The 72,089-nt window shown below is 45.2% G+C and overlaps 1 long non-coding RNA gene across 1 annotated transcript; it reads right to left on the bottom strand.

Annotated features, from left to right (window-relative positions):
- Positions 1–5,802: 5,802 nt before the first annotated feature.
- Positions 5,803–58,459, bottom strand: LOC123370787. The gene is made up of 5 exons (XR_006579549.1): positions 58,401–58,459; positions 58,220–58,278; positions 27,180–27,241; positions 7,785–7,996; positions 5,803–5,908 (listed from the first exon to the last, which is right to left on the bottom strand). It is a non-coding gene; the product is annotated as an uncharacterized LOC123370787 (long non-coding RNA).
- Between the last annotated feature and the right edge of the window lie 13,630 nt (positions 58,460–72,089).

Genomic DNA, 72,089 nt, shown 5'->3' on the forward strand with positions numbered 1-72,089 from the left:
GGTTTGGTACGATCTACCTTTCGTAAATCCATGCTGTAATTTGTCCCAGTTGCCATCGGCCTCATGCTCCGTAACCACTCTCTCCTTTAAAATTTTTTCCATGACTTTGCATACTACAGATGTTAAACTAACAGGCCTGTAGTTACCCGGGTCACTTTTTTTCCCCTTCTTGAATATAGGAACTATATTAGCTAATCTCCAGTCAAACGGTACAACCCCCGAGTTTAGAGATTTATTAAAAATCATCGCTAACGGGCTTGCAATTTCACTCGCCAATTCCCTTAATATTCTAGGATGAAGATTATCCGGGCCCCCCGATTTACTTCCGTTTAGCTGTTCAAGTTTGGCTTCTACCTCAGATACCGTAATGTCTATCCCCATATCTTCATTCCCATCAGTCCCTCTATCACTATTCCTTAGCCCTTCATTAGCCTCATTAAAGACTGAGGCAAAATATTCGTTCAGATATTGTGCCATTCCAAGATAATCTCTAATCTCCACTCCGTTTAAAGTTTTAAGCGGTCCCACTTCTTCCTTCTTGGTTTTCTTCCTATTTATATGACTAAAAAACCTTTTGCTATTGGTTTTAATCCCTTCGCTAGGTCCATCTCCACCCGGCTCTTTGCCTTTCTCACTGCTTCCCTACACCCTCTGACCTCAATAAGGTAGGTTTCTTTGCTGATCCCTCCCATTTTCCACTCCTTGTACGCTTTCTGTTTTTTCTTAATCACCCCTCTAAGACGCTTGCTCATCCAGCTCGGTCTAAAACTGCTACCTACGAGCCGTTTTCCCTTTCTCGGGATACATGCCTCTGACAACTCCTGCAACTTCAACCTGAAGTAACCCCAGGCATCATCTGCCTTTAGATCCCTAAATATGTTAGTCCAATCCACTTCCCTAACTAGTCGCCTTAATTTAGTAAAGTTAGCCCTTTTGAAATTGTATACCTTAGTCTCAGATGCAATTTTGATTATCCTCCCATTTATTTTGAAACGAATTAGCTCATGATCACTCGAGCCAAGGTTGTCCCCTACAACTATTTCCTCAACAAGGTCCTCGTTACTCACCAAAATCAGATCTAAAATGGCATCCCCCCTCGTCGGTTCAGCAACTACTTGATGAAGGAATTCATCAGCTATCACGTCTAGGAAAAGCTGAGCCCTATTATTATTACTAGCATTTGTTTCCCAATCTATATCCGGGAAGTTAAAATCCCCCATGATCAAACAGTTCCTATTAGTATTTACCTCCTTAAAAACATTAAAGAGCTCTCTATCTGTCTCCAAGCTAGATCCCGGCGGTCTATAGCACACCCCAATCACTATCCCAGGGGAGGCTCTAGTAGTTTTCTTCCCCAATGTGACCATTGCCCAAACAGACTCCGTATTATCCATTACATTGCTAGTTATTTCGTTACATTTCACCTCATTATTGATATACAATGCTACTCCCCCACCTTTACCTTTGCATCGGTCTTTCCTAAACAGCACATACCCTTCCATACCTGTACTCCAGTCATGGCTACCGTTCCACCATGTTTCGGTTATTCCTACGATATCCGGTTTCAATTCCCGGACCAGGAGCTCCAGTTCCTCCATTTTGTTACCTAAGCTTCTCGCATTGGTGAACAAACATCCTAATTTTTGATGTTTGGCTCCTCTCTCCCTTTTCTCCCAACTCGGTAGGGACACAGTACTACCAGCATGACCTGTCGGTCTAGTATCCGTCCCCCCCCTCTTCCTTACACCTAACTGTCCCCCTCTGGCTATATCTGTTGTTATCCTGTTGTTCTCACTCCCAATGTATAAATTTGGCGTGGAGAGCACCTGGACCTCTCCCAACCGTCTCCCCCCAGTGTCTAGTTTAAAGCTCTTTTAATCAGATGAGCCAGCCTCCCTCCTAGAAGTCTATTTCCTTCCCTACTTAGGTGGAGCCCATCCCGCGAGAACAGTTGTCTGTCCCCAAAAGCCTCCCAGTGCCCATACATCCCAAAGCCCTCCTTGTAACACCACTCCCTCAGCCAACTATTAATCGTCACGATCCTGTCACCCCTTTGGCGCCCTTCCCTAGGGACAGGTAGGATCCCACTGAAGATCACCTGAGCCTCAATTTCCTTGAACGTCTTACCCAACCTGGCATAGTCTCCCTTGATCCTCTCTAGTGAGAATCTAGCCGTGTCATTCGTTCCTACATGAAGGATGATCAAAGGGTTCTTACCTGCTCCTCTTAGGATCCTTTTCAACCTCAGGTCCACATCCCGTATTTTAGCGCCCGGTAGACAGCACACCCTTCTGTTCTCCGGATCGGCCCTGGTCACAGGCCTGTCCAACCTTCTCAGTATGGAATCCCCAATCAGATAGACCTGCCTTTGCCTGGGGACAGTGCGGTCCTCTAACCTATCCTCCGTCCCCCCTGGTTGCAAGCTCCTTTCATTCCTATTATTCCTTGTGGTTCCCGTTAAGCCATCCTGTATCCTCCCTTGGCCTACACTTGGTGCTGCCTCCATGGACTCCTCCCCTCTTTCTCTCGGACTAGCCGCTCTTCTCTTTTTCCTTGGCCTCCCACCGTCAGCTACCACCTGCTTTACCCCTTCCTCATTCTCCAGTCCTTCGAACCTGTTCCTTAGCTCTATTTCTCCCTCACTGGCTCTCCTTTTTCTCGGCCTGCTTCTCACGGTCACATGCTTCCACCACCCATCTTCCTCATCCGGCAGTCCCCCCTCACTGGCCTTAGCCCCTGCTTCCCCCTGTACCCCTGGGCATTCCCCTTCGGTCACTGCTTGCCATTGCTCCATCAGCTGCTCGAACCCCCTTCTATGCTCTATCAGGGTTTCTACCTGCAGCTCTAGACCCTGGATCTTTTCCTCCAGCAGCTCTATTAGGCGGCACTTCATGCATACATAGTACTGTTCTGGGTCCCCCGCTAGAACCATGTACATACCGCAGCTGCTGCATGCTCTCATCCTTGGTGTATCCTCCACAGCTTGGCTCATGGCTGCTGCTGTCTCAGCCTCGCTCGGCGTTCCTACCTGGGGAACACGGGGGACACGGTGCCGCCCCCTTCCACCTCCCCCTGTAAACCCCCACTCAAACTCCCCTGTTAGCCACCCTGTTGGCCGGCTCCTGGGCCGCTGCGATCAGCTGTGCCGCTGCCTGGCTGGGCGGCCACTTTTATAGGCCCCTCCTCCGCCTAGCTCCGCCCCCTAATCAGGGCTCAGCAGTCTGCCCCGACAGAGAGCTTCTCTGTACATTCTTCCATCCTCTTAAAAACAAAACAAAACAAAAAAAACCACCTTTCCCCATTTTCCTTAACTAGGGTCCCACTGAAGATGACTCCCCTTATGCTTTCTAGAGAGGAGTCTGCCCTCTGCTCTGCTGCAAAATCCTGCCCACTGTCAGCTCTGATAGCTGTCTCAGGTGCGGGGAGTGATTCTCCCTCGCTCATTCCTAGAGGCGCTCTGCCTTCCTTTGCTGGGGCTGGGAATGTTCCTTCCCCATCAGATGTTTCTTTGGCTCTTTAGGCCCAGAAGGGTTTAAAAAACAAACTCTTTTGCACACGTTATTGCATTAACAGCTTTGGACAGAGTCAAAATATTGTTCCCCTTTAGCACCTCTGCTGGCATGCTATCCGCACACCAACCTTTAAGATGTCTGTTAGATTTGAACATCACAACCAGGACAATTGCCCTGAGGGAGATTATTGTCTCATGGAAGCACAATTGAAAATACGCCCCAAACTCTTCAATATTAAGGACAGGCGAAAAACCAAAGGAACAAAATAATTGCTGCTGTCATGGTTTCGGCAGTGTCCCACTAATTTGCTGCAGATTGCAATATCCCACAAATTCCGAGCTTTCATTTCAACACAGATAAGAGCCACAGGACAGATACACAGTGGTATTTAGGAACCTAACTGCCCCTTTAGACACTTACGTCCAACATTTAGATACCACTAACATCTCAAACCCACTGCTCAGCTAGTGCCTGTCCCCCTAGGTGCCTAAGTCCTTGCCTGTTGGCATTTGCAAAACCGCCTAAGTTCTGCTGTCATGCCACAGCTAACAAGCTGCTTGGGGTAGTAGTGCAAGCCAAAGCCCAGTGACCCAAAGCCCGAAGACAGTGGGAGTCTCAGATGACACGCTTCTCTGCCTATTGTGCCAGCCAGGCTCAGTCCAGTAGGTATTCTCAGGGCATGCTCGTAGGCTCAGGCCTTGCACGCAAGGCAGCCAGAAGGATACAGCATTTGCCCCATGGTTAGGGACTTGCCTAGGATACGGGAGATCTGGGCTCAAAGCCCTGTTCTGAATCAGGCACAGCGGGGATTTGGATCTGGATGTCTCACATGCAGCTGTGTGCCCTAACCACTGGGCTAGTGGCTATAATCTCCCCTTTCTCTGCTGCTGCTTGGGGCTTGGGTTACCTAAGCCCTTGAGCTGGCTTGGATGCCTAACTCCGGGATAGGGTTCACAGCTGTGACTCCTAAGTGCAGACAGGTGCCTATTTCTGGCCCAGCAGTCGGCCACGCAAGGCCCAGATCAATGGAAGTTATGTGCCTCAGTACCTTCGAGGATATAAATCTAAGCTTTGGCCTCATGCTCTGCATTTCACTCCTGGCTAGCTTAGGCAGCTCCCCACTCAGCTTGCTAGCTGCTGAGAATCCTTTTCTCAGCCCCCAAACTCTGCCCATATAATGCACAGGGAGCCTGGTGCCTAACTCAGAGCTGACAATTCCACTAGACTGCACAGTGGCTAGGAGTTAGCGGCTGGTATGCGTAACTACCTCTGTGTAGCTAGTCTGCATCACCTTTGAAAAGGAGATTTAGACACTTTAGTCTCTTAAGCACTTTTGTCAAGGTTCCTTCCCCACTCTGGACTTCAGAGTACAGATATGAGGACCTGCATGTGAACCCCTAAACTGAATTACCAGCTTAGATCTGGTTTTGCTGCCACCACTCCCAAGTACTAATTCCCTTCCCCGGGTTGTCTTGAGAGACTTCTTCACCAAGTTCCTGGTGAACACCAATCCAACCCCTTGGATCTTAACACAAGGAGAATTTAACCATCCCCCCTCCTTTCCCCCACCAATTCCTGGTGACTCCAGATCCAATCCCCTTGAATCTTAAAAAAAGAAACGTAAAAATCATCTCTGTAAAATCAGGATGGAAAACAACTTTACAGGGTAATCGGATTCATAGAGCCCAGAGGACCCCCCTCTAGCCTTAGGTTCAAAGTTATAGCAAACAGAGGTAAATCCTCTTAGGAAAAAGGAACATTTACAAGTTGAGAAAACAAAGATAAAACTAACACGCCTTACCTGGCTGTTACTTACAAGTTTGAAATATGAGAGACTGGTTCAGAAAGATTTGGAGAGCATGGACTGATGTCTGGTCCCTCTTAGTCCCAAGAGTGAACACCACCCAAAAACAAAGAGCACAAACAAAAGCCGTCCCCCCACCAAGATTTGAAAGTATCTTGTCCCCTTATTGGTCCTTTGGGTCAGGTGTCAGCCAGGTTACCTGAGCTTCTTAACCCTTTACAGGTAAAAGGATTTTGGTGTCTCTGGCCAGGAGGGATTTTATAGTATTGTACACAGGAGGGCTGTTACCCTTCCCTCTATAGTTATGTCAACTTTCAAAAACTTTTACCCATATTTCTGAAAATTTTGGCCTTGGATTCTCATCCAACCCGAGCCTCAAATCTTTTGCGGTTTTGCCTTTGGTGTAATGCTTTGGCTATGCTCCCTTTGTGCCGTGTTGGGACAAGCTGACACATGCTCTTACATGTATTTTGGCTCCATTGTTGGGCTGGTTTCTTGCATATGCCGATGTGAACAGTTGTAGTGCTGAGCTGAAGTTTATGAACTGTTTATTGGATTGCTTGTATCGTCCTAGAAATAGTGTGTGAATGATCTAAGAGAAAGAAAAAATAGTATTATACAATAATATAATTATTAATATATACTTATATATACAATTATATATAATTGTATACTCCTATAGGCTGTGGAATCCAAGACCAGCTAAACAAAACCACAAAGATGGAAAGTTTGCTCCTTAAAATACTTCTGAAGCAAGAACTGACATTTTAACATACATATCCTCTGATATTTGAGAATAAATTCTTCTCTCCTAAATGCCATTCTGAGCTGTGCTAAGTGATTTATTCAGTCAAGGGACGAAATGTTCCATTGTGCCTCTAGTTTCGTTAGTGTCATTTCTTGACTTCCCTCAGATACATGAGAATGTGCTGAGACAAATGCAATTTAGTTAACCATTCTCATTCTGGTCATGCAGGTGTTTAGCTCCGCATTAATGCATGGTGTCATGTTAATCTTAATGCAGTTTTTCTTCAGTTAGTGATAGCTTCAAATCAGATTACTGTATAAAAATGCACCGCTTTGAAATGCTTCTCAAGATGTTTTATGTTAATTTCATTATAATGGACTACAATCAGGCAATTGTAATGGTAGTAATTTTCACTGCTTTTATAGAAATTGAAGATAGGTTGGCATGAGTCCAAACGTTGCTCCAAACAAAAACAGCCATCAACTTTTATATTTCTGGTAACAATAAGTGTTCAACTACCTTCCATAAAAATGGAACGGAATAAGATTATACAGGCGCTCATTAGAAAGTGCCATTTTTGTAACACATATAATGTTCCTTAATGATATATTGTGTAAAAGATTATTGGGAGCGGGATGGGGGGAGGGAGGTCTGAAGAGAATTCTACTTTCATAGAGCGTTCTTAAGGTTGATTGAAATGTCAGAAAATTAAAATAACTCAAAGTATCTACTAATGTTGAAATAGCACCAATCAATTTTAAAGAGTATCCTCACCTTATCAGCAATATAATGAATACAGCCCACTCTATTGCTGAAGTACCTCTATACTAAACAGTGAATTAATTCAGTGAATGCAAAGTTCTACAGTATATAAACACATTTATTGCCCAGTCCTGGCGCTCTTCCCTTCAATTTCAAAGAAAGGATAGCAGGATCACACCCCCTGGTTAAAACTCCCCAAGAAATGTCAATTGAAAAATATATTTGTGGTAATGTAATTTGATATCTATTGATCTAATCTAACTGCTGTCCCCATGCAGAACGTCTGCCTGGTTCAGTAGACATATGCTCCATTCCCAGGGAGTTAGCATGTTTTTGGATATCTACTGTGAGGGATTGTGGGTCTCAAGGCAGTCCTCTGACTGCAGTCACCACCTAGCAGCTCGTTGGCACCAGCAGGAAGTGTGGGCTGGTGGACCCTAGGTCACCAGAGACACTGCCCATGGAGCTCCTGATGGGAGGAGATGTCCAACCTCTCCAATTGGCTCAGACTCGCTATTTAAGCCAGGAGGTGGCCCAGGAATTGTCTGACTAACTAAGCGAATCCATGTTTGGCTGCTACTTTGGACCTTGCCTGACTCCTGAGCACTGTCTGGCTTGTTCCAGATCTCTGCTTCTGTCCTCCACCCCTGGCTACTGACTCTAGCTCCGACCCTTGGCTTGACGCCAGACTCTGTCTCCGACCTCTGGTTTCTGACTCCTGCTCTGACCACTAGGTCTGATCACCACTGCTCTGACGACCCATGTCCTGGTGTATGACAGTCACTAGTAGAGGTCAGGCCTCAGAAGGATGCCTATCCAAATCATAAGTGAGCTACCAAAACTTTTGGTCAAACACTGGGGACCTCCCTACACATTCACTCCCCCAGCTATCCTACCATGCTTCCATCTCTCTTGAAGACTGGCCCGTTTCCAAGGTAAAGGATTCCTTTGTACCCACCATGGAATCTCTGTTGTGTCCAGACGGCCTGCCATCCTCTCTACTGCCTGCAGCCCTGATCCAATATCCACTGAAGTTGAAGTCTTTCTGATGACATCAATGGGGTCTGGATCTAGCCCAAAGTTTCGGCTGATCGCTCCAGTCTTCCCCAGAGGAAAGTTCTGAGATCTTGAGCATTCTGGGATTCCACATATGCATCGAGTCCTCTTGGGCTAATGAACAGAGCAGAACATCCTCAGATAACCAAGAAAAATGAAATCCATCTCAGGTCAGCCCCGGCAAAGTCTGCTATATTTGCCGCGTGCCCTTTGCACCAGGTACACAGGCCAGAGCATCCCTTTCACTGCATGCAGAACCGATTGCCTTGCATCACCAAGGAAGAAAGAGACGACTGCAATTTGTAGTAAAGCTCAGTTATGGCAGCTGTACCAAATGCAAAAACAAAGTCAAAGTCAAATGAGCTCATTTTACCCTCCAGCATTAAATGGGTTTGTTTAATAGAGATTTAAAAAAGGTGAATGAAAAATAAAACACATGGAAATGTCTTTGAATGGGAAGAAGCTGCTGCATAATTACAAGGAATTAACTCCAGAATAAAAAAAAAGGAATTTTAAAGATGCAGAACAACATTTATTATTACATATTATTTGTATTCCAATAGTGCCCAAGGGTCATAGAACCTTGGAGATACAGGGTGGGAAGGGACCCTCAAACATCAGTTAATCCATCCCTCCGTGCTCAGGGGGGATTTAATATAGACCATCCTTAACAGGTGTTAAAAACTTCCACTGACGAGGATTCCACGACCTCCCTAGGTCCCCTGTTCCAGAGCTTAATGTCCTTATGGCTAGAAAGTTTTTCCAAATATCTAACCTACATCTCCCTTGGTGTAAATTTAGCTAATTAATTCTTGTCCTACCTGCAGTGAATATGAGGCCATTTTATAACGAACCTTTACATATTTTAAAACTGTTAAATACCCCTCAGCCTTCGCTTTGAGACTAGAAATGTCCAATTCTTTCAGTTCCAAACTTCTTATCATTTCTGTTGCTCTCCTCTGGACTCTGTCCAACTTGACCACGTCTTTCTTAAAATGTGATGCCCTAACCTGGGCACAATACTCCACCAGAGGCCTCACCAGTGCCAAGTAGAGTGGAACAATTAGCTCCTGGCATCTTTATATAAAAACTCCTGTTAATATATCACAGAATGACATTTGCTTTTTTTCACAAATTTATAACACTGTTGGCTAGTATTCAGCGTGTGATCCACTATAACCCACAGATCCTTTTCCCAATCAGGACTGCGGCCTGAGTGTGCTTGGTGTTGCACAAACAGAAAAACGTGATCCTTGTCCTGCTGAGTTTACAATGCAATTCAAGATGAACTCGCTCAGTGAGTGTACGAAGCAGTAGGAGAGAGCAGAGTAGAGATGACAAGTTTAGCAGTGACAGAGATCTGGAGTTACATAGGTTAGGTGGGAGAATGACTTGATAGCTCTGAATTATTCATCTGTCAAATATGAATTAGTTACTCAATTACTGATTATTCTCCAAACTTTAGCTTATTTTAAACCCTGGCTCAAACTTGATCTTTTATGTTTCATAAAGGCCACAGTCAGTTTCTTGTTCATTTTTTAATCACCTGCCTATTGTCTTTTCTTTAAGTCCTATCCCATTTTCAGAACCACCTGTTTCGTATTGGAATTTTGGAATCCTTTGCACATTGCCTTTTTTAAAACAAGATCCTCAGTTTCATTTTCTTGACCATTTCAAATAAACTAGATTGTTAAACGTACGGGCAGCAGAGCTCTGGAGGCGGGACGGGGAAGATTTCCACTTTGTGAAAAGACTATGGGGATCTACCCCATACACCCAACCAGTGCATCCAGAGGGATCTGAATGGATACTGGGGGCCTGGCCAGAGACAATGATATGAAGTCCCTAAGCTCAGTCATGGGCCTCATTCTCCAGCAACATCTCTCCTTGCCCACTGGGCTTTCAATGGCTTCACTGTTGCAGAAAGAATAATTCAGCTTCAGGATGTGGTTTCTGTTGTAATCAAGGGAGGAAGGCTGGCCCAATGGAAAGGATACTACCCTGGGGCTTGGGAGACAGGGATCCAACTCCCTGCCCTGCTACACACGTTCCTGTCTACCCTTGGGCAAGCCACTTGTCCGCTCTGTGCCTCAATTCCCCATCAGTAAAAAGGGGTAACAGCACTTCCCCACCTCAAAGGGGTGCTCTGAAGATAACTACACTCATAAATGTTAAGTGGTCAGATACTAAGGTGATGGGAACTAGATAAGTATGATAGACCCATGCCCAGGGGGCCAGAGCAGGGGTTCGATGTATACGTGAACTGAGTCTAGGCAAATAAGCTATAATGTAAGACAAGCGTAATCATGAGTCACTGGACGCTACTCATAGAATCGTTGCCCTGCAAGAGTTTCTTTACACGGACAGACATTGTCAGCAAAAGCAGCAATGCGCTTTATTGGGGAAGGAGGCATGGAGGGAGGGTCTGCTCAGTTGCATTGTGATTTCGGAGCCTTTCAGCAAAAGTACAGTGACAGTGTCCGTTAAAGCACCTTTCATTACTGGCTGATGCACCTGTGGGGAAAGGTTTTGGAACATGCTGCCAGGGTTCTTGTTTGCGTTGCTAAACAGAGTGGAAAGTCAGATGGTATTTTTGTCTGGACAGTTTGGAAGTAGATTGGGAAACTCAAAGACAAAATATCTGGTTATGAATCCTTTGACATCAATCATCTGTCTGAAATCTGTACCTGAATGTGTCGTATCTAATGTCAAGAGCATTAGGTGAGAAGATGCCACACACACCTGAAAGCAGTACAAGGAGCTAGAGTTGGGGTGGAAGTAGAGGGAGAAGGATGCGATGTTGGAGCTGTTACATTTCAAGAGTTACCTTATTAAATACAGATTCCAGAGCAATCTTGCTTCTTTTTTGCTTTTGTTAGCCAAAATATAAGCCAGACTAAACATGCCCAGGCTTTTTTTTAATCTTTCCTTACAGGGCTGGTTTTCAAAACCTTTTATCATTTGCATTGCTCTCCTCCTAACTCTCTTCAGTTTGTCTATGTAACCCTTCTGCCGGGCCAAAACGATAGCAGCAAGGGCCGGGTTCAATACATAGGGGTCCCTTCCCCACAACATAATGCAAAACCAGCTCGAGCCCCCACCCAGTGACCTGGGAAAATCTTACACACACCCCTGGGCACCTCGAGGAGGCAATACTTCCCCTCTCGCAAGCACAGAGTCTTGGTGTAGCAGAAAAGGTTTAATTACATGATAAACAACAAGCATTAAATTGGGAAAATACCTCAGCTAGAGTTCATAGGTCAAACCGTGAGCAAAGACCCACCCCAGCAAATTGGGCCGTGTCCTTCTCTCGGGGCCCTTGAGTCCAGCAACCCCCAAATCACCCACAGTCCCAAAAGTCCCACAATCCAAAAGTCTCTGTCCCGGGTCAGTGCAGCCCCAGAGCTCAAGAGTCTCTCTGCAGAGGTCCTCCTCCCCAGCCTGGGTAGAAAGGGGCACCTTACATGGTTTCAGGGCCAACACTCCTGCCTCTTCGTGGGGTTCTGCTTCCACTAGTCGTCCCCGCAAACAGCTCAGCTCCGCTTGCTCTGTGGGCTGCTCCACTCTGCCAGATGCTCTGGTCCACCAGCTGTCCTGTGAGCCACTCCAGCCGTCCTCGCGAGCTGCTTGGCTCCACTCACCCAGTGGCTGCACAAACTGCTCCACTCTGCTCTGCCAGCTGCTATGCTCCACGGTATTGCTTCAGGCTCCCCCACTCATTAGCACAGTACTCAGTGCTCTCAGCTCAGCAAGTCCAGCTCTTCAGTGATTTCAGCTCTTAGTGATTCCAGCTCATAGTAGGGGAGCCCCAGTGCCAGTGAGTTCAGCTCAGTAACCTGTATCTAGACTCTTAAGGGAATCAAAAAATTAACTCTGACATTCCACAGTGGAGAGAGGCATAGGTGGAACTGGTGCTTCTGGCTCACACAAGAAGCCTGCACCACCCAGTACAGATATCTGTCCCCAGCCTCTCTCTCTTGACTGGGTTTTGGAACCCATGTCCCTTGTCTAGCAAGTGCTATTTAGTTGACAATGAAACCCTCTATCATAAGACAGTTTTGTAGTTCCTCATTTACTTAATCGGGATGACAACATTTTATTGCTCCCGCCCCAATAACAACGAAATTGGGGCTCCCATAGCTGTGAAAATAACCATCCCAGGCTGCTGTGCGGTATGCTAAGTGGGGTGGGAGTGCCAATGCAAATAACTGAAATGCTAATGCGAATACTTGAAACTTCTTTCTGCACTCCCCATAATCTACCACCAGATGTCAGGGTAGAGCTCATCCTGACTCTGCTTACTTCTACATCTTTCTTGAAACCTGGTACCAAGAACTGGATTCAGTTCTCCAGCTGAGGCTTCAAGGGTGCTGAATAAAGTGGGACAATTATCTTCCATGTCTTACATACAACACTCCTTTTCATACATCCCAAAATGAGATTAGCCTTTTTCACAGCTGCATCACATTGTTGACTCAATCAATTTGTGATTCACTATCACTCCCCCAGCTCCTTTTCAGCAGTACTACTGCCTAGACAGTTATTCCTCAATTTGTACTTGCACAGTGGGTTTTTTCTACCCAAGTACAGTATTTTGCACTTGTCTGTACTGAATTTCATTTTGTTGATTTCAGACCAATTCTCCAGTTTGTCACGGTCGTTTTGAATTTTAATCCTTTCCTCCAAAGCATTTGCAACCCCCCTCAGCTTGACGTCATCTGCAAATTTCATAAGCATACTCTCCTCTCTATTATCCAAGTCATTAATCACAATATTGAATAATATTGGACCTAGGAAAACCCTGAGAGACCCACTAGACATGTGCCTGCAATTTCAATCAGATATGCCCCCACTTTACAGCAATTTCACCTAAACCACATTTCCCTAGTTCACTTATGAGAACGACATGTGGGCCTGTGTCAAAAGCCTTATTACAATCACCAATATCACATCTACAGTAACCCTCTCAGAGACGGAAATTAGGTTAGTTTGGCCTGATTGTCCTTGACAAATCCATGATGGATATTCTTTATAATCCTGTTATCCTCTAGTTGCTTATAATTTGATTGTTTAATACGTTGTTTCAGGATCTGTCCAGGTATTGAAGTTAGGCTGGCTGGTCTATAATTCCCCAGGTGCTATTTGTTCCCCTTTTTAAAGATAGGTACTAAATTTGCCCTTCCCTAGTGTAATAGTCCAGTGTTGGGGCCGTGCCCTCTCAGGGGCCGTCGGGAGCCGGGCCGCCTCACTACACGGCCCAAATCAGTCTCCGGGTTTGGAAGGTCTCGGGGTTCTGCCCCTCAGGCAGGGGCTGAACAAAAGGCACACGGTCACTGCAATGAGCCCCAGCCCTCCGTCAGGGCGGGGCAGCAAACATTAGTTCTAGGCTCAGATCCTTCCTGCAGGCTGAGCACCAATAAAGTCAATAAACCCCGGCCCTCAGTCAGGGCGGGGCAGCAAACCAGTTCTAAGCTCCGGTCCTTGCAGCCGGAGCTGGGCAATCCCAAAGTCAGTAAGCCCAAGCCCTAGCTCAGGGCGGGGCAACCCGCAAGAGTCCAGGGGGCTCAGAGCCTTCCTGCAGGCTGAGCAGTAACAAAGTTAAACAAGCTAAGCCCAAGCCCTCAATCAGGGTGGGGCAGCAACACAGCAGTCCTGAGTTCTGATCCTCTCAGCAGGAGCTGAACACACAGGGGCACTAGCAAGCCCAGGCCCTCAGTCAGGGCGGGGCACCAAAAACTTAGTACGAGGTTTAGGGCTCCGGTCCTTGCCTCAGGAGCTGAGCAGTAGCAACAGTCTCAGAGCTCAGGTCCTTGCCTCAGGAGCTGAGCAGTAATAATAGTCTCAGAGCTCAGGTCCTTGTTGCAGGAGCTGAACCACAGCAATAGTTCAGGAAGCCCAGGTAAGTGCAGGCTTCTCTGCCTGAACGCTGGTAGGAGGGGGAGTCTGCCACCCGTGAGTGGAGTGGCAGGGGGGGACACAGGCCCACCCACTCCACTGTGTCCCAGCCCGGGGCCCTAGCAGCGGCGGGGATCCGCTGCAGTCAGTGGGGATCCTGGCCGCAACACACTGACATCGGCACTTCAGTGCCTGCAGCCTGACAGGGGTCGGCTACCCCCGGGCTACACTCCATCTCCCCCTCCATGGGTACCTGCTCATCGCTGGGCTCGGCAGCGGGGTCCCACACCATGGGCTCCTCGGCGTGCTGAGGGCTCCCTAGGTCGGGCTGCTCCTCCGGACTCGGGTCAGGGGGACGCTCGGGCAGCTCCTCGGGGTACTGGGCTCGGGGCAGGCTCGGCCAGTCCACCTCGGGGTACTTGGCTCGAGGGAGGCTTGGTCGGTCCACGTCAGGATACCTGGCTCGAGGGAGGCTCGGTCCGTCCACGTCAGGGTACCTGGCTCGGGGCAGGCTCGGTCCAGGAGGAGCCCGATCAGGAGCATCTGTCCTCTCCGGCCGCCGGGGTCCAACTGAGCACTGAGGCCGGGCTTTTATACTTCCTGTCCCGCCCCTTGACTTCCAGGGGGCGGGAACAGGTGGTGGTGGCTCCGCCCACTGAGGTGGCTGTTCCGGTTCCTCCCTCTCAGGGGCCGTCGGGAGCCAGGCCGCCTCACTACACCTAGTCATCTGGGATTTCACCCATCCTCTATAATTTCTCAAACATAATTGTGAACAGTTCTGAGATTGCTTCATCTAGTTCCTTAAATCCTACGGTGAATTGCATCAGACCCTGCAAACTTGAACATATCTAACTTATCTAAATATTCTTTAAGATTTTATTTCTGTATTCTGTCTTGTGTTTCTTCCTCCTTGTTATTAATATTAATTTTAAGTATCTGGTCACAATTTTTTTTTTTAAGACTGAAGCAAAATAGGCACTAAACACCATAGCCTTCTCAATGTTTTTAGATATTAGCTTTCCATTCCCACTAAGTGGAGGACCTACACTTACCTTCATCTTTCTCTTGCTCCTAATGTATTTATAGAACCTTTTCTTATTGTCTTTTATGCCCTTGTTAGATGTAACTCATTTTGTGCCTGAGCCTTTCTGATTTTGTCTCTCCATGCTTAAGTTTTATTGGTAAATTTCCAAAATTCTTTTCAAGTTATTTGTTTGCTATCTAGAAAATGTATGAGAAAGTTAATCTTAATTAGAGTCATACACATTATACTTTCGCTCTGACTTCTAACTTGAAAAAAAATAGGGCCATATCCCAGGTGGTTTTAATCAGCATAGTCCCATTGACGTATATGGAATAACAATGATTTACATTAGTGGGGGATCTGACCCAGCGTTAAAAAAAAAATCCTTTTTGATCAGATTGTCGGCACCCTTACTCATGTTGAGTAGTTCCTTCCACCAGGAACAGTCCCACTGAAATCAGTGGGTGTGTCTGGTGAGTAAGATACTGAGGAATAATCTGGCATTGAAGAGTAGGAAATAAAAAGGGGAGGCAAGAAATTATGACATGAAGGAATCTCTTACATTTTCTAGGAATCCCTTAGATGCCACAGTAGATCCAATTGTGATTTATGTTCTCATAGTAAATCCACTTTTCTTGCTGGAGACTTTAAAAAAAACTTTTAAAACATATATAAGGATGAGAAAGTATAACAGTCTCCTTCAAATCCAACTAAGTGTAATCATAGAATCATAAAAATGTAGGACTGGAAAAGATATCAAGAGGTCATCTAGTCCAGTCTCTTGCACTGAGGAAGGAATAATATTATCTAGACCATCCCTGACAGGTGTTTGTCTAACCTGCTCTTAAAAACCTCCAAGGATGGTGTGACATTCTGTACCTCATGGGAACACCCTATACCCCAATGTTCATCCTTATAAAATGATTTTGTGGTATCCAGTGCAAAGTTTGTCATGTCAGGTGTCTTTGGAAGGCTCGTGATGCAGTGAGCACTGATATTATAGTGATGTTATAGTAATTGGTGTTACAGTAATGTTATAGGTTGTAATTTCATGTATATAGTCATGAAGCTGAAAATATGACCTCAGGCTTAAAACAGGCCCAGGCAAAACTCTCCAAGAGCAGAAAGGCAGTTCACACCTCATCAGTGCATATATAGGACAAACCCAGCCCAGACTCACAGGAACAAATGACGATGGCCTAGGCAGCAACAAAGGATCTGTTGGACTCTCAAGTGAGTCGCCCCCCTTCCTTTGGTCAGTTTGGAATGGCAATGAGGTAATGCTCACCTGACTATGAAGGGGGACGGAGGGTGGGAAGAAAGGATATGATAAAAGGGAAAGACATTTGCCATGCTCTTCCTCTCTCTTCCACCTACATCTACAGACACCACCTCCACCAAGCGACTGAAGCACTGATCAAAGGGGAGAGCCTGGCTGAAGGGCGACCAGCCAGCCTGTGGTGAGAAGCATCTAAGTTTGTAAGGGCATTGAGAGTGTTAAGATCAGCTTAGAATGTGTTTTGCTTTTATTTCATTTGACCAAATCTGACTTCTTGTGCTTTGACTTATAATCACTTAAAATCTATCTGTGTAGTTAATACATTTGTTTGTTTAGTCTACCTGAAGCAGTGTGTTTGGTTTGAAGCATGTAAGAGACTCCCCTTGGGATAACAAGCCTGGGACATATCCATTTCTTTGTTAAATTGATGAACTCATATAAGCTTGCAGTGTCCAGCAGGTATAACTGGACACGGCAAGATGGAGGTTCCTAGGGTTGTGTCTGGGACTGGAGATATTGGTTAGTGTCATTCGACTGCACAATCCAAGCAGCTTACATGCCAGAGGCTGTGCGTGAACAGCCCAGGAGTGGGGGTCTCACAGCAGAGCAGGGTCAAGCTGGCTCCACAGTCAAGGACTGGAGTGACCTAACAGATCACCGGTCCACATAACACCAGGGGAACATCACAGATGGAGATTCCATAACCTCCCTAGATAATTCGTTCCAGTGTTTAACTACCCTGACAGTTATGAGATTTTTCCTAATGTCTAACCTCAATCTCCCTCACTGCAATTTAAGCCCATTGCTTCTTGTCATGTCCTCAGTGGTTAAGGAGAACAATTTACCATCCTGCTCTTTAGAACAACCTTTTACATATTGAAGACTGTTATCATGTCCCCCCAGCACCCAGTCTTCTTTTCTTCAGACTAAACAACCCTCTTTTTTCCCCTCATAGGGCAGGTTTTCTAGATCTTTCATAATTTTTGTTGCTTTCTTCTGGACTCTCTCTAATTTGTTCACAGTGCTCAGGTGACAAGCAAATTAAGGCAAAAAATATCTGTCGAGCCCAAGACAGGCCATCCTAGGGTCAGCTGGATAGTTTAGCTATACAATTAATAAAGATCTTTAATTAATAAAGATCCTCAACACTTCCTAACAGGCTGTTCTACTGTGTAGCTGGGCGACGACTCACCGGCACGGCGCCTCCTGCTGATCGTCCTGGGAATTAGCTCTCCAGCTCCAGAGCACCCTCTACTGGCTGATGTCCCACTTGCCTCAGGCCCCTGTGTCCCTCCCAGACCCTGGTGCCCCTTTACCTTGGGTGCTGCCCCCTGGCAGCAGCCCCACTCTCTGGGTCTCCCCACCCCCAGGGGAACCCCCAACCCTCTATCTCCACCTCGCCTCAGTGGCTACTGCCAGTCACCATCTAGCCCCCACTCACTGGGGCAGACTGCAGTCTGTAAAGGCCACTCATCAGCAGCAAGGGAGGTTTGGACCTGCTGCCTTCGCCTGAGCCCGGGCTGCAGCCTCTCCAACCCCTGTACCAGCTTTGGCCTTGCACAAGGCCTGCAGGCTGGAGCTCCCCAGCTCCTTCTGCCTTTCCCCAGCCCTGCTCGGTTCCCTGTACTCTGAGCTCCCAGGAAGCCTGGTCCTTCTCCCTCCAAGGCTAGAGAGAGAGTCTTCCTGAGCTCCTGGCTAGCAGCCCTTTTATAGGGCCAGCTGAGGCCTGATTGGGGCGTGGTCCCAGCTGTGGCTGCCTGCCCAGGCTCCCCGGGGCAACCCTTTCCCAGGGCTGCTTTAACCCCTTCAGGGACAGAGCGGGTGACCACCCTGCTACATACCAATACAAAAATGAAAAGAGGTAAGCATTGGACTGGGTTAAGGTAGCTGTAGGCTTGGATGGATTAGATTTTTATCAGTAAATGTCAGTAAACATCAATTTCACCATACACACCCAAACCGACAGGAAACTATTTTAATCAATAATAATCAAAATTTACAGACAGGCAAAGTAAGAAAAATGTTGCTTGAGAACTTATACCAGACTGCCTAGTTATTGTCTGATACTCCCCAAAATTTCCTGCAAATGTGAACAGTTGAATTGATTGGAAAAAATATGCTTAAAACCCAAAATTTCATGCAACCATTAAAATGTAAATTGATAAAAATAAAAAGAAAGGCTTAAAAATAAACTTTGATGTTTTCTCTCAAAATTATAGAAAGTAAACTTGGGCTTGGCTACACTTGAAAGTTGCAGCGCTGGGAGTTACAGCGCTGGTCGTCCAGCTGTGCAGGGCCAGCGCTGGTGTGTGGCCACACTCACAGCTACCAGTGCTGGTGTGTGGCCACATTTGCAGCATTAGCAGCGCTGTTGGGAGTGATGCATTATGGGCAGCTATCCCAGCGTTCAAGTGGCAACAACGTGCTTTTCAAAAGAGGGGGGTGGAGTGGGGTCTAGTGTGACAGGGAGCGGGGGGAGAGAGAGAGAGTGGATTTTTGGAGCCAACACTGTGTGTTTAGCTTCCTGCCTTGAAAAAATCAGAAAATGTTTCCAACCCCTTAGTCTTAACTCTTAATTGCAAACAGCCTGCCTCCAACACGACTCCCCGCTGTTTCACTCATTCCCTGCCTGCCTCTCATTTGATTGTTTACAGCCAGGTACAGATTGATTAAAGCAAACAGGAGCTCTGTTTGTTTTTTTAGATAAGCGGCACCGGGAGCTCCGCGCGGAGCTCGTTCACAACAAAACAAAGAGAGGCTGCATAACAAAACAAAGAGAGTAATTTAGTTAAAAGCATTCTGGGATATCTCCTAATACCCTGGAGGCCAATTAAAGCGCTGGTGTGTGGCCACACTTGACGAGCAGCGCTGGATCACCAGCGCTGCAATGCTTATTCCCCAAGCAGACCAGGTGTTCAGCCAGCGCTGCAGCCAGGAAGTTGCAGCGCTGGATGTGCCTTGCAGGTGTGGACAGTTACTAATTGCTGCGCTGGAAAGCCTCCACCAGCGCTGCAACTTGCAAGTGTAGCCAAGCCCTAAGACTTGAATTCTGCCAAGCACAGGTATCTGTGAGAGGAGTGCTCTATAGCTATAAATACCTAAAGAGTTAATGCAGAAGATGCCCACAGACAGTGCACAAGTATATATATCAGCGCCCTTGGGGTTTGTAGGTCTAATAAAATGTTTTGTTGTGCTCTGCAAATGGCTTCCCCTGTGCAGCATTTTACATAAACTCCCAACAGCACCAGTTCGTGACAGCAGCAGCACTGAGGAGTGGAAGTAATTGCCTCTTCTCTGTCACATCAGCTGCCTGCAGAGACAAGGCCTGGAAACGGGGGCTCTCAGCAGGCCTACGTTCGCTCCAACGATGTCACAGGTTTGGGGAGGCCTTTCCCACTTCTGCTTCTGATGAGACAAACGGGGCTTTATCCTGCCCTCAATGTGTTACTCCCAGTGGGGGTGAGGGCAAGAGCAGAGGCCACTTCCTAAAGCTAAACTGCAGCAGCAGACGTACATGGATTGTAGTTTGTTAAAATATTAATGCATGTCGTATGGTAGAATCAGAGCAGCAATGCTGTGGATAGGATATATAATGCAGTCTCCTTATTGGGGGGCTAAGATTGTGAGTCACAGAAAGATGAGAGCACCTGACGGTCTATGGTGTCGTGTCTTGTTTACTGCATACCCCAGTAGGCAAACTCACACGGGTACAATGTTAATGCAGATAATCTTGCTTCTCTGCTTGAAGGGTCACCTGTAAACCAAGACTAGTTGTTCCTGGATGTAGGCAGTAAATTGCATGTGAACATTTAAAGGCATCTGACATAATCCTCCACACCACATACAACCTGATGCAAACTGCAGTGGGGAAACGTGTCTTAAGCCGTTAAACTCCCACCAGACATTGGCATGGACTAAGAGCACATGGTTCTTCCTGACGATAGAGTAATTTGGCAGATCGCTCTGCGGCTAAATCTGCACTGCACGCCAGTGTCAGCGGTGAGCAGGGTATGTGTAGCTACACAGTGCAGTGAAGAGCAGGCTGTGTCTACAGTGCGGTGTGTAGCTACAGATTGCAGTGAAAGGCTCTGGTAAGGGGGAGGCAGGCCGGAGAGGTTCCAGCAGCAGGGAGGCAGGAGGACACTGCACTGCTAAAATAGCCGTGTAGCCGGGGTGGCAGAGTTTGGGCAAGCAGACAGCGTGAAGGGTACGTACTCAGATACATACGCACAGGCTGCAGACATGTCTGTACACGCTTAAGCAGTGCCTCACCGTCCACCCGGTATTTACCATGCTGAGGGGAGGGACGAGGGCTCCCACGTATGCACTCTCCATGCCGCTGTGAGACGCAAGCAGTGTAGACCGACCTTGAGGCGAGAGCTCAAACGTAGCTTGTCAGCGGCTGACTCAGCAAGATGGCCCCGTGCCTTGCATGCTAGCCTGTGCTTTGGGAGATCCAGCTTTAGTTTCTTGCTCTAACTAGAGGCGGATTAGGGGTTCGTGGGGCCCTGGGCCAGAGCAAGTGGGGGCCCCTCCCCATACCTTCTGCCTGCAGTTCCCCTTGCTCCGCCTCTCCCCCTGTGCTCCTGCTGTGGAAATGGGGTTGGACCACAGGGGCTTGCCCTGCCAACCCCCCCTCCGTCCCGCACTTCTGCCGGGAGCTGGGTCGGGGTGCAGGGGCTTCCCCCACCTGCCCGGTGCTCCTGCCGGGGAGCGGGGTTGGGGCATGGGGCTTCCCCTGCTCCTCAGCAGGAGTGGCGGGTGGAGCAGGACAAGCCCCCTACCCCGCTCCCCAGCAGGAACGCAGGGCAGGCAGAGCTGGTCGGGGCAGGCCCTGTTGGCCCCGTGGCTAATCTGCCACTGGCTCTAACACCAGCTTACTGCAAACCCTGGGCAAGTCACTTAGCCCCTCTGTGCCTCAGGTGCCTCCCTCTAGAACAGGGACACTAGCAGTGCCCAGTGCTCTTGTGAGGGTAAATACATTAAAGATTGTGGGGCGCTCAGACACTGCAAGAATGGGACCCAGATAAATAGCTAAGCTATCTAGAAATAGATATGCCCCTGCCCTATTTCCAGAGCCACTCGCAAAGCTGGGTGCGCTTCCCAAAGAGGGGAGCCCCAGCCTTTGCAGAGATTTTCAGAAGTGCCTGGAAATAGACTGACTGTGCAATATCTCCTGTTAAAACAGAAACTGCTGAAACGTGTAACGTGGGAGCGTGCTTTAATGGAGTTGCCTGGAGTTAAACAGAAATTTGACTGTTGCTGAAGGTGAATAGAAACTATGGGCCAAATTCTGCCCTCAGCAGTATTAGTGCTGCGAAGTTGCTAAGAAGTAGTACTGCAAGGGCTAATTTTACATAGTCAATAGGAGTCTGTAGATATAAAAGAGGGCAGGATTTGAGCCATTGGACCTGAATCTACCACCCTTACTTAGGTTTTGTAGAACATGCCTCCAAAATAAGCTGATGGCACTATGCAAGGAGAAAGATGTGCTGCTTGTGATGAGTGAAAGAGGCAAAATCTGGCTTTTAATGTTTAGGAAAAGTAATAGTGAATTATATGTACGCTCCTTCTCTCACAGGTCTGGGACAAAATGCAGTTAGACGAGTGAAATGTGTAATTTAAGTAGTGCAATTGAATGTGTTTAGTGTTTACAACAGTTACAGTGTTACCCACTCTCACAATTTTGTCACAAGTCTGGTGATATTTTCTTTAAACCTCAGCTTCTGAAGTCATGGGATTATGTCAGACTCTCAGCTTTTATTAAAAGAACAGTAAACAAGTTTCCAATCCTTAAGGGTTAGAAAACTTGGAAAACCTGGAAAAGCTGAAGGCTTTAAGGCTCAGAAACTAAAAAGCAAATTAACCCCCTCAAATTTATTTTTAAAAATCTCTTTTTCTTCAATCAACTCATGATGTGCTGGGGCCTGACATGATTTCTGAACACTTACGGTTGGGAGTATTACAGTTATAAAATGTTAATTATATAAACAAGAGTATATCCCATGTTTATCTATCATCTCAAGATAGTTATATAGAGACAAGAGGAAGAACAAAAATATGCCTACCAGTAAATCAGATTTTTAATCTGTTCAGGTGTATTGCTACAGTAATTACATGTTCAAATGGGGACACGTGCACACTAATAGTTAACTAACTACGAGAGCTGGTTGAAAAATTTCTGACGGAATATTTTCTGTCTGAAAATGCTGATTCAATGAAAAAAAATGTTTTGCAGGAATGTCATCAAAATTTTCACAGGAACATATCTAAATGTTTAATTTCAACTTAAACTTTTAGACCTTTCTGTTGTATTATTTATAATATAAGAGTTAAAACAAATTTTTCAAAATCAAAACAGTAAAAATATTTTGTTTTGCAAAAAATTCCAAAATTTTGACTTGTCATCCAGAATCTAGACTAAACCAAATTTTGAAAGCTCAGGATTTCCTACAAGATGGAAATTACATTTTCCCATCATCTTTACTAACTACATTTGTTTGTGCAATTAATGCATTTGCATGTGCAGTTATGGTAATTGTGCATGAATTTCAGTCAGTCAGTCGCACAGGTAGTGTGTGCAAAGCTGCCCATGTTGGGGGAAGTCTGAGTGATTTAGAAATGACAATATACAACATTGAAGCACTGTATGTTAAGAAGTAGGTTGTGTGCTCACATATGTGCAGGTTCATAGGGGGAAAAAGCCTCATGCCCTGCTGAGATTCATGGCTCCAGTGGCACGTAAGGAAAGCCGGGATTGTTCATCCAGTACTTCCCCATGAGTTATTGGGTGAGGATAGGGAGCAAAGGGAGCTGGGAGGGGCAGATGGTAGGTGGAGCCATGATTCATCCTGCCTACCTTGGGGTCTATATACCCCATGTTGCTTCAGCAGCCAAAAGGGTAAGGAAACACCTGTCTGCCTGCTCAGCCAGAGCCGACTGGAAGTCTCACAGCAGCTGTGAGGCTAAAAGGACTGCAAACCACGTGGGTGGGGTGGCTACCAGAGAAGCAGGAGGATGGCAGAGAGAGGGTCCCTCCAGCAGGCTGATGAGAAGCTGCCAGACAAACCAATGCCCCAAAGAGGGAGGAGCAGGGCAAGAGGCTAGGGAAGCCTCCTGAAAAGCAGAGGTAGGAAGCAGCTCCAGGAGCAGCAAGGGACTGAGAAGGACTGGCTTTGGCTGTGCCATCCAAGGCCTCTGAGCTGGAGCCTAGTGGGTTCCCCTAGCTATTCCAGTCAGGGGCTTTGGGTCCCTAGTCCAGGAGCCCTATGGCTGGTCAGCCCCCACTAGAACTACAGAACTTCTGACTCCCCACCACCCCGATCAGGACAGAGATTAGCAAGGACCTGGCCAGGAGCAGTCAGGTCATAATAAGGACTTAAGAAAGGCAGAATTGGATGTGGCAGCATAAGAGGGACAGAGCCAGGTGGTGTAGCTCCCCATCTTGCCAAAAAGGGGGGGTGCTTATAGACTAAGGCATCATATTACACTCTCCTATTTCCTATCCAGTGGGGCTGCCTCTTGTAAAGGGCAGACACAGAATCATCCCCTCCATGTGAATAGGAGAGAGGAGTTTGAATTGGGTCTCTGGGACACAATGCCTGTTTGTCTTTGTGCCATCTCATAACCTGGCCCTGCATCCCTCCATAGGTCTGTAATAATGCTTGACTACAACATGCGGCGAATCAGATATCAAACATAGAGATGCATTAAACCAAAGTTGCCTTATTTAGGTGCTGTGCTGTGTAACAACTTCCCATAGGGTGATCCATTGATAATGTATAAGAAATGTCTTTTCTAAGAGCTTTTGTGATAAATTATTGGATGGCGCAGCTGCATGGAGTGATCCTTTCACTGTTGTGTGCTTGTTTTCCAAAGGGTTTTAAAGGGAAAAATAGGCTCCCACTGCATCTTAATTTAAAGGATAACTGCCCAAGTAAGTTCAATATTTGGAAATGAGGCTCTAAATCTTTAGGGTCGGTTAAGCTACAATATATATGTGATTCCCAGGTTCTCTTGTGTTTAGTAATAACACAAAAGAAATTGCAACAGAATGATCCACTATAAAACAACATGACAACATAGATAAAGATGTGAATATATATCAAGAAAAAATGAAGCTTGAAACATTTTCATTTGTATCCAAGGTTTAAGAATAAAAGCTGAGAAACTCTTATTCTCCCCTAAGGTTTCCAAATTCCACATCTAGTTTCACTGGAGCGCCGGCTTTTATTCCTATAGAGTTTCAATCTCTATTAGTGACATCCAGACAAGTGGAGTTGGCACATGGCTCAGACCTCTCAAAAGAAGACATTTTATTTCAACTGGCTTTATGCTGAACAACCACCTCTTTCTAGATGAGAAACAAATAAGTGTAGCTTGAAGCATCAATAATCAGTGCATCAAGCTCTTCAAATTAGATGCAGATAAGTATGCAGGGCTGGTCCTCCAAGTTTTTTTGTTTCGTAAGCTTACATCAACCTCTCAGCTCCCTTCATGTTGACAGGTGCTTTAGAAAGGCAGTTCCCACCCCACGGGACTGACTTTGAAATCACAAGAGAGGGAGCTGGCACTCAGCTTGAAATGTATTAGACAGGGTATAATATGGAGCAGAAACTTCTGGCAAAAGTCTTCCTCCCACAAAGAAGTGAAACCAGGTACTCGCACACTCTCTTGCTTCCTCCTCAAAAAATGGGTCCTATCCATAGGAGTCTCATAGGTCCTCTAAGCCATTTGGGATCCCAGTCTCCTTTCCCCCTGATCCAGGCACCGATGGAAAGTGTTTCAATACCAGGATGAGGAGGTCTGGCCCAGCCCTGTGTTTTGTGGGTCCTATGCAAAGTAACACCTGTAGCCCATTTCAGGTACTGCAGGCCAGGAAGTAGCATGAAATGACTCCACGCTTATAAAACTAAATTGGCTCTTTATTAAGAAAACTATTTACAGAGGTGCTGAAACTGCAGCTAGCATTCAAGCCATGAACACACAGACTGACTTGCTGGTGCCTCCTCCAAACTTTTCCCTCCTGCAATCTGTTCTCCTCCCTCAAGGCTGTTGCAGGGACCATCCAGTTCTCTCTGCCCCCAAGGGCAGGTCTCTCTCTACTTCCATGTACTCATGATGACCTTCTGAATATCTGTGGCCTCCTTCACCAGTCTACCCCTATCTGTGTATACTTTCCGCACACCCCTATGGACCGAGGTGATGGAGTGGAAGTGTAAGGCTGGAGGGAAGTTAGGGAATATATTCTCATTCGTGGCCCTTTGGAATGAGAGTTGATAGGACAGCTGATGGGGAATTGGGGTTAGCAGTGTGGCTGGCAGGTAACTTTGTGTCCATGAGGTGGGGACTTAGGCTTTGTGCATGTTTCTTTCCACATTGAGGAAGGGGTAAATTGGGTAATAAATTCATACTACTCAGGCTTTTGACCAGGGCAGGATGGTACAAATCTGGGTTCCCCAGGTGGAGAGCTGGGGGTATTTTGGCTGAAGACTCTCTATTATTGGTTCATGCAGTGGTTGGCCAGAGCATTCATGAACACAGCGGAGTGTAGTCTCTGCCTGTGGATGTTGGTATGAGTGCAAGCTTGGAGGGGTTTGCAGCGTGTCACAATGTCTCAGTGTGAGAGGGAGCCCAGATTGGTGAGCCAGAGGGCTCAGCGGTACCCCAGTTCCAGGTGGCACTCCGGGCAGGAGAGAGTGGGGAGGACCTGTCACATTAGCCAGCCACCAATATGTTGTTTTGTAATATCCCGGCCTTTAGATTATTAACAAAAGGTCATCTGGAGAAATAAATCAACTCTGTGACTATTCAACCAACCATTCCCAGAACCAGGAAGTCCAGTATCCAATCAGCAAACTGACAGAAAGAGCTAAAGAGGCTGGTATTTTCTTTAGCCAGATACATTTCTACTGTGTAATCACCATCCTAGGCCACAACCAGTGTAAAATTCCTGACTTGGTTGTAAAGTCCATGTTCCTGGAACCACTTGCTTTCTTGTCTTTAAAGCTATATAGAGGTGGTATTTGGTAGGACGGGGAGCACAGTTACAGGAGGGACTCCAGAGCGATACCACAGAGATCATTTAACACAGGAACTGCCAGACTAGATCAGCCCTGCAGTCCATCTTGTGTTATGACTAGTGGGTCTGGAGTCAGTGAGCCCAACGAGATCCTACAGACATAATGACAGAACAGAGAGGCAGAGAACCAGATGGAGGCCATCCCCACAGGTAGAGAGGGTGGCGACTCCACAGAGACACAGTTTGCGAGACTCAGCGACAGGTGACAGGAAGACAGATGGGTCACTTCCGGCGTTGTTGCCTGTTGGGACACCAAGCTACCACAAAGACTATGCATCCAGCTGAGTCTGTGGTAAAGGCAAGACTACACCTACGGGCTAGCAAGCCCAAGGGAGATGGGTTGGGAGTCTGGGCGTCTGTTTGTTTTCGATGTTTCTAGTAAAATGTTCGCAAAAGAAGGAAGGCGTACCATGAGCAGCAAATCAGGTCCTGGAGGGACCGTTATTGAGGGGACATTGGGAAAGCGAGGACTTAGGCTGGGAGGATGCACCCATGTGGATGGAGCAGTGCTCAGGGTTTAATAAAGTTCCACTTATTCAGCTTAACCTGTGCTCAGCCTCACTCTTTGCTAATGAAACATGTCATCCAATGCCCTGTCTCCAATACTGGCCAGTACCAATTAATCCAGGGAAGGTGTCTAGAAAACCTTTAAAGAACAGTTAACAAACTTCTCCTATGGACAAGTTCTGCTAATCTCCTCAGTTATGCCTTGTGCCCTGAAACATTAGGGTTCGTATCCTGCCTAATGCAACTGTGGAAGGCTCAGAGGTGTCCAATGCTCCTCACCCCACAAGACTCAGGACCAGCTGATGAGTTCCAGTTTCAACCCCCTTAAAGTAACAGGACTCATATTTAAAGTGGCAAGTATATATTTATATGAAACACACAGCTAGGATGACACACAACCACACAGATTGTCTCTTTCCTTTCCCCTCTGTGTGCCACCCCTATATCTACATCCCTTCCCACTATCCAAGAAAAGAGAAGCATATTTAACACTGTGATCCAGGTCACTCACCTTGTGGTTTTGCACAGTCATTACTTGCATCTTCTTTATCACTCATGAACAGCTGATCGTTTCTAGAGCAAAGATGTACACAATGTAATTAGAATTTTTCTGCCCACTGGGGTTCAAATTCTCTAATGACTGAGTAGATCTGTACAGTGCTGTCTGTGTTCCCTCCACAGATGACTATTCCTCTCCCTGCACAACGGTAGATCAATTAAGGGTTGGTTTGTTTTGTTTTAGATAGAAAATATGAAGCATCCCCAGTATTCTCCTCCTGCTTTTTGACAAGTGGAATAGTCCTTGTTGGTTTTGAATAACTATTAGCTGTCATTTGTGGTATCTATAAATCACTCAAATAGCCTTTTATCCCTCATTATTCTTATTAATTATATTTTGATAGCATCTAAGGGTATGTCTACACTGCACTGTAAATCCAGGTCTGTGGGACCAGCACTCTGCAGACTTGGTGTTCCCAAACCCACATTTGTGTGTCCACACTGCATTGTAAACTTGGGTTTGCAATTGCTGGACCCAGGTCTGAGACCTGTGCTGATGCATCCATACTGCACTACTGGACACGAGACATCTGCTTCTGGGGACCCAAGCATGAGCTGCGTTCTGACCGCAAAATGGCAAGGCGTGGCCCAAGTTCACAGTAGGACTTGGGCTTGGATCCACCCCTCCCTGCCAGGTGAACCGTAGGACCCAAATCCTGAGGACTTACTGACCCAAATCAGAAAGATTTGTGTGTGTATGAGCAGGCAGTGGGGTTGGGCTCAAACTTGAGTCTGAGCCAGGGTTTACAATGCAGTGTAGACATACCCAAATGGCCCCAGTCATGGACTAAGACCTGTTGTGTGACTTTAGTGAACAACAGCTATTCTGTGACCTAACTTGGCAGCTAAGATCAGCTCAAGCATCATAAATATGGAAATTTCTGGGTTGTGACCTGAGCAAAACAGCGTAGCATGAAACATTTTATGTCAGTAAAAACGTGTGTCTGTATAACAAGGTGTCCCCTATGCGGAAGTGATAGATATGCCATTTAATCATGAAAATCAGTGACAAATGACTTAGATCATAAGCTCCTTGGGGCAGAGACGCTGTGGTTGTACAATGCCTAGTGCAATGAGGTCTGGTGCATGACTGGGGTGCTAAGTGCCACAGCAATAAACATAAATAAAAAAATTACAGCTCCATGTTGATTAATTGTGAAATCGTGTGCCAAATGGAAAGTCATGTGATAAATGCATCTAGACTAAAATCCTGGCTCCAGTTAAGTCAATGAGGCCTATGCCACTGATGTCAGTGGGTCTGGACGTTCATTCTTATTGTACATTCTTGAGTACCTCCATGGCCTCTGATCCATCCAACTTGGTACTACTTCAGCATAGCGACCGCTTCACACAGCCATCAGTTTAAAATAAATGCACCAGAGCTATGGGTTCACATTCCCCAAACAGCAGCTTCTCCCAGGTAGATCAATATGGCATCAGGTAGCAACTTTTCTACCCCTCACTGTTTCACCACTTCAAAGCCTGATGTATCTCAGGCCTCTCAGACTAGAAAATTCATCTTTCCACTGTTGGGAAGGGGAGATTTCCAGGATTCCAATGAGACGCTTAGCACTGGAAGGTCAGGCATCCTAGAATACGAGACTTTAAAAACAGGACCTTTTAGGTCATTTTTAGAGGTTTTTATGAGATCTGTACTATTGGACTCATGGTAACTAAGGCCAAAGAGCTTAAACCCACACTTCACTTTAAGTGATTTGTTTTCTTAGGGTCTAATACATGTGGTTTTACTGGTTAGACTGGAGCTAAATGAAGGTCAGTGTAGGTGTTTCATCTTAGGTTTCTATCTTTGCTGGGTTTTCCCCAGATTAGCAAGTGAAGGACCTACCACCTTCCCCCAATAGGAAGTGTGTTTATTTAGCTACACCTTGTGTGTTTATCTGGTTGTTTTTTGTTTTTTGGGGGGGTTTTTTACTTTGCATTTTTCTTAGAGGTGGTTTCCATTTTGTCTCTTTTATAATTAAAGCAAGATCCTCACTCCCTCATTTGTACTTTATATTTTCCTTTACCCCATGTAGGGTTCAATTCAACAAAGCCTGAAGTGAAATAAAAAAATCACAAGAGAAACCAACAAAACTGCCTGCAGTGATAGCTTTCAGGAGTGCTGCTACTCGTGAGTTGTTCATTCCCCTGCTGATATAGCAAAACTCCAAGTGCAAATTATTTCTTTGGCTACAAACTCCTCCACAGGGTGTAACATCTAGAGTTGGAATACAGTAAATAGCAAGAGTGGAGTGCTAGTTGTCAACCACCGGGAAGCAGTTCTAGACTCAGCCCAGCAAAGGGATTGCTTGGATCCTTGTTACTGTTATTACTAGGGGAAAGCCCATGCAGTCATACAGGTGTAATTTGTACAGGGAAGAAAGAGGAAAATGGCTGTGAACTGACAAATTCGACAGTAATAGACCATGAATCCAAGGGATGATTGATCCCAACCATCCTGGTAACTGTTTCCATCACTTCACACTGGCTGTACAGACATTCATCTGAAATCAACAAGATAAAGTTCTTGTCTTTATTGAATTTCATTTTGGAAGGGAAAAATCAAATGCACAACTGCAAAATGGGAAATAACTGGCTGGATGATAGTATTGCCGAAAAGGACCTGGGAATGATAGTGGATTACAAACTGAATATGAGTCAACAATATGATGGATTTGTGAGCAAGGCTAATATTCTGGCGTGTGTTGACAGGAGAGTCATATGTGAGGCATGTCCCACTCTACTCAGCACTGGTGAGATCTCAGCTGGAGTACGCTGTCCAATTCTGGGCACCACGTTTTAGGAGAGATGTGGATTAATTGGAGAGAGTCCAGAGAAGAGCAATAAAAACGATAAAAGTTTTAGAAAACCTGACCTATGAAGAAAGACTTAAAAACCTGGTACCTCTGAGTCTTGAGAAAAGACGAACAAGAGAGGCCATGATCACAGTCTTCAAATACCCAGAGGTGCTGGAACTTGGGGTGCTGGGGGTGCTGCCATACCCCGACTTGAAGTGGTTTCTATCATATACAGGGTTTAGTTTGGTTCAATGGTTCTCAGAAAAACTGTTCCAGCACCTCTGCAAATACATTAAGGTCTGTTATAGAAAGAACAGTGATCAATTGATCTCCATGTCCACTGAAGGTAGGACAATGGGGTTAATTTGCAACAAGTGAGATTTAGGTTAGATATTAGAAAAAATAAACTTTCTAACTCTAAGGGTTGTTAAGCTTTGGAACAGGCATCCAAGGGAGATTGTTGAATTCCTGTCTCTGGAGGTTTCTACGAACATTTTGGACAAACATCCTCTCAGAGATCACCTAGGTTTACTTGATCCTGCCACAGCACAGAGGGCTGCACTTGATTGTCCTCTTGAGGTCCCTTCCAATCTGACATTGTTTATGGTTCTAGGCTTCATGTAGGCACACGGTGACAATCCTTGTATTACTACATGTATTGTAGTAGCACTTAGCCACCCCTACGGCGATCAAGGCCTCATTGTATTAGACACACAGAGGTGGTTCCTGCCCCCAAACAGTAGAAAATCTAAATAAGGAAGGCAGAGGAAAGGCAAGAGAAAGGAATAGTCTAGAGCGGTGTTTTTCAATGACTGGTCTATGGACTGGCACCAGTCCCTAAGATCTCTCTGACACAGTTTAGGAAGGGAGCACGCTAGTCCCTGGTATCAAAAAGGTTGAGAACTACAGGTCTAGTGGATAGGACAGCAGCCTGGGAGTCAGGATATCTGGTTTCCATTCTCAGCTCTGACCATAACCTTGGGCAAACGACTCCTGTTTCACCTCCCATCCTTTGCCTGTCCTGTTGGACAGTCAGGGACTGTCTCTTACTATATGTTTTTAATATGCTCAGTTCAAGGGGCTCAGCTGAGGACTCTACGCTTTGCTATAATACAAAAATATAATTATTAGTCCCATTTTACAGAAATAGAACTGTGAGGCCAAAAGGCCAAACGATTTGCCCCAGTTCACACACAATCTGTGGTAGGAATTGATGTCTGATCCCTGAGTCCCAGGCCAGTGCCTTAACTTCAAAACCTGTCTTTGCAAAGTACAAGGATGCAGAATTGTCAAGATCAAGCAATGCTGCAAGCAGCCTCCCCCTATATTAAATGACTTGTGAATAAAGCAGAGTGAGTGATTCATATTAAATAATTTCTTTGATGAATCTTGACTTCTTTTCATTGACAAATTGTTCACAAAGAGATGTCAATTTGCTCAGATTTATTCAGAATTACTCAATGAATAGTGTCTATGAATAATACCTGATCTGTAGCTCAGTCTCAAGCAAGTCATTGCAAACATTTGATGTTGGAAATCTGAGATGTTTTTACTGGACACATATGTCAAATGGCATATTTCTGGGCCCGGATTGGATGAGCGCAGGTGTTAGAAACAGGTTCCCGAAGCAGATCTTTGCAATTAGACATTCAGAATTCATTTCTGGCAAATATTCTGCAATACTCATGTTAAAAATCATTGATTCAGTCAACATTCCTGCCAATAAACTTATTTACTAGAATGATCACAGTCAAAGTAAATTGGTTAGAATGTCAAAATGATATTCACAGAACACTTTCAAAGTCTTTCCCCATTTTAGTGGTGAGTTCTCATGGGGAAGTGCAAACCAAGAGACGCTGCACAATTTGTAAGGTAAGGAGTAAGAGATGACAGCAGCTGACTGGAAGGATCTCTGTGGTGGAAGAAGATCAGAATTGAATCCACTGTACTGAACATGGTAAGACCACCAGAAGAGGAGATTTAAAAGAAAAAGCTAACAGGTAATGAAGGAAAGTCAGTCAGAAGTGAAACACAGCTGAGAACTGTGTGAGGGGAGGGAAAAGGTCTTGGTTACGAGAGAGAGAGTCAGAATACATAAAGACATGAATGCAGAGACTAACTGAAGATTACCAAAGGGAACTGGTGCAGGAACAGACTGAGGACTCAGCTGAACAGCTACATGACCTAACTGTTTGGAAACAAAACATGTGTTCGGATGTGTTAGCCAGATATGAAGAGGAGGTAGGCAGAGCCCAGAACAAGGGGGCAGTGCAACCAAGAGCTTTAAAATCATTAAAGCCTTTACAGGGAAGCAAGAGGGATGGAGCTGGGAGTTTCATTTGTATTAAATTCAAGCACAGCAAAAGCATTTTATTGGTTCAAGTTCAACTCTGGTCTGAAACGTGACTTTAAAAGAGCATCTGTTTAGTCAACAGAGCCATTCCTTGTGTGACACAGAGTCATTGGTGTTTCAATGCATTTTACTCCTGGCAGCCCAACCCAACCAACACAGGAGAGCGAGGTGGACTCCATTCCTTCCTGTGTATCACCCACGGTCCGGCTTCCCACATGCCAGCCAGTTCCACCCGCATAGCCCCCTGCAGGCGATGTGACAGCACAGGCCTGCAGAACCTTTATCACCAGGGTTAGCGCACGGGGATAAGGAGAGCCCACTGACTCCTCAGCCACCATCACTTTAATTTAAACAACTTGTCGCCGCCTTCAGCGTGCTGCCTAACTCGGCTCCTTTGTACTGCGTTGTCCCTTGTCCCCTCCACTCTGCCAATGCTTCCAGTCTTGTCCAGCCATGGCCCTTTCCCCCCACAGAATCTTTGTCCCACCCCAGGCTCTGCAGAGTTCTTTCTAGGTCTTGCAGACAGCATCACCTCCCAGGGCTTTCTCCCTCGAGGTTCCCATCTGCCTCTCCCCAGGGTGCATGTGTCTCCACATCTCTCTCTTTCCTGTGGAAACCCAACCCTGGGGTTGTGCCCCATGGTCTTGCCCTTGTGCCAAGGTTCATCATAAGGGCTTGCTCCACCCCTGTGGCTTCCCAGAGTGTCTCCTGGCCCTTGGCCAAAGCTCCTTTCTCAGGAGAGGACCCCCAGGCCTATTGTCCACCTGGTCTTCCTGCTTCCCTCCTCCTGCCCTGAAATCTTTCTTTGATTAGTCTCCCCACTCCTCACAGCTGGGATTCATCCTTAATTCAGCCACCCAGCTCTTCCCCAGCTGGAATGAATCCTAAACTGGGCCTGGTCCACTCTCCAAGGCCAACGAGGTGCACTAATTGCTCTCAGGTTCCAGTAACTCTGCCTCTGCCATCACAGTCCCCTCACTTGTCTGCTCGTCTGTTTGCCCTAGATCACGAGCTCGTCTGTTTGCCCTAGATCACGAGCTCCTTGGAGCAGTGTCCATCTTCGGAAGTATTTTGATATTGTCTAGTTCCTAGTGCAGGGGGAGTCGGTTATTTTTTGTCAAGGTCCAAATTTCTTGTTCAAGGTCTAGTCAACGTCCAGACTCCAGAGAAAATAAAAAATAACATCAATAATGGTAATAATAAATCAAGAAAAAGATTTCAGGGTCTGCTCAAAAGCATCTGGCGGTCTGGATTTGGCCTGCCGTCCACCTATTGACTACCCCTGACCTAGTGGATGCTACCGTAGATAATCATAATGTACGATTGTGCTGGATGTTATCCTTGTTGTTGTTATGCCTACACCTTTTAATACATTCTCCCCTAAAAATGGAATGACTTGGGCCAGTTATTAAAGTGAGCAGGATTAAACCATGTCTTCAGTGTAAACCAACGGAAGCAGTTAATTGGGAGAAAAGGTGATGGTAGTTATAAGGGGAAGAAAGAGCCCTAGTTAGCTGCTTACTCCAGCTCACATGGACTACAGAACCGTTATTACTTTTTGGAGCCGACTCTCCAAAAGTGGCCGAAACACCAGGCAAAATTATTCTGCCTTTTTGCTCTGGCAAGCTAAAGAAAATGTTCCTTTATAAAACCTTGCGTGTCCCTTTCGCTCTTGCTCTCTCACACGAGGACGTGTAGTTAGGTTTCCCCACTGACCTAATTATCTGTTTCTTTTCAACCACAACAGGTTTTGTACAGCACAGCAAGCAAACAGCCAAAGGTGTCTGACCCTTCATGAAAGAAGCAGGCAATCCCCTGGACAGGCCATTCCAGGCCTGTGGGCTCCTTTAATCTTTCATAAGGTCTCTTACAACTTCAGCAGTCATGTACCTGCTGTAAAATGCTGCTGCTACAATGCTTTTCTTAAGCCCCCATTGACTTAGTGAATACTCTTTCCATATTCTCATTGACAGTGTCCTTTGCTTTTTGCAGGACTTTTAGACCTATTTTAGTTGTACAGTTGTTCTTTTGTAATTCATGTACACTTCTCTCTGAGTATTAGATCACTAAATCAGAGGTTTAAGAGGGAGGAATAGCTCAGTGGTTTGAGCATTGACCTGCTCACCCCAGTGTTGTGAGTTCAACCCTTGAGGGGGCCATTTGGGGGGAAAAATCTGTTTGGGGATTGGCCCTGTTTTGAGCAGGGGGTTGGACTAGATGACCTCCTGAGGTCCTTTCCAACTCTGATATTCTATTCTTCTTCTAGGTCCTCTGTGACATGAATGAACCAGTGAAAAGAGTCCAGTTGGATTTTGCACTTTATCTCAAGCCCTTAATATAGGACATAGTCTCTACCGCTATAATATGTCGATCCACTCGAGATGCTGAACTCAGGCACTGCAATGATGCAGACCATATCAGAACCTAGACTGATGCATAAGTGCTGGAACTAGGGGTGCTGGGGGTGCTGCCGCACACCCTGGCTTGAAGTGGTTTCCATCATATACAGGGTTTACAGTTTAGTTTAATGGCTCTCAGCACCTCCACTATAAAAATAGTTTCAGCAGCCTGGGACTGATGGGTAGAACTATAGCAAGTGCTACTCTGTAGTTACAGGAATGCTCTCGCTATAAAGGTACACAACTAGATCTGGTCAGAATTTTTTCAAAGAAATTTTGACTAAAGATGGGGCTTCCACAACAATGGTGTGTGTGTGTGTGTGTGTGTGTGTGTGTGTGTGTGTGTGTGTGTGTGTAAGAACTGAATTTCTTTTGCAATTTTGTTTTGACAAAATTTCATAACAAAAAAATTCTACCACAATATTTTTTTTTGAAAGTTTCTAAACATTTTTTGTTTCAAAACTCTGGGGAAAGGCCAATTTTGTCTCACTCCCCTGCCTTTTCCAGTGGCAAAAAGGAAGGGGAAGTTGGTTAAGAAAGGAAGAGAATGCAGTATTTTTTCTAAATGAAACATTTTGGACTGATTTTTTTCCAAATAAAAAAAAAATAAGTGCAAAGTTTCCAACAAGATACATTTTTGTTGTTGTTTTTTTTTATTTTATTTTATTTTTTTTATTTTTTTTGCAAACTAACCTTACCATTTTGCAACAAGCTCTACATGCAATGAGTCATCTCTCCCTGCTTTCCTTTCAGCTGCAGAAGATAAACATAAAACACTGTATAGGTGGCTGGTAGATCTTCTAGTGGGTTTATTGATCTGCAGTTTACAATGCTCAGCTGTCACACAACTGAGCTGGGGAGTCTTGCTGGAGGGACAGGCCTGCCGCTGCTAAATGGCACATTTAATTGGCTCTATTTATTTTCCTGAGCTTCTCTGAAGCACACATCCCAAAGAGGAAAGATCCGAAACACGGAGACTTCAGCAATGCCCCCACAAGCCATCCTTAGTGGACAAAACACACCTTTTTGGGGTGAAATCCTGGCTCTGCTGAAACCCCCCCACAGATTTTAATGGGGTCAGGATTTCACACTATCCAGCTTCATCTGCCTGACCCTATAGTCCTCAGCCCATGCCCTCAACAAAAGCCCAGGCAAACAATCCACCATGTAGAATACCCTACAGGTAAAATTCTCATAAGTCCTAAGTGACTTAGGAAACCAAGTGCCATTGAAAGTCATTGGGAATGTAATAGAGTCCTCGGTGGGTTAGGTGGCCTAGCAGTTATCACACCTAGCACCACCTCCCAGTGGGGAGGTCCTGAAGTCCAGGCCCTCTGTTAATCAGAGGTGTGGTGTTGGGTGGCAGATGGCTCATGTCCCACCTGTAGCCAGGTCAGCCCACTCCATTGGGCTCTGATCCATGGAGGATCAACAGTATCTGGTCCCCAAGGTGCTCTCTGAATTACCCTCCCTCAGTAACTTCCTACCACTACTTTTCTCCCCCGACTTCCAATAGATGGTGAAAATAAAAAGCAATCAAACCATCAGCCCCAACCAGGCTCAGTTTGCAGCCTCATCGACTCGGGAAGCCCTCTCCAGCACCCTTGTCAGGGGCTTTCAGGCTAGGTGTGTCCTCCTCCCCAGCCTCCCCATTCTGAGCTAGGTGGCTTCCTTTTCAACCCTTTCTCCAGCTGGAGCCTGCCCTGCAGGGCCGGGGGGTGGCAAGGCACTTCCTGGGCCCAGTACTGTTGTCTAACCCCACCTGTCCCTGTGTGCGGGTTGTTTACCTTATCACAAGGACATAAATGCCTGAGCACATACGTCACTTTTGCAAATGGAACTTGGGTTCCTAAGTCACATAGGTGCTTTTGCAAATTTCCCCCTAACTATAAACTAATGCAGGCTCTGATGGACCAAGGGAAGAGTGGTATTGACGAAGGGGGAATAACCTGTCAGCAGCCTTTTGAAGCAGAGGCTGTTACCTTGCGTAACTGCAGTAATGGGGAAATGATTTGGGCAAAGGGGAAGCCAGACAGGGTTTATAGATTACAAGTACTTTAAACACCAATTGGGAACCAGAGCAAACTACAAAACACCAGTGCAAAGTACTCCCTATATGAAGCATGGCTTCTAAAGTGGGCAGACACATTCTGCAATACTTTCAAGGCTAGGTTTCCACTGAGATAATATTAACAACACTCTAGGGCCAGATTTGTAAAGGTATTTAGGTGCCTTAAGATACAGCTAGGTACCTAGGGTAGATCAATAAAGGGAGTTAAGACTTGGTATAAAGTAGTTCAGTATTCATTGGAGGATGCAATGGAAGCCAGGTCTCCCAAGTGAGCACCCTAACCTCCATGCTAGAGACTCATTCTTTCTCTCCCTGGCTCTCCCAGCTTTAACAGGGGAGACTGAGAAGATCCTGGCAGGCAGGGAACTCCCCTGGGAGGTGAAGAGAACATAAGAACAGCCATTCGGGGTCAGACCAATGGTCCATCTAGCCCAGTATCCTGTCTTCCAACAGTGGCCAGAGCCTGATGCTCCAGAGGGAATGAACAGAACAAGGCAATTTATCAAGTGATCCGTTCCCCATCATCCAGCCCCATCTTCTGGCTGTCAGAGGTTTAGGGATATCCAGAGCATGGGACTGCATCCCTGGCCACATTAGCCAATAAGCATGGATGGAACCTATCCTCCATGAATTTATCTAATTTTTTTTTTAACCCAGTTATAATTGTGACCTTCACAACATCCCCTGGAAATGACTTCCCCAGCTTGACTGTGTGTTGTGTGAAGAAGTACTTTCTTGAGTTTGTTTTAAATCTGCTGCCTATTCATTTCATTGGGTGACCCCTGGTTCTTGTGTTATGTGAAGGGGTGAATAACACTGCCATATTCCCTTTCTCCACACCATTCTCTCTGTCTTCATCCTCTCTTTTCTAAGATGAACTGTCCAATTCTTTTTCATCTCTCCTCATATGTTCCATACACCTAAACATTTTTGTTGTCCTTCTCTGTACATTTTCCAATTCTAATGCATCTTTTGGAGATGGAGCAGTATTTGAGGTGTGGATTTATATACTGGCATTATGATATTTTCTGTCTTATTGTCTATCATTTTCTTAATAGTTCCTAACATTCCGTTATCTTTTTTGACTGCCGCTGCACATTGGGCACATGTTATCAGAGAACTAGCCACAATGACTCCAAGATCTCTTTCTTGAGTGGCAACAGCTAATTTAGACCCCATCATTTTATATGTATAGTTGGGATTATGTTTTCCAATGTGCATTACTTTGCATTTATCAACATTGAATTTCATCTGCCATTTTGTTGCCCAGTTTTGTGAGATGCCTTTGTAACTCTTTGCAGTCTGCTTTGGACTTAAGAGCTTTGGATTTAAGAGACCTGAGCTCAAGACCCTCTTCCCGAATAGGGATTCAAACTTGGATCTCTCACATCCCACACGAGAGCCCTGACCGCTGGGCTGCTGGCTGTAAAGGAACATCCATTTCCTTTGTTTGTCCACGTTAGGTGTGCTCTGAGAACACCTCACCAGCGCTTAGAGGTGAGCTAGGTGCCAAGCAGGTCAATGGAGTCAGGACCTAGGCTGTTTCGTGTACATTGAGACCCCTAAGGGACATTACTGGTGGAAACGTATCCACCTAGGGAATGTAGACACCTCCGGGGTGAGGCAGCAGCTGAGCAGGGGGTTGAGGGTTTTCTGTCGCACTTAAATGTTGCATTTAGGCATCTAAATTGTCAATTAAGCATTTAAGTCCCTTTGTAGATCTAGCCTGGAGTGTGATTTTCAAAAGTGCCTAGGCACCAAACTCCCACTGATTTAATAGGAGGTAGGCGCCTTCATGCTTCTGAAAAATCACACTGGTACCTACCTGCCTCTTTAGGCACCTAAATACCTTCACAAATATGGCCCTTTATGCTTATATTGTGCTTTTTCAGCCATAGATCTCAAAGCACTTACACACAGGGAAAGTGAATTGCCCACAGTTACACAGCAAGTGGTGAAAGAACCAGGAACAGAAACCAAGTCTCCTGCCACCCAGCTCTGTGCCTAAACCACTGACCACATTGTCTTGCCCTGCTTCGGTGTTATTATATTTGCTTGGTAATTTTTACCATCAGGTGAGAAATTCCCTAAAGGACTTCAGAAGCCTCCCCAGCTGTTCACAGTGCCTGTAGAGCCCAACAGGTCCAATGGATGCTCTTCCAATCAGAACCTTGCATGGTTTCATATGCAGCTGTGCAGGGTTTTTCACAAATAACCCGTAATCAGATTTCCATGTGGAATGATGGAAGCTCAAATGATTCTACATGAAACCTAAAGGCTAAACTTTGCCTCCCCTCATACAGATGTCCTCTTTTTCTGCAACAGGACAAGAAAACTCCCTGCAATTTTCTCTCACCTTTCAGAGACAAAGAATTAAAATGTTAGTTCTGTTTTAAATATAAAGTGTGTAAAAGTCAATAAACACCACTGTTAAAATACTGATAAATCGTTATTGGTCTCCTGTACAAACATCTGAAACCATCAAGATATTTTTTATGATCTTTCCTTGTTGGTTTGTTTCGTACTGGTGGTTATTAAAGAGATGGTTAATACGACTATTAACAAAGCTTTTGATACAGTCTCCCACAGTATTCTTGCCAGCAAGTTAAAGAAGTATGGGCTGGATGAATGGACAGTAAGATGGATAGAAAACTGGCTAGATGGTCGGGTTCAACAGGTAGTGTTCAATGGTTCCATGTCTAGTTGGCAGCCAGTATCAAGTGGAGTGCCCCAAGGGTCGGTGCTGGGGCCGGTTTTGTTCAATATCTTCATTAACGATCTGGAGGATGATGTGGACTGCACCCTTAGCAAGTTTGCAGATGACACTAAACTGGGAGGAGTGGTTGATACGCTGGAGGGTAGGGATAGGATACAGAGGGACTTAGACAAATTGGAGGATTGGGCCAAAAGAAATATGATGAGGTTCAACAAGGACAAGTGCAGAGTCCTGCACTTAGGACGGAAGAATCCCATGCACTGCTACAGACTAAGGACCGAATGGCTGGGCAGCAGTTCTGCAGAAAAGGACCTAGGGGTTACAGTGGATGAAAAGTTTAATATGAGTCAACAGTGTGCCCTTGTTGCCAAGAAGGCTAATGGCATTTTGGGCTGTATAAGTAGGGGCATTTCCAGCAGATAGAGGGATGTGATCATTCCCCTCTATTCAGCACTGGTGAGGCCTCATTTGGAGTACTGTGTCCAGTTTTGGGCCCCACACTACAAGAAGGATGTGGATAAATTGGAGAGAGTCCAGCGGAGGGCAACAAAAATGATTAGGGGGCTGGAGCACATGACTTATGAGGAGAGGCTGAGGGAACTGGGATTCTTTAGCCTGCAGAAGAGAAGAATGAGGGGGGATTTGATAGCTGCTTTCAACTACCTGAAAGGGGGTTCCAAAGAGGATGGATCTAGACTATTCTCAGTGGTAGAAGATGACAGAACAAGGAGTAATGGTCTCAAGTTGCAGAGGGGGAGGTTTAGGTTGGACATTAGGAAAAACTTTTTCACTAGCAGGGTGGTGAAGATCTGGAATGGGTTACCTAGGGAGGTGGTGGAATCTCCTTCCTTAGAGGTTTTTAAGGTCAGGCTTGACAAAGCCCTGGCTGGGATGATTTAGTTGGGTTTGGTCCTGCTTTGAGCAGGGAGTTGGACTGGATGACCTCCTGGGGTCCCTTCAAACCCTGAGATTCTATGATTCTATGACTACTATCTAAAAATCTAGGCATGTCCCTTGGCAACAGGCTCTTTCCTTTTGAGTCCTGCACACAAATAGGTTGTCATGAGTACATACCACTGATGGATTCTTAAGAGTCTGCCATGTTTCTTTCAGTGGGGTTCATTGCGGCAGAGCTGTGACCTTGGCAATGTGTTCATGCAAGGGAGTAAAGTAGTGTAGCTTCCTCCTTGACGTTCCTGCATGGGCTTTCAACATAAGGGTTTCCAATGCCAGCAGCAGGAATGATGAACCCCAGGCTTTGTGCTCAGGGATTGCAGCTAGCTCCTGCACTGGGCATTGTGGGAAGATGCTCTCACAAAAATGTACGTGCCAGACGGACTGGCAGGGGGAACTGGTGGAAGCTAATAACCCACCAGAAACTCCACGTCCCCTGAGTTATGGCCCTGTCTTCATTCTGCTCTGTGGATGAACTGGGACACCGCTATCCACACTCCTGTATCATCTATTCACTGTGAACGCAGTGTTTGTCGATGCCTGCTAATTACAAAGCCAGCAATGCACAATTTGTCAAGAGATAAAAGAGGCAGCTGGTGTATTCATTTATTAAAACTCAGCCAGCTCTTTCTATAAGTTGCAGCTCTTTGCTTGTTCTTTAGGATTTACATTTTAAACGATCAGGGATCTAATAAGCCAGCATGGCATCTCATTATCAAAGATGTATCTTCAGGCCTCTACCTGAAGGGAAAGTTGTGGGTTTTTCCACTTCGTATCCCTCAGTTTAAATACCTGCTGGTTTGTTTCATCTCTGCTTTCTACTTCAAAGTTTTCCAGCCCCAGGAGTGCAGCTTTTCACTCAGCTAGCCGGTGAAACACAAGCTCAAAAACTTGCAGCTGAATCCAGACACCAAGCAGCTAAGAAGACATCATTGGTTTATGAAGCTTGGGCTTTCTCGTTGGAAATGTTTAATTAGCAATTAAGCAAATATCTCTATTTGGCGCTCAGAATGGGGGTGGGGGAGAGAGCTAAGTGTGCTTTGTGGGTTTACAGCTCATTCTGGAAAGAAATTGAAGCACATTTGGTTTCTCTCTTAAGCAGATGCCATGACTTTAGCTACGACTCATATGTGAGATGGTGAGAACAATAGGGGAGACTAGGACCATCCATCCTCTCTGTGCAGAGCAGGTGCAGTGCAACAATTACGGCATAATCAGAGCATCCTCCTGCTGCTTTCCCAATCAACAGTCAGGTAATAATAGCTTTATAGATTAAATATCAAGTTGCAACTAAGTTAGGTAACTGCATCATAAAAAACAATATTGATGTTTAAAGGAATTAGGTAAACCTAGTCAGTGAAGCATAGCATCTCATTCATATCAGTCTCCAGCTAGGCACTAGCTGTTCCAGGTATCGATCCAATCATTTGCTTGCCTAAGTATTTTACTTCCCTCTGTGCAATCTCTCTTACCTCTTCCTCTCCCTCTGGCCTCCACCCTCCCTCCCACTCACAGGTGCCACCTCTATTCCTCTTGATAGCTAGAAAGCTGTTAGAGGCAAAAAATGTTAATTACCTGCAATTTGCCACTAACTTCTATTATCGCTGCATGGTACCGCTGCTTCCACTGTTAAAACCAGGAGGCCCAGGAAAACATCGCAGTAGTTGAAGACTATTTAGCAGTGATGCTCCATTCCTGGCTGTCCAAAGTTCTGCCAGCAGGCATGGGCAGGGCATCATGTCATGCCATGCTGGAAACGGTCAGGAAAAACAGCAGCTGAAAACATGGCTGACCCGTCTTGTGTACCCATGGCGGGGGGGGGGCGTAAAGAGGGCATAATGCATCTCCACCCCTTATGCCCTTGCCCTGCCACCCATGGGGAGTGGTGTAGCAGGGACAGCAGTCTCTGAGGAGCTGCTGGGTCCCCTGCACGCATGTGGATGGAAAGGGATAGAGAATGCTGTGACGGTGCAATAGGGATGCACCAGGCAGAGGGCTTGCACAGGGGATGAAACCAGGAGGCAGGATGTGGTTCTCTGAGTCACAGTCTGCTCCCTGGACTGCTCTGGGGCAGCAGAACATGTTGTCCATCCATGGGCTCGCAACAGAGCCACAATTGACCCCAATGGAGAGAGAGATCCTCTCCCCAGAAATAGCCAGGCACCCTTTCAGTCAGCATTGGGCTGGATGCCAGCATATTCCTTTTCCTAACCCCTTCATTTTGCTCACGGCTCCCATATCTTGAACAAGCTCCTCTGTGCATGCACATCAGGCGTCAGCCAATACTGCTAGGCTCTGAAATATCATTCCCATGTATGCTCCCTTCTGAAGGCGTGTTGTAATCCCATGACATCACTTCTGGCACACAGTGACAAAATTCACATGGGCTTCTGCAAACATCTGTATGTACCAGGCACTGCCTGTGTCAAGGTTCCTTCCCCACTCTGAACTTTAGGGTACAGATGTGGGGACCTGCATGAACACCTCTAAGCTTAACTACCAGCTTAGATCTGGTCTCGCTGCCACCATCCAGATTTCTGAGTTATCTGGAAAACTCTCTTCCCCCCAAAAACCTTCCCCTCCCTGGGTAGCCTTGAGAGACTCCTCCACCAATTCCCTGGTGAGTCCAGATCCAATCCCCTTGGATCTCAAAAACAGGGACAAAATCAATCAGATTTTTAAAAAGAAGGCTTTTAATTAAAGAAAAGAAACGTAAAAATCATCTCTGTAAAATCAGAATGGAAAATAACTTTACAGGGTAATCAGATTCATAGAGCCCAGAGGAACCCCCTCTAGCCTTAGGTTCAAAGTTACAGCAAACAGAGGTAAAATCCTCTCAGCAAAAAGGAACATTTACAAGTTGAGAAAACAAAAATAAAACTAACACGCCTTACCTGGCTGTTACTTACGAGTTTGAAATATGAGAGACTGGTTCAGAAAGATTTGGAGAGCCTGGATTGATGTCTGGTCCCTCTTAGTCCCAAGAGTGAACAACCCCCAAAACAAAGAGCACAAACAAAAGCCTTCCCCCCCCCTTAAGATTGAAAGTATCTTGTTCCCTTAATGGTCCTCTGGTCAGGTGTCAGCCAGGTTTCCTGAGCTTCTTAACCCTTTACAGGTAAAAGGATTTTGGTGTCTCTGGCCAGGGGGGATTTTATAGTATTGTACACAGGAGGGCTGTTCCCTTCTCTTTATAGTTATGACAGGGTGTGAAACCTAGAGCTGAATGCACACTGCGTACATAACCATTCACTTGCAGTTAACTACCATCACTGAATTCACAGATATCCATTTCCATCCAGACGTTGGCTTGGCTCACACAAACGGGTATGCACAAAAAGAGAGAGAAAGCTGGAGCTCCTCCTCTCTTCTCTCCCTGCCTTTCCGTTCCTAATTATTTGGATTCATTGCCCCATTCCCGCCATTCCCTTCCTGTGACCCCAATTTAAAACCAAACCATGTAGCCTTCACCCAACAAAATGCACAACTGACAAAGCGGAGTCTGTCATCGCCATGTTCCTTTGCTTCGCTGTTCCTTCACATCCCCAACTCTTCAAGGGTTTGTGTTTTTAAGATTGCATTTTCTGTAGGACAGGGACCCACTGCCTCTGAGTTTGTACAGCACCTAGCGCCATACAGACCCAATCATAATTGGCATGGGGGGGGCACTACCACTTAGTTATTAATATTATTTTCATGATATAATAATATTAAACTATTACAACAATAAATTAATAACATAGTATTGGAAGCCTGTTTTACAATGTGGCACATTTACAGTGAGTAGACGATATTGGGGTGGGATGAAGGGACAGGGAGTATCAACAAGCAAGCCAAGTTTTCCTCCTCTCAATCCTTTTCCAAATGAAACTCAACCTCCCTGTGTGATACCGGGTGCAGGAAAGTATTTTTGAGGGGAGGAAAAGTTATAACAGGCAGAGGGAAAGTAACACAGAATTAGCAGGGTAAGATATTTATTGCAGGAAAATGCAAACTGAGAAGAGAAATCAATGGTGAGTAAACAGGAGAAGAAAAGAACCTCTTGGCCTTGTCAGAAGCTTTGTGGGAGAGAGCCTTCAATCTGAAATGTGCTGATACTAAATTATCCCTGTATCTGATCTAGATTCTAATAATTGAAAACTCCCACTGCTGGAACAGACCAGTTTGCTGAATGACCACTAATTTCTCAGGACTGGGGATTAAGCAGATGAAACTACTGCATATATCTAATCAAATCTGAATTTTTATTCTCTGATACATCACATCCTACATTGTGTTATGATTATAAATGATCACACCATGTTCTGCGGCATGCATGGATGAGACGTGGGCTTTCCTTAATGCTGTCATATAGTTCTTCTGTTTTCACAGCTGTGATTACTTGTACTGTAGCTAGATTTCCAGAAAGATATACAAGAAGAGGTGTTACAGTTCTCGTTGTTGCCTTGGCATACCAAATTTAACACATTAAGCCCCTGGATACTGCAGATCTCTCTCTCTATCCATAATTATAGAATCATACACATGTAGGACTGGAAGGCACCTCGAGAAGTCATCTAGTGCAACCCCTTTTACTGAGACAGGACCAAGTAAACGGAGCCCATCCCTGACAGGTGTTTGTCCAACCTGTTCTTAAAAACCTCCAATGATGGGGATTCCACAATTGTCTTTGGAAGCCTATTCCAGAGTCTAACCACCTGGATAGTTAGAAAGTTTTTCCTAATCTCTAACCTAAATCTCCCTTGTTGCAGATTAAGCCCATTACTGCTTGTCCTACCTTCAGTAGACATGGAGAATAACTGATCACCACCCTCTTTTGATTGGACATATATAACCTATCTGAAGACTGTTATCCGGTTCCCCCTTGATGTTTTCTCAAGACTAAGACTGATGGGGGCCTAATGATGAGAGTTATTTGACATTTAACACTATCATGTAAAGCAAGGCTCTTTATTGCCTATTTTTCGCTTCCCTTTTGTGCATATCTTCTTTTTGTCTTAAATGAAGCACATAGTTAGGCAGAATTTATTTGCCTAAATTATAATGTGATCAGGATAGCGGCTTTTAAGACCTCTATTCGGATGAAAAATGCCAAGGGATTATTAATGGCTGCAACTGGGCAGGACTTCAGCGCTATGCTTCACTCTTAAAAAGGCACCTCTAGTAACCGAGTGCCCCCTTACTCTGGGGCTGGGGAATTTCTTCGGTGACTGACTGGCTCTTTAAGGAAATGTGTTATGTGGTTGCTTGATTTCCCTCTGATTTAATCTTGCTAGCAGAACTGGGCAAAAATGAGATGGCTTTTCAGGAAATTTCTTTCCTTTTTTCATCAACATTCAACAAAAATTTTCTGCGGAAAATCAAAAGCCAGAAAAAATTCAGCCAACTGTATTATCTAGGTACTTAAATGGCTCCCTTCACTATAAAGCCTGACTATATGTCAAAAGAGTAATTTATTCTCTAGCACAACCACCAGATACGGGCTTGATGGAGGAAACATGGGGAGTCTGTGTTATGCAGGAGGTCAGACTAGATTATCAGAATATTCCCTCCTGGCCTTAAACCCTAAGAATGTATGAAAATTAAAACATGGCATTGTGACTAAGCAGGTCATCACAATCTGTTTAGTCAAGTACTTATAACTCAGTAGCTTTGGCCCATATTCTCTGCTGATGTAAACTGGTGGAATTCCACTAACTTGAGTGAAGCTGTTTTCAAATATATGACCAGACAGCCTAGTCCAGGGTTTCTCAAACAGGGGTCGCCGCTTGTGTAGGGAAAGCCCCTGGCGGGCCGGGCCGGTTTGTTTACCTACCCCGTCCGCAGGTCCAGCCGATCTCTGCTCCCACTGGCCGCGGTTCGCTGCTCTGGGCCAATGGGAACTTCTGGAAGCAGCGGCCAGTAAGTCCCTCGACCCACGCCGCTTTCAGCAGCTCGCATTGGCCTGGAGCAGCGATCCGCAGCCAGTGGGAGCCGCGATCGTCCGGACCTGCGGACGGGGCAGGTAAACTCACGGGCCCAGCCCGCCAGGGGCTTTCCCTACACAAGCGGCAACCCGTGTTTGAGAAACCCTGGCCTAGTCCTTCATGTTTAGCTCAATCTCCCAAGAAAGTAAGATGAGGCAGGCTGAAGCATGAGGAAGAATGTGGATGAGGGATCTTCTATAGCACTTTAGATCCCTGTAAAGACAAAGAGCTGTTCATTAGTTTCTCTAGACTCATTTTGTAGAATAGGTGAAAGAACACCAGTCACAAAATAGTCCGCGGGCTACTCATAGCATATAAATACCTCTGCTGAAAACATAACATAAGCTCTTCTGTGCTTTTTGGCACAGCCAAGCTAAAATAAAAGTTAATTATCAAATACATTTGTTAAAAAACTAAAGGTTATTTGCTAATAAACTTTTATTCTGGCTCTGATGAGCAACAGCACAACAGCTTGCATTATGCTCTCGGAAGAGTTATTTATGACTCGCCAAAGGGGTGCTTTCTGAACTCGTGTTCTTCCACTTGCTCTGCAAAAGTAGAGAGGCTAAAATAAATACAAATGCAGAAAGAATGGCACAAGTGTGCATCTTTTCCATGCACAGTGTGAGCAAAGACTTTTAATTAGAAATGATCTTATTTAATAGTGACAGAACAAGAAGGGGAAAAAAAGGTGAAATCTCCATATGAGAGCACAGTGTATGTGTCTCCTCAGTACAAGGCTATCTCTGAACACAAAATGTCAGCTGTCTGTACAGCAGGGAGGGAGACTTCTCTCCACTTAAAGATGCAGTGCACATAAAATAAGGCACATCATAAACCACAAGCATACAAGGTATCCCTAGCTATTCAAGTCTCTCTTCCCTTTATCCTACGGAAAATGTCTTATTTTCACACTGGGCAAAGATTCGAACTCAAACCTGTGTGTTTTTTTCCCAAACACTTGATACTACAAAGGGACAACTCTAAAATGTTAATTGTAAATGTGTGTTTGTATCTACAATGTTTAGATTTGGTGTGTGTGTCCATTTTAGGGTTCATTGCGCTTGGGGTTTTGTAATGAGGCCATTTTCCCATTCTCTCTGTCTGTGCCCAGTTTTTGCTGGAGTGATGACAAGCACCGATGCTTGTAACATTCCTTCACGATCTCATAGTTCCACCTATCTCCCACCCCTATGTTGGTTTTAGGGGGTCTATTGGTAGGACATTCATGACACAGAAGATCTGGGTCAGACATCTCTCTCTTACTAATAGTGACAGGGCAGTGAACTAACAAACATGGGATAACACGCTTGAGATCTTAGTGCAGTGAGAGAGAAGGGGCTTCAGATAGCTTGATTCCAAGCCATTTGGTATATCACAAAGGAGCCATTTCATGGCAAACCCAGAGGACAGACCAGAGATTTTCCATAGAGGTTAGAAGGGACCATTAGATTATTTAGTCTGACCTCCTGGGTATAGCTCAAACCATTAAATTTCAGCCATTTCCTCTATACTGAGCAAAGCAGTTCAGGCTTCACTTTTCTGTGCCATAGATGGACAACAGGAGAGACTGAGATGCAAGCAGTTCTCAACACTCCGGCAATGGCACGGACTGGGTTAGGTGAGATACACTCAGATGATTTCAGCAGGTGATCCTCGTCCCATGCTGCAGAAGAAGGCAAAAATGTCTCTGCTGATCCTACTGAGGAAAAATTTCCTCCATCAGTTTGACTCTGAGCATGTGAGCAAGATGAACCAGCCAGGCACAAGAAAGGTAGTGATGGATTACAGAGCAATTCTCTAAAATGAAGTGAAATAGAGGAACATCAGAAAAGTATCACACGAAAAGAGTTTTTACATAGCATCCCTCATTCTCCTTCCTTTCCCTCTCCCAAATTCATCCCAGGTATAACTCCATGGAGGCCTCCAATTGGGTGAGCTATATGTAAATATCTGTGATGTGAAAGCGCCTGGCCATTTCATTCCATGCTTTGGGTGGGGGGGAGGTTGGAGAGGAGGTGCAGAGACTGACACTGAGCTAGAGAGCTTCTGAAGTGCACAGACCCCTCCAGGGTTTGCCAAGTTGGAAGGTCTCCTCCTTCTTCATCATGGTTCAAACTTCCCCATGCCAAGGTTGCTCAATTGAGCATCTTCTAGTTGAGAAAGTGGAGGCCACTGGTCTCTTTGGATCTGTAAGCTCAAGCAGCCTAATCCAACGTATTTTACCTTAACATGCAAAGGATGCTAACTATGTTATCTCATGGGATTACTTGCCACCACAATTTGTCCCTTTGTGAATAAAGGTTTTCATGTCAAACCAAACAGATGTGGTCCCAATACTCTGCTTGTTGGTTTGCTCTACTTCCACCTCCCTTGATAGCTTGAATATCAGGAAATTGTGGCAGTCAGGAAAGTTTGACTGACCTGGCTAACATTCAGCCTGCTCTGTGGCACAATTCAGAGAGTAGCTAGTGGGAGAAGAATTTCAAAACATCAACATGTTTAGTGAAAAGCAGTCTAGGCAGGCTTCTCCTTCAATTAGTCCAGGGTGGTCTCAGTGGGAATGCTTAAGATTTTTCTCTGTGGGTCTTCAACTCTTTTTTTTCTTCCCTATTCGGGTACTCTGCTGAGAAATTCCTTTTCCCAAGTTGTGTAGGAAATAGTGATGCCTCTGAAGCTGGCTTTCAACGAGCTTGCACAGGAAATTGAGTGAGACCTCCCCACTATCATGCATTTCAAAGTATGGTCCTCCATGCTCCCCCAGAAATGAAAGGAAACCACCATCCTACTTGAGATGCCTTGGGGATCTCCATCTGCCCATTCCTCTTCTCCATCTTCCAGCTAAAATGCACCACTGGTATAACTCCACTCAGTGGTTCTCAAGCAGGGGTCTGGAGCCCCCTGGAGGGCCGCTAGCAGGCTTCATGGGGTCCACCAAGCAGGGCCAGTGTTAGACTTGCTGGGGCCCCGGGCGGAAAGCCGAATCACCACCACATGGGTCTGAAGCCCAGGGTCCTGAACCCCATCACTCAGCTTTAAAACCGAAGCCTGAGCAATGTAGCTTAGTGGGGGCCCTCTGGCATGGGGCCCAGGCAACTGCCCTGTTTGCTACCCCCTAACACTGGTCCTGGCTTTTATATGTGGAAAAACAGTTGTTGTGGCGCAGGTGGGCTGTGGAGTTTTTATAGGATGTTGATGGGGGCTCAGAAAGAAAAAGGTTGAGAACCTCAGACCCATCTGACTTCACTGTGGTTACACCAAGGATGAATTTGGTCCATTCTACATGCATCTGTGGGAGAACTTGGGCAGTTACCTTATATGTGCAGTAAAGTGTATGTGCTGTTTTTTTTTAGAAAGCATAGTCATGCTGGATTCTCTTTTACTGTGCCAGCTTTGAGTTGCACTTGTAAAGAAATATACTCACCCCTAGAAGGACACATTCCCCTTGAAAAGCAATCTCATAATTTGAATGGAAGTTCTCACATTTCTGGAGTGACATCACCATGAACCTATGACAGACCTACCTTTTATCTAGTCACATAAGACAGTGGGAGAGATTTTGTGCTTAGAGGCATAGCACAGAGCTCTCAGTTCACGATGAGGGGGGAGGCCTCAGGGGTCTTGAGCCACTTTGCACCCTCCTGATCCTCAGGTGCTCTGTGAGTCTTGGTGTAATGTAGACAGCCCTGGGAGCCTGATTTAAGTTATGGCAACCTCCCAAGGCTCCCCTATGGGCTGCAACATTGTCCAGAATCTCTGCAGTGCTATGTGTCCCCAACATGCTCCTCCCACTGACAGCTCCACCCTGGCACACCCACTGCGCCAAGGTTTTAAAGGGGTCCTCAGGAGGCAGCCTCATGGCTGATTGCCTCGATGCTTGCATAAGCTTAATCCAGGGGGTTTGGTGCCTCTTTACATCACTCAGGCCCTTTTACCCAGTGTAAAGGGGCTGGAGCAGTGTGAGTATTTCACCCTATGTCTATATATCTCTGTAGCTAGCCACAGAGAGAGAGAGAGAGAGAGAGAGAGAGTGCTACATAATACACATTTATTTAATGCTACCATTACAGATATACCACTCAATGACAACTTTCCAGGGTTGCATTGTACAAAGCCCTCCCCTGGAGAGTTCCTAGCCTTTGTAACCCTTCTGCCATGTGGTGTTGGCAGCAAAAAAGAGCTGGGTTCAATTTCCTAAGCTTTCCTTCTGCAAAATTTAAACAACAACAGCTCCAATCCCCACTCAGAAATGGAGAAAACGATATATACCTCTCTGGGCACCCTAGATAGGCAATACTTCCTCACTCACAAGCACTGAGTCCAGGAGTTTAACAGAAAGAGACCTTTATAAACGAGGAGGAAAGGGGCACAATCGTATAAACTTGGGAAAGCCAGTAATTAGTAAATTAGCAATATCTATTACGTATGACTCCCATCGCCACAGGGTGTCCTAGCATTAGCTCCAACCTCAGTCTTCTTCTGGCAGCTGTGAGTGGCTGATATGTTCTAGCCACTTCCCTCCTCCCCGTCCCCACTCACAGTTTGTTGTCCAGGGCTGGTGGAGTTCGGGGATTGTGATCAGTCAGTCTCCAGGCCCTAAGGGAGGGGCTGGAGGGGCTGCTTCCCACCTGACTTGATTTCAAGTTTGAGTTCTGGCTGGGGGGGGCACACCGGTAGGCTGCTGCTCTCTGCAGCTTCCATACAAGCCACCACCATCTTCTCAACTTAGTCCACCCCCTTGAAGTCACCTCAGCTCAGTCTACCAGCTTTAAGCCTTCTGCTGTCTTACAGTGCCTTTGTGCTGAGCTTTTGGAGAAGACGAATATCTAAGACCCTTACAAGAATCTTTGTCACAGCACCAGCATTCCCAGCAGAACTAGGGAACCTCTTTTTCCATTTAGCCCCATCCAGGTTCCCTCACCCAGCCCTTCATTCCAGGAACGTTTAGTGCAATTCTCTTGTCACTTCATTTCCCAACAGGGCCGATCACATTTTATTGCCCCCAACTCAAAACATAACTGTGTTTTTACCAAGATGCCCCAAACTGAAATGCAAATGAGGCATGGCTCATGCAGTCATTGTCCTTTGCTCAGCAGCAGAGAACTTCCTCTCCTCTGGAGCCCCTGCCCATCTGCAGTTCTCAAGCAATTCTGGGCCACTCTTCAGCCATTTCTCCAACAGATGTCAATAGTGGGCTCCCTTACCCTCACCCTCCCCCACACAAGTCTCAGGCCACAGGGTTTACATCTTCACAAGCTTCTGTTTTACAGAGCTTCCATAGCATTCTGAGATACGCTCCAGGGATGTTTCCTTCCAGCCTCTTTTACCAGGGGTTGGATGACTCCTGAAATTTCCATAAACTTGATTTACCTTTGGTGTAACTGGAGACGCTACCTGGAGACCCGGGTATCGATGCCGCATCACTCTTTGGTATTTCAGGCCTTTCTTTTTTACTTTTTTCCATCTCCTTTAATTATCAATAATTAACCCTTGCCTAATTTTAAAAATTATTTTAACCCTTTCATTTCCTACTTTGATTTATTGCTTTATAAGGCTGGGATTTTCTATACGATAAGATTCAGGCACGTAACTCTTCAGGTGCCTTTAAAAAACACAGCCTTAAACTACTTGCCTTTTGCCCCTCTTACACAGTCTTAATTTATTTGTTTAATGATCTATATTTTAACCTCTGCCTAATTTTTGAAAACTATTTTGCTGGCAATTTCTCTCCCCTCTAAGGTGCTAATTTTTCTTTGATTTTTTTCTTTCTCCAATTCATTCCTGATTTTTAGGTTTACCTTTCCTGCAGGACATTGGTTTATATCAAATTTAACTGTCATGAGGTCTGCATTCAGTTCCAAAGATATTTTCCATTCTTTATCTTCCTCAGTGTTACCACGAGACACTGTTTCAATAAACAGTTCATGCATGCACTTCCTGGCTTGTGAAAATGAGTCATAAGCAACTAGTTACACTCCTGACCGATATAAACATTCTTCCCTGAATGAGACATTGGCTATTTGTTTGCACCTCTGGTCACAGCCAGGATCAAAGGAAGATAGAGCAAGATACAATGGGAAGGTTGTTCTTACTGTATTAACAGTCCAAAGGTATAGAATCATAGGCTTAGAATAGACCTCAAGGGTCATCTAGTCTAACCCACTGCCAAGGCACAGGAAGGTTGTACCACAACAGTCTATTCTGATTCTAACTCACTTCTGTAGACCCAGAAAGTCAGTAGAGTATAGACATGGTTCGGAGAGACAGCCAGAATGTGGGGTGATTATTTGAATAGAAGCAGCAAAAAGTCCTGTGGCACCTTATAGACTAACAGACTTATTGGAGCATGAGCTTTCGTGGGTGAATACATGCATGCATCCGACGAAGTGGGCATTCACCCACAAAAGCTCATGCTCCAATACGTCTGTTAGTCTATAAGGTGCCACAGGACTCTTTGCTGCTTTTACAGATCCAGACTGACACGGCTACCCCTCTGATACTATTTGAATAGAATCTCTTGAATTGTTGAGGTTCTGCTATCACTTAGATTAGTCAGACTGTAAACTCTTTTTGCTCTGTGTTTGTATGTCACCTATCCCAGTGGAGTTCTGGTCCTTGACTGGGGCTGCTAAGTGCTGTGATAATAATAATAAATAAATAAAATAATAATAAATAATAACAATAATAGTCACTGATGAATTGGAAACATCACCAGGACACAGCCTCATATTTCCTTGGCCTTCCCCTGATAAACGTGGTGAATGATTTCCTTAGTTAGATTTCCAGTGGCAAAGGAGAAAAGAGATCATGCAGGAAGAACTGTGACATTTACATTGTAAAATTATTTACATGACTGAGATTATCAATATGGAAATGCAGGAGACCTCTGCTAAACACAGAATTTTCATTAGCAAGGAGGAGAAGTGTGACAGTAGAGATGTCAGCTACATCCTTAGTTGACAGTCATAAGTTGCTTCCAAAACAAGCAAAAAGACAACACATTTTGTTTAGTCATTATTAGTATTCAATGCAAGAAAGGACTTCATACCTCGGTGGAATCATTATAGGTGGGATAAGAAATATCCTGCAGCTGTTTTCCATGGTTAAGAAGAGAGTCATCAACATATCTTTAATCTTGTCTATAGCCAAATCAAGTGTGCATGCCTCAAAACAAACGGGGAGGAAGAAAAGCACCTTTATACACAGGAGAGCTAAACCGATCTTTTCTAAAGCTAAAATAAACTCAGGCTGTGCGTACACAGGAATGGATGATGGCTGGGGAAGCCAGGTAGCTGAAAACTTACTGGGAGCAATGCAAATACCTTTGTGAAGGCATTCAAGGGATACATGGTGCAGTTTTGGTTTACCAGTCCTGGGAGTCAACCAACTCCTACCTGTTCTCTTCTTAGGGCAAGTTCAACCGACTCAAACTAACCAAGAAGCCTCTCACAGGTGATCTTCCCTGCCACTATTCCCAAAACACCTTCATGAGAGGCTTCATACCCTGTCTTTGGGAGGCGGCACGTACAGAGGGAATGGAAAGAAAAAGGAAAACTGCGGGAAGGGGTGTTTACCATATATTCCTTCTTCAGCTCCGATCACCCATCCAAATTACAGTCAACCTAAACTTTGTCCCCTTCTAATTTGCATAAAGCCTGTGAAGTTAAGAGGAGCATATTTTTAGAAGATTGGGAAATCCCTTTTTTCTTACCAAGGAGTCTATTTCCAATATTCTCTAACTCTACCATATAATACTCTCTGGCTTTTTAAAGTACACATGGTAATATTACTATTTTGTGTTACAGTAGAGAGGGGGGAATTGAACAGGGGTCTCTAGTGTCCCAGGAGAATGCCCGAACCAGTGGCCTAAAAGCTAGAAGGACCTCCTCAGCCTTTTCCTGCCAGGTTTTGAATAGGATCCAGTCTAGTAGGTGTTCTCTGAGCAGGATACCAGACTGGGCTCTGCATGTGACCAAACACCTATCTTCCCCCAGTTTGTAGATCGCTGTGGTGGTTAGTTAGGAGATAGGCACCTGGTCGCCTACAGGGCAGCAGTAGTGCACATGCTTGGAGGCAGACAGCTAGGGAACTTTTACCCTGAAGATGTAGGTGCTGTGAGTGAGTTTAGGCGCCTACAGGGGTTAGGCAGGAGTTCTGTGCATTCTGTTGGAGTCAAAACTGGGATTTAGGTACCTAAATTAGGAATTTCAGTGCCTAACTCCTTTGAAGCCAGGGCCGCCCAGGGGGGGGGGGGCAAGTGGGGCAATTTGCCCCAGGCCCTGGGCCCCACAGGGGCCCCCACGAGAGTTTTTTGGGGCCCCTGGAGCGGGGTCCTTCACTCACTCCGGGGACCCCGGAAAACTCTTGTGGGGCCGGGCCCCCGGAGCTTCCTCCACTCCCGGTCTTCGCTGGCCGGGGGTCCTTCCGCTCCGGGGCGGAAGGACCCCCCACTGGCGAATTACCGCCGAAGCGGGACCCGCCGCCGAAGTTCAGCTTGGTCTTCGGTAGTAATTCAGTGGCGGGGGGGGCCTTCTGTTCAGGGACCCGCTGCCGAAGTGCCCCGAAGACCCGCGGTGGGGGACCCCTGCCGCCGAATTACCGCCGAAGACCGGGCTGCACTTCAGCGGCGGGTCCCGCTTCGGTGGTAATTCGGCGGCAGGGGGCCCCCACCGCGGGTCTTCAGGGCACTTCGGCGGCGGTCCCAGAATGGAAGGGCCCCCCGCCGCCGAAGACCCCAGACCCCAGAATCGTCTGGGCGGCCCTGTTTGAAGCATTCTGCTCTGGAGTGCTAGTCCAGTATTCTACTGACTAGACCACACTGCCTCTCAGAAATGGTATATGTAAGCATACCAACTATTTATTTATTAAAACACCTCACTAGCGTCTCATCCTCTCACCATAATATCAGTGTTATACCCGGTATGTCCTCCAATAAGTGGGTTGTTGTTTTTTTGGGGGGGGGGAGTGCAGATTCTAACCACCATGAACTTTAATAATGCAGTTCTGTGTACACTAGATTTGGAGTGGGATATCCGAGGAGTTAAACAATACACTTACTGCCATTCACTTTCTCATTAATTTCTCAGAACCCACTCTCCCTGGTAGAATCTTGTGTAGGTGTATGAAAGCAGCATCACCTCACAATTTCAAAAGAGCTCTCCCCCAGTAATTCTTTAAGGACTGAGCCACTCACAAATTACGATGTTGATTCATTAACAGTGAGATGGGTTCTGCCATTTTCTCTGTTAGAACAATGTCACAAATATGTGATGAATACTGTAATCACTGTCATAATTAACAGTAAGCGCTTGCTTTCAAAATAACAAAAATATTATCACAATCATCAGAATTGTGCTTGAGCAATTTGGGAATACTTGTTACCTTAGCTGTGGCCCTGCTCCAAAGCCCATTTCCCATTTACTGAGGAAAACAGAAAGGAACATAAACTCTGGCAGGTCAAGAGTCAAGGTATAATCAGGCAGGGCAAAAATGAATTTGAAGAGCAACTAGCAAAAGACACAAAAACTAACAGCATTTTTTTTAAAAATACACCGGAAGCAGGAAGCTGCCAAACAACCAGTGGGGCCACTGCGCGATCAAGGTGCTGAAGGAGTACTCAAGGATGACAAGGCTGTTATAGAGAAGCTAAATGAATGCTCTGCATCAGTCTTCACTGCAGAAGATGGATGGGGGATTTCCATACCTGTGCCACTCTTTTTAGGTGACAAATAGGAGGAACTGTCCCAGACTAAGGTATCAATAGAGGAGGTTTTGGAACAAATCGATAAATTAAACAGTAATAAGTCACCAGGGCCAGATGGAATTCACCCAAGAGTTCTGAAGGAACTCAAATATGAAATTGCAGAACTATTAACCTATCATTTAAATCAGCCTCTGTACCATATGACAGTGGATAGCTAATGTAATACCGATTTTTAAAAAAGCTTCCAGAAACGATCCTGGCAATTACAGGACGATAAGTCTTACTTCAGTATCGGGCAAACTGGTTGAAAATAGTGAAGAACAGAATTAACAGACACATAAATGAATACACTGTGCTGGGGAAGAGTCAACGTGGGATTTCTAAAGGGAAATCAAGCCTCACCAATTTTTTGAGGGGGGGGGTCAACAAACAAGGGTGATCCAGTGGAGTTTCAGAAAGCCTTTGAGGAGGTCCCTCACCAAAGGCTCTTAAGCAAACTAAGCAGTCATCGAATAAGAGGGGGATCCTCTCATGGATCAGTAACTAGTTAAAAGATAGGAAACAATGACTAGGAATAAATGGACAGTTTTGGCAGTGGAGAGAGGTAAATAGGGAGGTCCCTCCAGGACGTGTGCTATTTGACATAATCATAAATTATCTGGAGTAAAGAGTGAGGTGGCAAAGTTTGTAGACTATATCTATCTTGAATAATTTTGTAAGTCCAAAACAGGCTATGAAGTGTTACAAAGGGATCTCACAAAACTAACAAAATGTCAGAAGAAATTCAGTGTTGATAAATGCAAAGTAATTCACACTGGAAAACATAATCCCAATTCTACATGCTAACCGTTGGGGTTTGAATTAGCTATTACCAACAAGAAAGATCTTGGAGTCACCGCAGATATTCTCTGAAAACTTCTGCTAGCAGCAGGCAAATAATTAACCAAACGTTAGGAACTATTAGAAAAGGAATAGAAAATAAGACCGAAAAATATCATATTGCCACTATATAAATCCATGGTATGCTCATACCTTGAATACCGTGTCCAGTTCTGGCCACCCAATTTCAAAAATGATACATCAGAGTTGGAAAAAGTACAGAGAAGGGCAACAAAAATGACTAGGGGTATGGAACAGCTTCCATATGAGGAAAGATTAAAATGACTTTGACTGTCCATCTTAGAAAAGAGACAACAAAGGGGGAATATGCTATAGATCTATAAAATCATGACTGGTGTGGAGAAAGTGTTCTTTACCCCTTCATACACACAAGAACCAGGGGTCACCCAATGAAATTAATAAGCAGCAGGTTTAAAACAAACATTAGGAACTTCTTCACACAACATACCAGGGATGTTTTGAAGGCCAATAACATAAGTGGGTTCAAAAAAGAATGAGATAAGTTCATGGAAGATAGGTCCATCAATGGCTATTAGCCAAGGTGGTTAAGGACACAACCCCAGGCTTTGAGTGTCTGTAAACTTCTAACTGCCACAAGCTGGGACTGGATGCCAGGGGATGGATCACTCGATAAATTGCCCTGTTCTGTTCATTCCCTCTGAAGCATCTGGCAGCAGCCATTGTCAGAAGACAGGGTAGTAGGCTAGTAGGACCGTTTGTCTGACCCTGTATAGCCATTCTTACGAAGTCAGTGAAAGTCTTTCCATTGAATTCAATGGGGTTTGGATCAGGGCCTATATCTGATATATGGGGAAGAAAAAACATTCCTGCTGCCGGCGTTCTCTGAAACACCAGGCCTGAGTTGAGTACAGCATCCAAGGTTAGTGAGATGATGATTCCAGTAGGTACTTACAGTGTGAAGAGTACTGGGATCAAAGGTGCTATGTAAATACAAGACATTATTACAATCTTGCTGTTGCTTATTGGGATTCATGGATATCCTGCTATGCATGGAATACACATGCTACTTTCTAGCAACGTTTTAAAACTCATTAACTAGAATATTAGGCTAATCATGATAAACGATAAGCCAGATTTCATTACATTACAGCTAATTACAAAATCATACCTACCTAGTCTTACATGAGGCAAATTGGTCCGAATGTGCTATCTGTGTTCACTCAGCAGCCACCTAAGGAAAGTGGTAAAACATGAACTGAAGGGGTACATTTTCAATGACGGGCTGAGGGATTTAAGCTACCTCCAACACTAAGAGCTAGCAATGTGATTCCCAGCTTGCATAGGCCTACTCACGCTAGCTCTCATCTGATCTAGTGAGCTAAAAATGGCAGTGCAGCTGCAGTAGCTTGGGCAGCAGTACTTTGGGCTAGCCACCCAGGTCCTACCCACAGGGTTCAGGCAAATCTGTACTCATGGCAGCTAGCCACTGCTACCTGCTACCCTGGCCACACTACTATTTTAGTGCCCCGGCTCAGTGAGAGCTAGCGCACGTATGCCTATGTCAGCTGGGAATCACCCTTCTACAGCGCAGTGTACTCGGGTGCCACACTAAAAATGTCCCCCTGAAAACGTCAAGTAGACATACAGTTCTGTACCTAATCTGAAGGTCTGGCCAACCATTTGTTTTTGTAGCAGGCCGCGTGTCAGAGGTCGGCAACATGTCCATACACGGACATGAGTGCCCAGGATAAAAATGTTAGGTCCGTGGGGGTGCTCACCCAGGACAGCCCCCTGTCCCTGCTGTGGCTAGTGGAGGTGCAGGCAGGCAGCTCTGCAGGCACCCCGAGCGGTGACTCCATGGCTCCCAGCCCATTGGCTGGGAATCGCGGCGATGAGAGCTGCAGGGGAGGCTCCTGCAGACAGACAGCAGTGCGCAGAGCTGCCTGGCTGCACCTCCGTGTAGGAGCCGGATGGGGGACATGCTGCTTCTTCCAGGAACTGCTTGAAGTAAGCGCTGCCCGGAGCCTGCACGCTTGACCCCCTCCCACTCCCCAACCCCTTGCCCCAGCCCTGGCCCCCCTCCTGCCCTCCAAATCCCTCATCCCCAGCCCCACCCCAGCCCCTGAACCCCCAGCACCCTGCTCCAGCCCGGAACCCCCTCCCACACCCTGAGCCCCTCATGTCTGGCCCCAGCCTGGAACCCGCACCCCCCAGCCCAGAGCCTATACCCCTTCCACATCCCAACCCCTTGCCTCAGCCTGGGCCCCTCCCCCCCCCGCCAATGTCCATCACGAAATCCGGTAATTTTGTCAAGTGTCTGTCGTGCAACATGGTGGTGTTGACCCCTGCCATGCGTATGTATCTATAACTTAATCCATGTGTTCCTTGCATTGGTGCCCTACTGGTTTGTGACTGGAGTGTTATAGACTTAATGGAAATGCACCGTCTTAGGGAATGGTTGTCCCACTTGCAAGGGTCCCACTTAGGATCCCACTTGCAAGGAAATGGCATAACAGATGGGTTGGTTTTACAGACAAATAGCACAGTAACCTTTCTCACACCTCACTTTGAGAGTGCGGTTTAGGCCACATCCCTTTCCTCAGCATTTCCGATTGGCCAGCTTAGGTAGCTCACTGGCTTCTGCAAATCCCATTTGTAGGCACCTACCTCTCCCCATGCATTGTATGGGGAGCCTGGGGGCCTAACTTGAGGCTGTGGATTCTACAAAGTGCCTAAAAATTAGGCATTGCAATGCTGGGTCTAAGTCACTTGTGTGGATCTAACCCTAAAAGGATTGAGGAGCATGAGTCTCCTTGAAAGTCAATGGGAATTGTGCCCCAAGTTGCTTCAGTCCAGATCCTCAAATATATTTGGGCGCCTAACTCTCATTTGATTTCAACGAAGTCAGGTACCTAAATGTCTTTGAGGACCTGGGCTTTAAGCTCTTTAGAAAATCCTGCCCAGCATGAAACATATCTGCTATTTATTGAATTTAATGGAATAAGATTAAATTTTATACACGGTAAGGTGTTGATTTGCACAAGTAGAACAAATAGGTACGGTATCTCACATAAGCAACATGGCAGGTTGATTTCACATAAGCCACAGCAGAACCAGCAAATGGTAGCAAATATGAGTCACTACTGACCTGGAGTAGAAAAGAAATACCGTTGACCTGGGGGTAAAAGGCTCAGTATCTCATTCCCAATGCCTCCGGCAATCAAGACTCTAAACAATATCATCTGACAACTCTATTTTGGAGCCAAATTGTTCTCTGTTATTCTGTGTAAACCATGAGTAATTTCATGAAAATCAGTGGAGTTACTGTAAGTTTACACTGACATAACTGAGAGTCAAAACCGGACCTCATCTGTTAATAAGTTTTGCAATTAGTTGTGGGAAGAAGGGCTTTACAAGGAATGTTTTCTGATAGAGGTTTAGTTGGATGGAAATGCAGCTGCATCATCTGAGGGTTCATTTAAAAAAAGCTTTGGATGAATATGTGAAATTAGAGAGAGAGGGGAAAAAAGCAGGTAGGATGATTACTTGATAAAACGGAGTATTATGCTATGAAAGGAAGGCAAATACAGACCAACAAATACAATTGTGAAATGCTGTAATTAAGGCTTTTCATGAGACAAAGTATTTTGCTCTTACCAATAGTTTTAGGTTGTTTTAAACACAAAAGACAGGGGTGCAATTAGAGTGAAGCACAGCACAAGCACCAAATCACATTTATGGGAGCATAAAAGATTCACATACAAGTGTATTTTTTGTTGATAAAAACTGAAAATTGCTACCTACTGCTTCTGATAGAACATCATAGAACTCTCTTATTATGCGGATATATTTGCTTTGGAGTTGTGCATAGCAGAACAGCTCTCCGAGACAAAGAACAAAACACAGCAAATTAGGATCCTTAAGAAATTGCTGAAGACTGAGACATGTAAGCGGTGCAAGCGCTATAAAGAGACTGCAGATAAAACAACCAGGTTAAGGGTGAGCATTTGGGGACTGATCCAATTCACGCTGAAGCTGATGGAAAGACTTCAATTGATTTCAATAGGATTTGGATCAAGCCTGCTTGCCCCATCAAGGTTTTGGGACTATTCATAATTTTCAATACTATGTTGTTATTCTCAGAGGCACAGATCCTCCTCACTTATCTGCAGGTGCAGAAGGGAAACCTTGACAGTAACACTCCTGCAGTTCTACTCTGCAAGGTGGCAAGGAGGGTGCTGAGATGCCACAGAGGTGAAAACTCTGAGTCCCTTAGCAATTCCATGATAAAGGTCTAAAAGGTGTCTTGCCTACCAGCCTGACTAGATTCGGATCAGACAGGATTCCCAGGCCTCCTTAACATCCAGGAGCTGGGGACAGGTGACACATAGGCAAGGAGACTGGGTGATTTCTAGGAAAATCCAAATTAATTTCCAAGCACTGAAATTGTTGATTTTTTAAAAAACAAAGGAGATTTTTCAGGACTAGCCATTTGAACCACAGGGTTTTGTTATTCATTCTTCACAAGTCTGTGAACCATAGAGAAAATCCCAAGATCTTCACAAGTTTTAGCATAAACAAGTGTTCACTTGAAAATTTGTAGCAGTAGGGTGTTGGTCCCCATTCACTGGCCATCATTTGTTATTATTAGTAGTATGTTATTTGTATTCTGGTAGCGCCTAGAATCAAGACTGGTGCCCTGCTGCGTTAAGTGCTCTACAAAGAGGGGGGGGGCAGAGATGGGTTTTCCCCAATGAGCTGATAGCCCAATGCAATACAGTACACTACATACACATCAGTATAACAAAGAAGCGAATGGAGGAATGAGGGTGAGGTTAACACTGCTCAGAACCCAGGGACATCCCTGAGTGGGATATCTGCAGTGTGGGGTGGGGTCAAACCTGTGACCTCTGAAGGAGCTCTACAGGAGCTGCTACTGCCTGAGTTAAAACAGTCACCCCTTTTGACCACAGCTGTAAGAGGCTCATTGATGCCTAGCTACCAGCAGAGGGGCATACAGTGCCAGCTGGTGAGAGCCTGGCTTGCAAGTAGCATTAGCTATCCAGTCCGGGAGCAGAAACAACATCATATAGCTCATGCATCTCAAATAACATTCAGAGCAAACAGTTAGTAAAATACCCACAGGCTGAACTTCATGCAAATCACTTATAAATATATTCCTAGAGATCAGGACTGATACACACGCAATTCATTAACAGAAAAAAAAGGGAGACGAATTCATCAGATAACTTACTTTACATGAATAATTCAACCAGCTGTATGAAATATATAATATACATGATAAAACAATGAAGAATAATTTGATTACATACCAAGAGTCCATTCCTGCCATATTTGTACTTAACGTGTGTATTTCAGATTTCCATACCTGTTTCCATCTCATTCATATCTTCTGTTCTTTCATAGAATCATAGACTATCAGGGTTGGAAGGGACCTCAGGAGGTCACTAGTCCAACCCCCTGCTCAAAGCAGGACCAAACCCAACTAAATCATCCCAGCCAGGGCTTTGTCAAGCCTGACCTTAAAAACCTCTAAGGAAGGAGATTTCACCACCTCCGTAGGTAACCCATTCCAGTGCTTCACCACCCTCCTAGTGAAAAAGTTTTTCCTAATATCCAACCTAAACCTCACCCACTGCAACTTGAGACCATTACTCCTTATTCTGTCATCAGGTACCACTGAGAACAGTCTAGATCCATCCTCTTTGGAACCCCCTTTCAGGTAGTTGAAAGCAGCTATCAAATCCCCCCTCATTCTTCTCTTCTGCAGACTAAACAATCCCAGTTCCCTCAGCCTCTCCTCAGAAGTCATGTGCTCCAGCCCCGTAATCATTTTTGTTGCCCTTCGCCGGACTCTTTCCAATTTTTCTACATCCTTCTTGTAGTGTGGGGCCCAAAACTGGACACAGTACTCCAGATGAGGCCTCACCAAAGTCGAATAGAGGGGAATGATCACATCCCTCGATCTGCTGGCAATGCCCCTACTTATACAGCCCAAAATGCCATTAGCCTTCTTGGCAACCAGGGCACACTGTTGACTCATATTCAGCTTCTCGTCCACTGTAACCCCTAGGTCCTTTTCTGCAGAACTGCTTCCTAGCCATTCGGTCCCTAGTCTGTAACAGTGAATGGGATTCTTCCATCCTAAGTGCAGGACTCTGCACTTGTCTTTGTTGAACCTCATCAGGTTTCTTTTGGCCCAGTCCTCTAATTTATCTAGGTCCCCCTGTATCCTATCCCTACCCTCCAGGGAATCTACCACTCCTCCAAGTTTAGTGTCATCGGCAAACTTGCTGAGTGCAGTCCACGCCATCCTCGAGAACATTAATGAAGATATTGAACAAAATCAGCCCCAGGACCGACCCCTGGGGCACTCCGCTTGATACCGGCTGCCAACTAGACATGGAGCCGTTGATCACTACCCGTTGAGCCCGACTATCTAGCCAGCTTTCTATCTTTGTTCTTTTCTAGTCTCCCTTTCTTCATTCATATTTACTACATAGTTTGCTTTTACTTAGCTTTATAGCCTGGGATTTTCAAAGAGAGAAGAAGGTTTTTAACCATCAGAGGTGAGCTTCTGGAACAGCCTTCCACTCGGAGTTGTGGGGCAAACAACTTAATACGTTTTAAGAGAGAGATGGACAAATTTATGAATGTGACTGTTCAATAGGGTTGCTTGTGATGGTCAGAGGTAGGTCTCAGCAGTCCCGGGATTCATTTACAATTTATGTCCTATGTCATTCTTCAGTGCTCCAGGCCCCTCCTGCAGGGGTCAGGAAGGGTGTCATAGGTTCCACCCCCCACTCTGAACTTTAGGATACAGATGTGGGGACCTGCATGAGAAACCCTAAGCTTAATTACCAGCTTAAATCAGTATGCTGCCACCACCCAAATATTTGAGTCATTTGGGAAACTGTCTTCCCCCAAAAAAACCTTTCCCTCCCTGGGTAGCCTTGAGAGACTCCTCCACCATTTCCCTGGTGAACACCTATCCAAACCCCTTGGATCTTAAAACAAGGAAGAGTTACTCATTCCCCACCCGCCTTCTTCCCCCACCAATCCCTGGTGAGTCCAGATCCAATCCCCTTGGATCTAAAAACAAGGAAAATCAATCAGGTTCTTAAAAAAAGGCTTTTAAAGAAAAGAAAAGTAAAAGAAAAAAACCTCTGGGAGAGATTAGCATACCAGCTCCTCTCACAGACAACAGATTCAAAATACAGAGGATGTTCCCCTGGGCAAAAACTTAGTACACAAAAGAATCCCCAATTTGATTATTCCTCTAATTGCACAAAGACTGTCACAAAAGAAAATAAACGTAAACCTATTTATTCGTTTCTAATACTCACTACTCTGATAAGATTCTGGTTCCTTGATCTTTTCCACTCTGGCCAAACTGAAACTGACTAAGACAAAGGGAACTTCCCTCCTTCCTTTTGAGACATCCTGTCCCCCCATTAGTTCCTCTGGTCAGGTGTCAGCTAGGTAGGTGAACTTCTTAACCCTTTACAGGTAAAAGAGGCATTAAACCTTAACTATCTGTTTATGACAAAGGGATATTTCCCCCCAATGCATTCTAGCTTTGTTTGTGTTTTTTTAGTCTCCTTCCTCTAAAGCATCAGGGATGGCAACAGCTGCAAATGGGACACTGGACAGGATAGGCCAGTGCCTGGAGGTGGCACAGAGCATTCTCTCTCTCAGGTGCTTGGCGGGCTGGTTCTTGCTCACATGCTCGGGGTCTAACTGAGAACCATGTGTGGGGTCGGGAAGGAATTTCCCCCGTGTCAGACTGGCAGTGACCTTGAGGACTTTTTGCCTTTTGTCATCATAGAGCGTGAGTCACAAACTAGGGTTATCTGGGTATAGCTCATTTAATCATTTCCCTGCAGACACTGGTGTACACTTGTCTAACCTGTTCTCAACCACTGGCACATAACAGTCTAGTCCCCCGAGGGCTGAAATACTTAGTTCTAATTTTGATTGCGGGTGTTAGTGTGTGGGTGCTGGTTGGAGTTGGCGGATTACCATTTACTAGAGGTCAGACTAGATCAGTGGTTCTCAAACTTTTGTACTGGTGACCCCTTTCACACAGCAAGCCTCTGAGTGCGACCCTCCCTTATACATTAAAAACACTTTTTTATGTATTTAACACCATTATAAATGCTGGAGGCAAAGCGAGGTTTGGGGTGGAGGCTGACAGCCCACAACCCCCCATGTAATAATCTCCCAAACCCTGAGGGGTCCTGACCCACAGTTTGAGAACCCCTGGACTAGATGATCTAGTGGTCCCATCTAGCCTTTAACTCTACGATTCTAGGGGGGTTAAGCACATTAACTTTTGGTAAGATTTGGGTAGCTAATTGCCCTTTTCTTTGCAACTTTGAAAAGTTCCAGCCCTAGTTCTTCTGTGAGTTTATTTTATTCGTTTATGACTGAATTTATTGACATTTTGTATTAATACCTCTAAAATGGTTCTTTTTCATGTAAAAGAACCCCATAACAAGGAAAAATCTGAACTTCTTCCTTTAAATGTATATTACTATCCCACGCACTCCATCTTTTTTCTGAGTAAATGGAATATCACAGACATAAATGCATTAAGTCACATCTCTATGCAATCTTGAGTCTACCATCGCACTCAGTTTGGAAGATACATATTTCTCTGTTGTCCCTTCTTAGTGCATCTCGATGTGGTAGATTAGAGCCCATTAAAATGGTCAGAATTCCCCAAGTGAGTTATATATAAATATACCAATTCGATTCCTTGTCTCCTTTTACAGGCAGGCTGTAGAGTTACTTAGATGGTTCTCATTGAAGAGGGTGCCTGAGAGGGTAAATATGAAAAGATTGCTCTCTTCAAATCATTTTGGTGGTAATTTTCCTCTCTTTTCCCATTAGCATCTCTGAAAACTTTTCAACAGCCTAATTAACCTGATCGGGAGTCAGCTCCCCTATGTCTTTTCAAGGGAAGGGAGTTAACTTCTCCTTTTACCCTTCCTGTTGTTATTCCTTCTAGAAAAGTATATAAACACCCTAGAACATCAGCTTCTGCTAAGGGTTATATCAACATCAATGGTACCTTTGAAAATCTGTTAACTCTAATGCAAGATCACTGTGGTTAAATCCCACCTTGAAAATAATTGATTATGGTTTGGGGCAGAATATTTAGTTGGACTATAGTATCAATTTGGCAAGAAACAGTTCCTCACCTCCTGCACAGCCACTGCACATGGTCTGTCACTAATCAGTCAGACTCAACAGGCAGCTTCCAGCAGCAGCACTCTCACCATTCTCCTTCTGGCTTCACCTGTTGTAGGTCATCTGTGAGCCTGGATGACTTCTGAGGACACTGTCAGCAGAAAGGACATTTACAGCCAATTTTAAGCAAAGGTTGAGGACAAAAGTACTTTGTAAACTCCTACAAGGGACCATTCAGTTTAACAATGTTCTCCCTGAAGTGTACCTGGAAATCCACTGGCACCCTTAATCTACAAGAGTTGACCAATACAAGATGTCCCTTGGGAGAGGTGCACCCAACCTCAAAGCAAAGAAAGTACATGATGGTCAGTCCATGACAAAGGTGCACTATCCACCAGCAGATGGCTCCAAAAAGGAGAGGATAAATTTGTAGTGGAAGAGGAAGTCTTCACAGTTTCTGGATTTACTCCAGAGGCATTCAGAAGAATGGGATGAAGAAGAGAATTACTGGATGCAGGGAATGAGCCAATGCTGGGGTTGCACATGCTTAACCCACTGCTGAGCAAAGGAATGGGGATAGGTGAAGGAAAGGGAAAAGAGAATGAAGCCACTCTTTGAAACAACATACTGCATAGGACTGTGTCTACACTACAGAGCCTATGCCAGCACAACCATGCTGGCATAACCCCATAAAGTAGATGCAGCATAAACCGACAGAATATATTTTTCTGTCAGAGTAGGAGCACCACCTCCCCAAAAGATGTTAGCTAAGTCTACAGAAGCACTCTTTTGTTGGCACAGCTGTGTCTACACCAAGGGCTTTGTCAATATAGCTATGTCACTCAGGGGTATGGGGTTTTTCACTCCCTGGTCTGCCGTATGCTGGTAGAAATTTTAAACACTGACCAAGACTAAGTGTCCCATTGCACTCCAAGAGACCCTTCTCTATGAGCTTTGAGTATGCTTCATGGGAGAGGCACATTGCATGATGCTTTAAAGGTAACTTGCTGAGAACTAGAACTTAGTAGAAAGAAAACATGAATAGGGCCCATGAATACATCACAGCAGCTTTTTTTTCACAAAACATTCACACTAGCCCAGTTCTAAGAATGACTGTCAGCGAAAACACTAGCACAAAGCAACCTCATTTAGAACGAGAAGTATTTAAATTCCTCCAAAGAGGTGCTAAATGGATTTAACAATTTTTCAAGGTCACATTATCGCTATTAGGACTGTACTTGCCTAATAAAAAAAGCACAGTCAGATTTTCCATTAATTAAATCTTCCAGTACCTCCAGGATGATCTTGCGTCACTGCAGGATGCAATTACATGTCCCATTGTTTTACATTGCAAACCAAATCCAAACAGGGGCTGTGATTTTTCACTTGTGGGGTACGGTTTATGGATAGACAGTGACAGATATCAGTGCTGTGTCCAAAGGTGTAGCGAGCGCCCTCCGTATCCTCCGACCGGAGGGGGCCCCGCAAGGAAGGGGGCCCCTAAAAGTGGCAAAAGAAATGTAAGGCATAAGTAGGTAAGTGACATTTATTGACGCTATTGCACAATCCATGTCGGTTTTACTGACAAAACTGTGAAGTCATTATGATACATCATAATGCTATTGGCTACATCAGTTGTCTGTCGGTCAGTTTCGAATTTTAGTTGGACCCATTCAAAGAATGTGTATTTGCGTTCATAATGGTGGTCGGCGGATAAATGTTATTAATTTAGTTGTAGTAGAAGCATGCTTTGTGATGTCTAAGAGAACGTATAAGAGCGGAGCTAGTAAACGAAAGGCAGCAAAAGATGCCGAGAAGGAACTTGAGAAAATTCCAAAGTTGTCAACGTATTTTGCACTGCAATCCAACGTACAGGTACAGGCACATGAAACGGACAGCGCTAGCAGCGACGAATCGTATCCAGAAGTATCCAGAAGTGCTTCAAGTGAGGTCGAAGGTGAAGCCAGTTGTTCTACCAAACAAACTGTGACAGATATTCCAGCTGCTGCCGGGAAAGAAGTATCTGAATCTGAACCACTGACTGATGATCCAGGAGATTGGCCATCTATAATATCGGACAGGCAAGTGTGTGACATTGTTGCACGTGGCCCACCGCAGCAGAATGAAAGTTACGAATTTCTATTTAACGAGGAAAGACAGAGGTTCACAAGTACTCATTTCTATCGAACCATGGCAAATGGCAAGAAAATAAGAGATTCATGGTTAATGTACTCAGTTCAGAAAGATGCCATTTTTTGTTTTTGTTGTAAATTATTTGGCACTGGCGACATACCGCTACGTCGTGGAACATCTGCTTGGAAAGCACTGTCAAAAAGACTTCAGCAGCATGAAACAAGCAAAGGTCATCAAGACTGTATGGTGAAATGGTTTGACCTTCGGTCAGGCATAGTAAACCGTACATCTATTGACCAACTCGAATTGCAGGTTTTTCTGAAAGAAAGAGATTTCTGGAGAAATGTTGTCAAACGCATGGTTGATGTCGTTATTTTCTTGTCCGAAAGAAACTTGGCATTTCGAGGAAGTAATGAAAAGCTCGGCGATCCTTCGAATGGCAACTTTTTGGGACTGTTTGAATTGCTTGCAAAGTATGATACTGTCCTCAGCGAACTTTTACAGAGGATTAAGAAGGCAGAGACACATATTCAGTACCTCAGTCCACAGATCCAAAACGAGCTGATTCAACTTGTTGCCAGTAACATTCAAGAGGCCAACATAGCGCAGCTTAAAAAAGCAAAATATTATTCAGTTATTTTGGACTGTACTCCCGACGTGTCACATGAAGAACAGATGTCTGTGGTGTTATGCTTTGTTGAATGCAACGGTGAAGATGGTGTCAATATTCGTGAAGCGTTTGTTTGTTTTCTTAATGTTCATGATACAACTGGCGAGGGCTTATTGGAAGCGTTTCTTGAAAAGGCAAACAACTTAGGAATAGACATTGCTGACATGAGAGGCCAAGCTTATGATAACGGCGCAAATATGAGAGGAAAGAATAAAGGAGTTCAAGCCCGCATGCTAGAAATAAATGACCGTGCCTTGTATGTACCATGTGGAGCTCACACTTGGAATCTTGTGATCTCAGACGCAGCAAAGTCATCGAAATATGCCGTTGACTTTTTTGGCCTGATTAACAGAATATACGTTATCTTTTCTTCGTCACCTTCACGTTGGGATATATTTCAAGAACATATGCCAATATCTGTTAAAGGGTTATCGGACACTCGTTGGGAGTCAAGAATTGATGCTGTGAAGCCATTGCGTTATCACCTTGAAGAATTGTGCAATGCTTTGTCATCTTTGCAAGAATATGCGCTTGAAAAGAAAGATGGCAATACAGCAACAGAAGCCGGTGTGCTTTTAGACCATGTTACTATGTGGCCTTTTGTTCTGACTGTGTACACATGGTACGATATACTATTTCACATCAATAAAACCAGCAAATTAATTCAGTCACCATATGTGTCAATTGACGTACTGCAGGCAGAAGTTGGTGCTACAATGAAGTTTTTGGAAGACTATCGAAATACAGGATATAACTCTGTGGTCACAAATGCACGTGAAATAGCAGAGCATATGGGTATTGAGCAGGTGTTTCCAGAAACCAGGGTGCGACGTAAGAAGAGAATGTTTGATTACGAATGTGCTGATGATTCGAGTCGTCTTTCTGCCGAAGAAAAATTCAAATCGCAGTTCTTTCTTGTTCTCACTGATCAGGCCATATCTTCTGTTTCGTCGCGATTTGACCAACTCGTGGAGTGGTATAAGTTGTTTGGATTTCTGTGCAACGCTAACAGCCTGAAGCAGTGTCACAGAGAAAATGAACTGGAGAATCACAGCAAAAATTTTGAAAGAAAAATGGGAGACATTGATGCCAACGAACTCATAATGGAATTGAATCGTTTTATTTATGTCATCGAGAAAGAGAGAGGACTTGTCACGGCAAACAATTTTTTAACGTACATATAAAAGAACAGCCTTCAGGAGATATATCCGAATCTTTGCATTTGCATCAGAATTCTTCTGACCACACCAGTTACCGTCGCCGGTGCTGAAAGGAGCTTCAGCAGAATGAAACTGATCAAGAATATCCTGCGCTCAACCATGATAGATGACAGACTTTCTGCGCTTGCAGTTATCTCAAATCGAAAACAAGATTGCCAGATCTCTGGATTATGACGCATTGATTAACCAATTTGCAGAGAACAAGGCTCAATTTGCAGAGAAGCGCTTTGCGTAAATACGGAATACATGTACACTGTAGGCCTATGTATACATAATATGAACCCTGTATATTGTATAAAATAAATACCACATTCCAGTTTCTGCATTGTAAGGGGCCCCGGACATATATTCGGAGGGGGCCACGTTCTTTGTTGCTACGGCCCTGGCTGTGTCCATGCAAGACACTCATTCTCCACTAGCCAGGACTCCGTCTGAAGTCATGCACCGCGTGTCCCAGCTTCCCCACCCCAAAATGCGACTCCCGATGAGGCACTGTTTGTAATTTCTAAATAAATCAGTAGAACTCCTTTTGGGGGCCCATGTTTTCAAATCGCTGTGGCTCTGATTCAGCAAATCATCCCCTTGACCCATTCTTCATTTTAAGCATGTGCTTAATTCCCATTGACATCATTGCGACTAAAACACAGGCTTAGAGTTAAGCCCATGCATGATGGCTCTACAGGTTGAGCTAAACAACCAAGTTTTGTGGTGGGGTTGTCATAGACTCACATCACCTGTGGATTGGACTCATATGATACCGTGTTATACAGGCTTAAGTCCTTTCCCAATTCAGGGCCTGTTTAATCAATAAGGATCAGTGTGGCAGTACTTGATCAGTAAGATGCAGAAGAGTTTATTAAAAAAAAAAAAACCAAGCTTGTGCATATCAATGTCTATGTGATAAAAGTCAATAATGTTGTAAAGAAATATCCTGAGATGAAATAAAAATGATTTAAAAAAACACAATAAAATCATTTGCCATAGTGGATTTTCCTAGGTTAAAAGGATCACCTTGTTCAAAATGGCAAAGCCAGTTCAATTACATTAGCAATGACTGCCTGGTAAGGATCATAAAATTGAGAAAATTTGAGTAGTTATGTCAGCAATTACCAGCAAAACTGCATTCACGAGTGTCACAACTGAATCACTTTATGAAGTGTCAGTGCTCTGCTTTTTGGAGAATACTGCATGCCAGCTAATCATAATGCACAAACTTGACATAAAGTTGATAATACGTATAATCCCAACGCTGGCTTTTACAGAGTATGTTAGTGATTCAAAAGATCTAAAAACTATGCCTGGCCTGTGCAAACATTTGCTGATGTGCACTTGAATATTTGTGGCCGTACCATGTGATCCCATGTGATGCCACTGGAGAATTCCAGACTAACTACTAGCTGTCCAGATATCCTAGACACACTCTGGTGGAGTGAACTTTCAGACATCAAAACTGGTTCATTTGCATTGGCGCCTCATAGCAGGCTAATTTTCTCCCCCCCCCATTCCCCTCCCCCCCCCCCCCCCGGAGATAAATAGGAGAAGTCTTCTGTGACTCTGAGCACCACAGTCTCATCTTTGGTTCCCCACCCCTTGGTGGAGGGAGAAGTGATCTGCACCAGCCCTATCCCTAGTACAGATTACTTCCCTGGCCTGCTGGCTCCGCTGTACTAGGATGGGGAAGAGTCAAGGCTCCATCATGCCCCACCTCTGCCCACTTAGGAAGGGGACGTAGCAGACCCATGAAAGCTGCTTCCCCAGCTATGCTGCTACTCACAAAGCGGGTAGCCCAAATAGAGGACTAAA

This window comes from Mauremys mutica, chromosome 5 (genome assembly GCF_020497125.1).
Source record: "Mauremys mutica isolate MM-2020 ecotype Southern chromosome 5, ASM2049712v1, whole genome shotgun sequence".
Classification (NCBI taxonomy): domain Eukaryota; kingdom Metazoa; phylum Chordata; order Testudines; family Geoemydidae; genus Mauremys; species Mauremys mutica.